This window comes from Hemitrygon akajei, chromosome 1, assembly GCF_048418815.1.
Source record: "Hemitrygon akajei chromosome 1, sHemAka1.3, whole genome shotgun sequence".
NCBI classification, from domain to species: Eukaryota; Metazoa; Chordata; class Chondrichthyes; order Myliobatiformes; family Dasyatidae; genus Hemitrygon; species Hemitrygon akajei.
Genome location: NC_133124.1, coordinates 143,489,988 through 143,562,076, shown reverse-complemented (window position 1 = coordinate 143,562,076; position 72,089 = coordinate 143,489,988).

The following is a 72,089-nucleotide window of genomic DNA, read 5'->3' as shown; positions in this document are numbered from 1 at the left end:
AGACAGCTCTAAGTGATATGGTAGCTAAAATTAAATGCTTTACATCAACTTATCACTCATTAGATTTGAGCAAAATTGAACAGTTATACACTTTTGAGCTGAATACATTACTTTCTATTCTGAACATTTTATGTCATGTATGTGTACATAACTATTGATAATGAGGTGGAACTCTATAGAAACAGCATGAATACTAGTCAGAACCATGGACTACTCAAGATAAAGCTGAATTCAGGATCCTACCACCTAGCATTTACATTGGAACAGCCATCAGCTTTCTTTTTCTTTGAAAATGCTAAAGTCTATTATGTCAAATGGTAATATTACTTGATAATTTCTCTAACTTTAGTTGTACACTCATAAAACTGGTTGCAGACAACTCTAAATCACATGGAAAGTAAAATATAATGCTTTACCTCATGTTTAAACACAGTACTCTTGAGCAAATTTGAACAGTACACTCTGTTGAGCTGAATACCTTACCTTATATTCTGAGCATTTTGTGTTAGGTATGTGTATACAACTATTGAGATTGAGATGTAACTGTATAGAAATGGCATGAATACTAGTGAGAACCATGGACTACTCAAGATAAAGCTGAATTCAGGAACCTACCACCTAGCATTTACATTGGAATTGCCATCAGCTTTGTTTTTGTTTGAAAGTGCTAAAGTCTATTGTGTCAAATGGTGATATTACTTAAGGTAACTTCTCTAACTTCAGAGGCACTCTCAAAGAATTGGTTGCAAACAACTCTAAATCATATAAGTAAAATTGAAAGGGTTACATCAGGTTAGCAGACAGTACTCTTGAGCAAAATTGAACAGTATACTCTTTTCAGCTGAATACTGCTTTCTATTCTGAGCATTTTCTGTTATGTATGTGTACATAACTATTAAGCTTGAGGCACAACTATATAGAAACTTCGTGAATACTAGTCAGAACCATGGAATACTCAAGATCAAGATGAATTCAGGAAACTACAAACTAGCATATACATTGGAACTGCAATCAGCTTTCTTTTTCTTTGAAAATACTGAAGTCTATTATGTCAAATGGTGATATTCCTTCAGGTTACTTCTCTAACGCTAGTTGCACACTCAATGAATTGGTTGCAGACAACTCTAAATCACATGGTAAGGAAAAATAAAATGCTTTACGTCAACTTAGCACTCAGTACACGTGAGCAAAATTGAATAGTATACTCTTTTGAACTGAATGCATTACTTTGTATTCTGAGCATTTTGTGTTATATATGTCTACATAACTGTTCAGTTTAAGGTGGAACTGTATAAGAAGCGGCATGAATATTAGTCAGAACCATGAAATACTCAAGATAAAGTTGAATTCAGGAACCTACAACTTAGCATTTCCATTGGAACTGCCAAAAAGGAAAAAGCTTCCTTTTTCTTTGAAAATGCTGATGTCTATTATGTGCAACTGGGTATAGTACTTAACGTAACTTCTCTAACTTTAGTAGCGTACTCATAATATTGGTTGTAACAACTCTAAGTCATATGCTACGTAAAGTTAAATGCTTTACCCCATGTTAAAACACAGTAAATTTGAAATTTGAACAAATTTGAACAGTACACTCTGTTGAGCTGAATATCTTACTTTATATTCTGAGCATTTTGTGTTATGTATGTGTATACAACTATTGAGATTGAGGTGTAACTGTATGTAGCTCTTCTTCCACTTGCAGGGATCAGTGCCAGGAGGAAGATTAGTGAGGAAGGATGAATGGAGAGTGTGATCCATGTAGAAAGCGGAGAATGGGGTGGGGTGGGATGTTTTGGTGTTTTGGATGTTTCTGGTGGTAGGATATTGTTGCAGAGAATAATGCTGGATGTGGGTGCTAATGGGGTGGTAGGAAAGAACAAGACAAAATCCTGGCAGGCCCACTCCCTCATCTGTTGATTATCAGTGTGCTGCACTCATTCTTCTTCAAAATTCAGCCAGAATGGCAAGTAAATATATTAGAGTTCATTGGAAGCTAGGAGGAGTTAACCATTTGGCTTCTCAAATGTCACTTCTGATGCCTGAACCGGTCAGGTAGTATCTTCAGTACATTTTAGAGAGGGTGCCCCTCTTTTATATACTTTTTCTGTGATGGGAGTGCAGACCATGACCATGGTCTCACACAGTTCATGGTGGAGAATTAAAGCAGGAGAATAAAAGACTGGTGGGATGTTAAGGCTTCTTTGCAGTGACAGCCAAATACAACTATCAACAAAATGCCAAGTTTCCCTCAATGTTAGCTAGAAGGTTTAGGGCTGAAGTCACTGAATGCTATTTAGTTGGAAATACTTTAAAATGAACTGAATTTTAAAATTTTTAATATGCTGGTTTTAAAACTTTGAGCAGTGTTTGAATTTACTGCAATTAGTCTAAGTTAATCTGAATCACAATAAGTTCCTGTCTATAGAGAGCATTTTGTACATGGAGTGTGTAATATAATTATAATAACAGTCCTGTGAAATACTTTATAACTTTAGTCTTTTGAAGTCGCAGTTTGTGACAGGTAACAAAAAAAAATCTGCAATTGGTTGTCTCTGAAACTGAATCAAGTAAGGACTCTCAGAATAGAGGAAATTAAGTAGATAACTAAGTAGAAATTAAGTAGTCAATGCTATCTCTGATACACTGTGCAGAACAAATGAATTGCCTTTTTTCAAATAAAGATTATAGTAACTCTGATGGCTAAATGCTACACTTGCAATCACAGAGCATTATCTAAATCAACAATTAAGGCAAATGAAAAATTCTTGGAAACAAATTGGAGAATGAAATTCTAATTGAGTTTTTATGTTTAATTATCTTACAGGTAAAATACTCTGATTTCTATCACAGTCATTCAAATAAGGCACATTGATAGAAATAATTGAAAATCATTTCTCCATAATCATATTTCCTCCAAGTGGGTTCGGAGAGTCGTGTGCCTTAGTGATCCAGAGAGCTATGTTGCCTGGAGTCAGGGCCTTGCACTTTGATTCTTAATATAGTCACCCTTGCCAAACAGGTCAAAAGGATAGAGGCCAGGTAAGAATGGCCCACCAGTCCTCTAGGGTTGGGGGACTTCATTCAGGGCTAATTACCCTGTCTGGTCAAAAAAAAATTGTTACAGAAAGAAACATAGAAACATAGAAAACCTACAGCACAATACAGGTCTTTCGGCCCACAAAGTTGTGTTGAATATGTTCCTACCTTAGAAATTACTAGGCTTACACATAGTCCTCTATTTTCTAAGCTCCATTAACCTATCCAAAAGTCTCTTAAAAGACCCTATTGTATCCACCTCCACCACCGTTGCTGGCAGTCCATTCCATGCATTCACCACTCTCTGAGTAAAAGACTTACCCCTGACATCTCCTCTGTACCTACTCCCCAGCACCTTAAACCTGTGTCCTCTTGTGGGAACCATTTCAGCCCTGGGAAAAAGCCTCTGGCTATCTCTCATCATCTTATACACCTCTATCAAGTCACCTTTCATCCTCTATCGCTCCAAGGAGTAAAGGCCAGGTTCACTCAACCTGTTTTTATAAGGCATTCTCCCCAATCCAGGTAACATCCTTGTAAATCTCCTCTGCACTCTTTCTATGCTTTCCACGTCCTTCCTGAGTGAGGTGACCAGAAATGAGCATAGTACTCCAAGTGGGGTCTGACCAGGGTCCTATATAGCGGCAACATTACCTCTTGGCTCTTAAACTTAATCCCACGATTGATGAAGGCCAATACACAGTATGCCGTCTTAACCACAGAGTCAACCTGCGTAGCAGCTTTGAGTGTCCTATGGACTCAGACCCCAAGATCCCTCTGATCCTCCACGCTGCCAAGAGTTTTAATACTATATTCTACAAAAATGAACCACCACACACTTATCTGGGTTGAACTCCATCTGCCACTTCTCAGCCCAGTTTTGTATCCTATCAATGTCCCATTGTAACCTCTGACAGCCCTCCACACTATCCACAACACACCCAACCTTTGTGTCATCAGCAAACTTCGATGAACTCCAACTATACCATCGAATTTGCCCAATGGAGATACAAGGTCTTTCATGGCCTGTGTTCCACTGGGAGCTAAGGGTCTAAAAGAAGAATACATTTATTTGTTGCGTAATTCCAGTTACAGATTTTACGCTCTATTTTAAAGGTAGATTTGTTATCATATATGGAGTAACAAAATAAAATAACACAATTCTTTGACAATGGTGGCACAAATAGATAGGTTCATAAAGAAAGGGAGGTTGCCTGTGTAGAGTACAGACAGGAAGTATGCTTGTGAGGCCAGTGTTCTGTGCTCGGTGTCAGATGTGTGAAGTCCGGGAGACTCCCAGCCTCCCGGACAGCCACATCTGCGCCAGGTGTGTCAAGCTGCAGCTCCTTAAGGACTGTGTTACGGAACTGGAGATGCAACTCGATGACATTCATCTTATCAGGGAACATGAGTAGGTGATACAGAGGAGCTACACCGGGGCCTTGGGAAACAGATAAGTGGGTAACAGTAAGGAGAGGGAAGGGCAGGAATTGGAGGTTAGAGAGCACCGCTATGGCTGTCCCCCTTAACAATAAGTACTCCTGTTTGTGTACTGTTGGGGGATACAGCCTACCTGGGGGAAGCAACTGTAGCTATGCCTCTGGCACAGAAGGGGAGGGAAAGGAAGAGGATGGCAGCTGTGATAGGGGACTCTACAGTTAGAGGATCAGACAGGCGATTCTATGGATGCAGGAAAGAAGCAAGGATGGTAGTTTTCTTCCCAGGTGCCAGGGTCTGGGATGCTTCTGATTGTGTCCACGATATCCTGAAGTGGGAAGGAGAACAGCCAGAGGTTGTGGTACATTTTGGTACTGTTATGAACCCCATAACTGGGTCACTTACCAGCAAAGATAGAGAGGTCCGCTGAAGTCTGATGGTACCATTTTTAAACGTTTTTATTTATAAAGGGGCACAAAAGTAAGGTTAATACAAACATTCAGATAATATACGTCGTCAATACTCAATCTAAAGCACAGGTATAGTAATAATCAACAATTCGAAGTAGCTCTATCGTTTGTCTAGGGGTAAAACTATTGTCCGATGGAAATATAAAAAGTCTCGCCAGTTCATGAAGGCTTTTAGCCATTTGAGGGACCGCTGGGTGTTCACGGGTTGGAGAGAGAAAATAAACTTGCCAGCCTGTTGGACTCAAATCATGGAATTGGGAACGTGAGTTCCCCTTGTCAGTTCAGAATCCTTTTCGGGGTTATTAGCCACTCGATTCCCTAGCTAGGGGAACCAAATCACACGTGGCTCCCGAGCAGCTTCCCGTTCTTACAGGAGCGATGAGCAATGCTGTCTCAGTCTGGTGCATCACTGGAGTACCGCCTCCTGCAGTCTCTGTTTTATCATGGCTGGCAGATTTGTAAATGTCAATCAAGGTAGGGTGATACAATCCCCACCCCACATTGCCCGAGGGTGTCCATGTCCCTGATAGCTGGCATGTACTATAGAGTTGCAATTCACACAGGTGCCTCTAAGAACAATGGTCAAATCCGTTGCATTGTCTCTCATTTCCTGGGTCCAAGACCCGAATTAATAGCGATCTCGCGATTCTCCGGAAGGAGGGGGCTGGTCCCGCACCCTTCGGCCCCTCAGAGCTGTGGTACATTCATGACAGTACCAATGGCATAAGCAGGAAAAGGGAGGAGGTCCAGAAAGTAGACTACAGAGAGTTAGGAAGGAAGTTGAGAAGCAGGACCACAAAGGTAATGATCTTGGGATTACAGCCTGTGCCACATGGCATTGAGTATAGGAATAGAGTGAGATGGAGGGTAAATGCATAGCTGAGGGTTTGGAGCAGGAGGCATGGATTCAGATTCCTGGATCATTGGGACCTCTTTTGGGGCAGGAGTGCCCTGTACAAAAAGGACAGGTTGTATTTGAATCCCAGGGGGATCACTATCCTGGCGGGGAGGTTTGCTAAGGCTATTGGGGAAAGTTTAAACTAGAATTGCTGGTGGATGGGAACCAAACCGAAGAGATGGAGGAAGAGGTGGTTGGCTCACAAATATAGAAAGCTTGGAGACAGTGCAAGAGGGAGATAGGCAAGTGATAGAGGAGGGATGCGTTCAGACCGAAGGTTTGAGATGTGTCTATTTTAATGCAAGGAGAATTACGAACAAAGCAGATGAGCTTAGAGTGATGATCAGTACTTCGAGCAATAATGTTGTGGCCATTACAGAGAATTGGATGGCTCAGATGAGGAATGGTTACTTTGAGTCCCAAGCTTTAGATGTTTCAGAAAGGACAGGGAGGGAGGCAAAAGAGGTGGGGGCATGGCACTGTCATGGCTGCAGAAAAGGAGGAAGACATGGAGAGATTTTCTACAGAGTCTCTGTGGGTAGAAGTTAGGAACAGGAAGGGGTCAATAACTCTATTGGGTGTTTTTTATAGGCCACCCAATAGTAACAGGGACATTGAGGAGCAGATAGGAGACAGATTCTGGAAAGGTGTAATAATAATAATAGAGTTGTCGTGGTGGAGATTTTTATTTCCCAAATATCGATTGGCATGTCCCTAGAGTGAGGGGTTTAGATGGCACAGAGTTTATTAGCTGTGTTCAAGAAGGTTTCTTGACACAATATGTAGATAATTCTACAAGAGGAGAGGAATTCATCTGGAATTGGGAAATGAACTTGGTCAGATGTCAGATTTCTCAGTGGGAGAGCATTTTGGAAATAGTGATCACAATTCTATCTCCTTTACCAAAGCATTGGAAAGGATAGGAACAGACAATTTAGGAAAACATTTAATTGAAGTAATGGGAAATATGAGGCTATCAGGCAGGAACTTGGAAGCATAAATTGGGAAGAGATTTTCTCAAGGAAATGTACAGAAGAAATGTGGCAAATGTTCAGGGGATATTTGTGTAGGTATGTTTCAATGAGACAGGGAAAGAATGGTAGGGTCCAGGAACTGTGGTGTACAAAGGCTGTTGTAAATCTAGTCAAGAAGAAAAGAAAAGCTTACAAAAGGTTTAAAAAACTAGGTAATGATGGAGTTCTAGAAGATTATAAGGCTAACAGGAAGGAGCATATGACAGAAATTAGGAGACCCAGAAGGGGCCATGGGAAGGCCTTGGTGGACTTTATTTCCTGGAGCGTAGAAGAATGAGGGGAGACTTGATAGAGGTATATAAAATTATGATGGGTATAGATAGAGTGAATGCAAGCAGGCTTTTTCCACTGAGGCTAGGTGGAAAAAAAAACAGAGGACATGGGTTAAGGATGCAGGGGAAAAGTTTAAAGGGAACATTAGGGGGTGCTTCTTCACACAGAGAGTGGTGGGAGTGTGGAATGAGCTGCCAGTTGAAGTGGTAAATGTGGGCTCACTTCTAACATTTAAGAAAAACTTGGACAGGTACATGGATGAGAGGTGTATGGAGGGATATGGGCCAGGTGCAGGTCAGTGGGACTGAGCAGAAAAATGGTTTAGCACAGCCAAGAAGGGCCAAAAGGCCTGTTTCTGTGCTGTAATATTCTATGGTTCTACGGTTCTAGAGAACTATTTGTTAGAACCTAAGCAAGTATAAACTAAGAATGTTCTGGTTACTAATCTTGGTAGGGAACAAGGGAAAAGAAATCCTGGAATAGAAAGACCTTTTAATGATAACTAAGCTGTGTTATAGACTACAAAACATAGAACATTACAGGCCCATGATGTTGTGTTTTAACCTATTCCAAGATCAATTTGACCCTTCCCTCACATACAACTGCCAATTTTTGTTTCAACCATGTGCCTATTTAAGTCTTTTAAATGTCCCTAATATACAGTATCTGCCTCTATTAATCCCTGGCAGCATCTCTGTGTAAAAACAAGCTTCTGACATCCCCATATACTCTCCTCTGTGCATCTTACTGTTACTCTCCATTGTATTAGCCATTTTTAACTTGACAAAAGTCTCTGACTGCCCAGTTGATCTACAGTATGTCTGTTTTCATCTTGTACATTTCTATCAAGTCTCTCCTATTCCTTCTCTCCAAAGAGAAAAGCTCTAGCTTGCTTAACCTATCTGCGTCAGATATGTGAACAATACAAAGGTAGACGGAGGGACAGGTAGTTTTGAGGAAGCAAGGAACCTACAGAAGGACTTAGACAGATTTGGAGAGTGGCAGATGGAATACAGTGTCGGGAAGTGCATGGTCTTGTACTTCAGTAGTAGGAATAAAGGTATAGCCAATTTTCTGTTTGGAAAGACTTTGGAGTCCTAGTGCCAGATTCCCCAAAAAGTTAACTTGTAGGTTGAGTCTGTGGTAAGGAGGTAGAGGAAGAGAAGAGCTGTGGTAAGAGGGGAGCCAGAATGGGTAATTGAGAAAGAAAAGGGTGGTGGGGGGAGGGCAGGTGGGAGCAGTGCTCTATTGTGGCAACAGAGGAGCTCATTGACATTTTTCTCATTTTCCATTTCCCGTTCTGGATCCTCTCGAATCCCTTCTCTTCTACTCACTGCCCATCACTTCACACTGGTGACCTTCCTCTTTCCTTTGGTTCACTTTCCTCTCCGATCAGACTCCTTCTTCTTCAGCTTCTGATCTTTTCCACATATCACGTCCAGTTCTCAATTCATTCCTCCTCACTCACCCACCCACCACTACAGCGCATCTTCAACATGAGCCTGGAGCAGAGAAGAGTACCCAGACAGTGGAAAACATCCTGTATTATCCCGGTACCGAAGAAACCACAACCAAAGGAGTTGAATGACTTCAGACCTGTTGCCTTGACGTCGCACGTGATGAAGACCATGGAGTGGCTGATAATACAGAATCTGAGGCCACAAACCAGGCACGCCCAGGATCCTCTTCAGTTTGCGTATAAGGAGAAGGTGGGAGTGGAGGATGCTATCACGTATTTGCTGCACAAATCACTCTCTCACCTAGAGGGGGTCAGTTGTGCTGTGAGGATTACATTCCTTGACTTCTCTAGTGCCTTTAACAACATCCAGCCCAAGATCTTAAGGCACAAACTAACGGAGATGGGAGTAGATTCTCACATGGTGGATTGGATAGTGGACTACTTGACAGATAGACCTCAGTATGTGCGGTTGGGAGACTGTAGGTCTGACACGGTGGTCAGCAGCACAGGGGCGCCACAGGGAACCGTACTCTCTCCGGTCCTGTTCACCCTGTACACATCAGACTTCCAATATAACTCGGAGTGCTGCCATGTGCAGAAGTTCGCTGATGACACGGCCATAGTGGGGTGTGTCAGGAATGGACAGGAGGAGGAGTATAGGAAACTGATACAGGACTTTGTGATATGGTGCAACTCAAACTACCTGCGTCTCAATATCACCAAGACCAAGGAGATGGTGGTGGACTTTAGGAGATCTAGGCCTCATATGGAGCCAGTGATCATTAATGGAGAATGTGTGGAGCAAGTTAAGACCTACAAGTATCTGGGAGTACAGTTTGACGAGAAGCTAGACTGGACTGCCAACACAGATGCCTTGTGCAGGAAGGCACAGAGTCGACTGTACTTCCTAAGAAGGTTGGCGTCATTCAATGTCTGTAGTGAGATGCTGAAGATGTTCTATAGGTCAGTTGTGGAGAGCGCCCTCTTCTTTGTGGTGGCGTGTTGGGGAGGAAGCATTAAGAAGAGGGACGCCTCACGTCTTAATAAGCTGGTAAGGAAGGCGGGCTCTGTCGTGGGCAAAGTACTGGAGGGTTTAACATCGGTAGCTGAGCGAAGGGCGCTGAGTAGGCTATGGTCAATTATGGATAACTCTGAACATCCTCTACATAGCACCATCCAGAGACAGAGAAGCAGTTTCAGCGACAGGTTACTATCGATGCAATGCTCCTCAGACAGGATGAAGAGGTCAATACTCCCCAATGCCATTAGGCTTTACAATTCTACCGCCAGGACTTAAGAACTTTTTAAAAGCTATTATTAATGCTTTTTGAGATAGTGATTTAGATGCATATCATATTTTTTACTGAGTTAAGTATTGTATGTAATTAGTTTTGCTACAACAAGTGTATGGGACATTGGAAAAAATGTTGAATTTCCCCATGGGGATGAATAAAGTATCTATCTATCTATCTATCTATCTTCACACGTTTTCACCTATCACCCGCCAGTTGTAGTCCTTACCCTCACCCCAACTTCTTATTCTGGCTTCTTCCCCCTTCTTTTCCTGTCCTGGTGAAGGGCCCCAGCCCGAACATTGGCTATTTATTCCTCTCATAGATGTTGCTTGAACTGCTGTGTTCCTCCAGCAACTTGTATGTGTTACCACATGTTCGGTTAGGAGAGTCGCTCACTGCACCCCTCTTGTCCACTGGCTCTGCAGTGATGCTTTTTTTATCTCCATTCTTTTTCCCCATTCTTGCCCCTCTTATCAATTTAGATATTTTCGTAAGATCTTATATTTGATGGATTAACGGGGCAAAATATATGTTTTTCCAGAGGAGCTATTGACTTAAGGTGCCATTCTGGATGATGACGCCACCAGAACCCCACAACTTACTACTTTCAACCACAATATTTATTGCTCAACCAGCTTGAGGTCATTTGCACACTTCATCACAGTCATTTTTATAAATAAGTGGAAGGGTGAGTCCTGTTATCAATCTGAGGAATGCAAAAACTCACATCTTGCTAGCTTAAGTAGGAAGCCAATTACACATACATTTTCTTTTCTACCTTCTAAGAAACTTCATATCTTTGAACTGGTCACAGTGTGTAGTGCTCCCAACATAAATGGAAGTCACAGAACAGAAGCCATGCATCACCAAACCAGGTTTTATAATCCAACCCATCCATTCTGCCCAGATACCTACCTGAGCCAGTACCATTTGGCTGCATTAAGCCCATGTCATCTCCCTATCCATGTACCTATCCAAATGTATTTTAAACATTGTTATTGCATCTGGCTATACCATATTACAGTGATTTAAATCTAACATAATTCATATTACTTGTATCCTTATGAACTTTGTATTTATATCCATGCAATTTATATAATATTAATGAAAATATTGAAAAACAAAAAAATTCAATCAGTCTTGTAAGGATTGGCCTGCCTTTCACAAAGTCATGCTGACTATTCCTTGTCATATTATGCCTCTTCAAATATTCATAAATCCTGCCTCTCACGATCTTCTCCATCAACTTACCAAAAACTGAAGTAAGGCTTACTGGCCTATAATTTCCTGGGCTATCTCTACTACCTTTCTTGGATAATGGAACAACATGAGCAACCCTCTAATCCTCTGGAATTTCTCCCGTCCCCATTGGTGATGCAAAGATCATCGCCAGAGGCTCAGTAATCTCTACCCTCACCTCCCTCAGTAGCCTTGGGTACATCTCGTCAGGTCCCAGCAACTTATCCAACTTGATGCTTTCCAAAAGCTCCAGCACATCCTCTTTCTTAATATCTATCTACATATATATACACACATATAAAACCTATTCAACCTTTCTCTGTAACTCAGTTTCTCAAGTCCGGGCAACATCCTTGTAAGCCTTCTCTGCACTCTTTCAACCTTATCAATATCCTTCCTGTAATTCAGTGATCAAAACTGCACACAATACTCCAAATGCCGCCTCACCAAAGCCTTAAACAACCTCACCATAACATTCCAACTCAGTACTTTGATTTATAAAGGCCAATGTACCAAAAGCTCTCTTTACTACCCTATCTACCTGTGACACCACTTTTAAGGAATTTTGTATCTGTATTCCCAGATCCCTCTGTTCTACTGCACTCCTCAGTGCCCTACCATTACCTTGTATGTTGTACCTTGGTTTCTCCTTCCAAAGTGCAATACCTCACACTTGTCTGTATTAAACTCCATCTGCCATTTTTCAGCCCATTTTTCCAGCTGGTCCAGATCCCTCTGCAAGCTCTGAAAACCTTCCTTAGTGTCCACTACACCTGCAATCTTTGTATCATCAGCAGTTTGCAGAAAACACTAAAATCCCAAATTTTCCACATTCGATTGACCAATTCTGCTCAAAGGGGCTGATGTCATTAATCTCTAAAAATGAAATCACTTGCTCCTTATATACTAAACCTAAATTCTTCCAATCCAAATAAGGTGTGAGATCACTGTAAGTAGAAAGCAAGTTGTCAGCCAGGTACTGATCAAGTTACAGAGAGTTCAGCTTCTCCTTATTGAACTTCAGAATCAGTGTGATATTACTCAGATAAGTGCTAGTAGTTACTTAAAGAAAGGATTCACTTTTATACTGTCCCTTATCACATTCTTTGTACAGCCAAGGAAGAATTACTTTCTGAAATACAGACATTTTGACAGACACAGCTGTCAGTTTGTATCCAACAATCTCCTATAGGTAAGATGAGTCTCAGCTATGGGTTGGTTTACTAAGGATTGTGAGCAGGGGGCTGAGACTATGCCATTACTATGCCATTACAATGGCACAGAGATTGCCAAATAAATTGCACAATTCACACAAAGTGTTGTGAGGATAATGCAGGGGTGGCAGGGTGTGGGAGCTTGGATTTTTGGTTGCCGGGAGTGGACTGGTAGGATATCTGAAGAAGATTGGATGTTGTCATAAACCCAAGACTATCTGCAGATGCTGGAAATCCAAACCCAACACACAGAAAATGCTGGAGGAACTCATCAGGTCAGATAGCATCAGTGGAAATGAACAAACAGTCATTGTTTCAGGGTGAGACCCCTCTTCAGAACTGCGAAATGAAGGGGGATGATGTCAGAATAAAAAGGTGGGGGGAGGAGAAGGAGGCTTCCTGGAAGGCGATAGGTGGGAAAGGTCAAGGGCTGGAGAAGAAAGAACCTGATAGGAGAGGAGAGTGGACCATAAGAGAAAGAGAAAGAGGAGGGAGCCCAGGGGGAAGTAATAAGCAGGTGAGGAGAGGTAAAAGGGGACCCATCTTTTAGTAATACTGAAGTTGACTTCAAACATTGGGTTTCTGCATGGAAACTCCCTGGAAACACTTCCAGTAATCACTTCCCTCCTCTCCTTCCTCTCTTTTCCATTTCCCTCTCTCCCCTTCTCTTCTCCATGCCTACCCATCACCTCTTTTCTGGTTTCCCTCCTCCTTCCTTCTCCAAGTTCCTCTCCTGTCAGATTGCTTCTTCTTCAGCCCTTTACCTCTTACACCTATCTCCTCCATCCTCCCCCCTCACCTGGTTTCACCTATCACCTGCCAGTTTGTACTCCTTCCACTCCCCCACTTCTTATTCTGGCTCCTGCCCCTTCCTTTCCAGTGTTGATGAAGGGACTTAGCCCAAAATGTCGACTGTTTTTCCTCTCCATAAGTGCTGCCTGACCTGTTGATTTGTTTGTGTGTGGGTGTTGCGATTTTCCTTCCTGATCTAGTTTGAAATTTTATTGATCAGTTGGACAGAGAATGGTAGATGGAAGTTAGTCCCAGGCAAATGTGAGGTGTGCACATTTGGAGCTGCAATTTAAGAGGTTCAAAGTTTCATTCATTATCAAAGTACACATCTCTGAAATTCTTCTTCTCCAGGTAACCACAAAACCAAGAAAGAAAAGAATGGCAGCACTATCATCAACCCCCAAATCTCTCCTCCTTGCACAAAAAAATGAACAAAAATGGAACAGGCACATTGACCCCCAAATCCCCACTCTCCATACACAAAAACCAAGAATGATCAGACGAAAAGCACAAAATAAAATAAAATAAAAGCCATTAGTCTGAAAGAAGTCCAGTCCTATTCCACATCCAAAATCGGGCAACCTAGAGAATCTACAAAGCAAAGGTCTCATGTTGATGTACAAAGGAAATTTGTACAGGTCCAGATCGCAGCACTGGTAAATAGGGTGGTAAAGGAGGCATACAGCATTTGGTCTTCATTGGTTGGAATGTTGAGCATGAAAGTCAGCAGCTGTATTGTATGCAGTCCTGGTTGCTGTATCACAGGAAGGATATGGAGGCTTTGGAGAGTTTGCACATGGATTCTTTTTTCTTTCTGGAGCATTGGAAGACTGATGGGTGACCTCATTGAATTATATGAAATCATGGGAGGAATAGATAGGATAGAAACAGTCCATTTCCCAGAATGGAAATGTTCAATACTAGAGGGCATAGCTTTAAGTTGGGAGGGTCAAATTCTAAAGAAGATTTTTGTGCCATTTCTCTACATGGAGAGTGGTAGGTGCTTGTTAAGTCCTGACCAGAATGTTTATGGAAGCAAACACGAAAGCCTTGCTCAAGGAGAATTTAGATGGGCCTATAAACAGGCAGGGATCCTCATGCCACTGACAGTAGGTCACTCATTTTCCAAAATGATTCATTCGATGTTAAAATCTAATTACATTAGACAGAAATACTGTAGACCCAGTGTTTCAGCACTTTTATTTTAATTGCAGAATTTGCTCACTAAATGTTCAGCTTTGTCCCTTTAGTAGTCTGTAGATCCTATTCCTACAGTTCATAATTCTTGGTAATTTTTAAAAAACTCTTAATATTTTTCTCACTTTTTCTTTCTTTCTCTTTCTTTGTATCTCCCTTAATTTCTTTAGTTTGACTCTGAATCAATGCATGTAGTTTCTCTTCATTAAGCCTTATAATTTCAAAACAGTAATATGGTGTCAACATTTCTACCTCTGCTGATTGTAGTTAACATGAAGAATCTCCCAGTATGTACTGTACCTTCTTATGTTATTAATCTGCCTTTTTCTTAGACATTAACTGGTGGTAACAAGACCTCTCTCAATACAATAATTGGGCCAGATGCCTAATGTAGCATTTCTAAGGTGCCAAATATGACAATGCTGTATAGATTTCTTTCCTCCAGTTTCAGTACTCTCTCATGAAAGTTATACAGAATGGTATATAGGATGGTGGAGGAGTTGCTACATGTAGCTCATGTCAGTGATCGATCTTACATGTCAACTGCCTCTATTGGAAGCTGGCTTACAATGATTGGAACCCAATCATTTCAAATCAGGTGAGAGAATTGCAAACTCCTTAGGACTGGTCTGCAGACACCAAAGGCCAGACTCCTAGAGATCTCTAGGATCAAAATCACTAAGGATTTGTTTTTGAATTTTGTTCTTATTTTTTTCCTTTCATAAAATGTTTTGACATTGTCTGATCATTTAGACACATTAACATCTCCCAATAAGAAAGAAGACCAATACTGTAAACAGTATTCCCCTATAGTGTTCTACATAGTTGAAGTATAATTTTCTACTATCTGTGTATGATTCTTCTTCTTCTGCGGCTGCCCATCGATTTCGATGTTGACCGTGCTGAGAGTTTAGTCTCTGCAACACACCATCCAGAAACTCTACTCCAATATGCCTTGCACAGTAATAAGACAGACACTGTCATGCCCCCACCATACAGCCTCTCTGGACTTCCAAATCTGATGCTAAGTGGTACACAGGAGTGTAACAGACTTAGCGGATATTGAAGCTGCCCCTCAGTGACAACTACCTAGACTAGTGATGCCATCCATTGACCAGCACTCCGGTTCCTCCACATGCCACCAAGGTGGCTGTACCATTGACCCTTTTGGATTCATTTACTACAGAGACCATCAGACGCCCTGCTGCCGGTGTCCTTGTTGGGTGCAGCCTTTGCCTGAAGAGGCATAACCTACAAAGTAGCAAAGGCATGTTTACCTGCTTGACTTAGCTAGCCACGATCCTACTACTAGATCTTGTCTGGTAGCATACCGATGGAACATCACCTTCACGGCGAGGTTAGACCTGCTATTGAATGAATCTTCCCCGTGATTTGCTGATGTTTGGCCAGTGTCAGTCCTACTCCATGGTGAGGCGCCAAGGTAGGGTTTTGTAGGAGGTGTATGATTATGTATCATAGAGACATGGAGCACCATAGCACGCAAACAGGCCCTTTGGCCCATCCACCACTTCTTCTGGCAGTTCGTCCCCATTCTTACCACCTTCTGAGTGAAGGCACTCCCTCTCAAGTTCATCTTAAACATTTTACCTTTCACCCTTAACTATGACCTAACCCTAACATCAGCAGAAAAACAACACACACAAAATGCTGGTGGAACACAGCAGGCCAGGCAGCATCTATAAGGAGAAACACTGTCGACATTTCGTCAGGACTGGTGAAGGGTCTCGGCCCGAAACATTGACAGTGTTTCTCCTTATAGATGCTGCCTGGCCTGCTGTGTTTCACCAGCATTTTGTGTGTGTTGTTATTTGAATTTTCAGCATCTGCAGATTTCCTCGTATCAGCAGAAAAAACCTGCTTGCAATTACAAGATCTATATCCTTCATAATCTTGTATGCCTCTCTTAAGTCACCCCTCATTCTTCTAAGACCCAGGAAATGAATTCCTAGACTATTCAACCTTTCCCAAGAGCTCAGTCCTTAAGTCCGACACCATCTTTGGTATAGTTATCTATACTTTTTCCAATTATTTTAATATCTGTAGATAAATTAAAAAAAGGAAAGACTCGGCAGGTCAAGCAGCATTTGTAGAAAGAGAATTAGAGACGAGACCCTGTATGAAAATTTGAAATAATAACTCTATTAGTCTCTACACAATGTTGTTTATCTCTTGAGACTACTTCTGCATTTTCTGTTTTTAGTTATCTATCTGCCTATAAAAGATTGTCTCAGAATCTGAAACACTAAGTCTATTTCTCTTTCCACAGGAGCTATCTGGCCAGTCAAGTGATTACAGTGTCTGATTTTTAAAAAAAAATTTGTGTTACGATTGATACATGTGGAATCTAGAAGAAAATATAGATCTGAGTTTACAATCAGTTAAGCCATGATCTTAATACATAGCAGAAGGCTTGGGGGTGCCAAGTTACCTACTGTGTCCTTTAATTCAATGTTCAAAGTAAATTTATTATCAAAATACTTATATGTCACAATATATTGACATATATACACCTTGAGATTCATTTTCCTGCTGGTATTTACAGGAAATTAAAGAAATACAACAGAATTTTTGAAAAACTATGCATAAATAAAGTCTGATAACTAATTTGCAAAAGAAGATAAATCGTAGAAATAATTAATAAATAAATACTGTGAACGTCAGTTGTCAAATCCTTGAAGTTGTGGCATTAGTTCAGTGTTGAGGTGAGTGAAGTTATTCGCACTGGTTCAGTAGCCTGGTGGTCAAAGGGTAATAACGCTTTCTGAACCTGGCGATGTGGGACTCACCAGTAGAGTACTCCTTACCCGAAAAGCTTGGGTCCAGAAGTGTTTCAGATTTTGGATTATTTTCAGACTTTGGAATATATAATGGTATAGACTGGGATCACCTTCATTTCTGACTCCGAATTTATGTGCTACCAGTAAGTAGTCTTTGTCTTACACTTGTTCATGTACTTAACAGTCAAAATTATTATGGACCATTAATTAAATGAAACTATAACAAAATCAGCATCGGGAGAATACCTGAATCAGCTGCTGAACAACAACAGGCTTTCAGTCTCCATCTACAATGCCATGGCTTGATTAAAAGGTTACAGTATATTGTATTTGTATTTTATTTTTTAGGTTTTATGTAAGGTATAAAAACAATCAGCATCATAGACTTCTTCTCAGGCTAAATTTTCTTGATCAGCAGACATTTAAAAAATTTAATGACATGCCTTTGCTTGAATTTCTGCAACCAGCCTGCTGAATATTCACAATTACCTTCAATTTTCAGTTTGTCGCGATAGACCTTTGCATGATCAGCATATTGTTAAGTGACACATGTTCACTCTGATGCTGACAGTATAGCTTCATTTTTCACAATGCAGTTTTTTTCCATTTTTCATTAACTTTGGTTTATTTGAAATGTGAAGACATGTCTGTGTGGTGCAGAGACCTGTGCATTGACTGGGATCCTTCCCAGCATCTTGTAGGATTTTCAATTTGTGACATCATGTCAGTGTTCAGAAATATTTCAGATTTTGGAGGTGTACAGATTTTGAAATTTCAAATAAAGGATACTCAGCCCGTATTTAGCAAGAAGAGAACATGGCCTGGATGGCGGGGGGGAGTCCTTGATGATGTACGCCCCTTTCTTGTGGCAGTGCTTCTTGTAAATGTGCTCAGTGATGGGGAAGTTTTGTCTATGGTGTACTGGGCCAAATCCACCATTTTCTGTGGACTTTTCTGTTCTGGGGCATTGGTGTTTCCATACTATGCCATACATAATTCAAATGCTCCTTCCCTTGTTGAATAGTTTCACCTTCCCAACATTTTGTGGATTTATGTAGTTTCTGATATTTATATGATGTTGCTTTTGCTTTGGTCTGAGGGCTCACTCAATTCCTATTCAAAGGAAAGGTCTGTTGAGAAGACACATCTGAAAGCAAGAGCACGTCCAAATTCTGCTTACAGATAGGTGGCTGAATCAAACGATGTCTTAGACAAGCACTTATTCTATTTTTTCTCTCATTCATTTCCCCACTTTATCAATATCATCTTTTCTTTTTGCTTTCTTTTATTCAGCTGCATTTTGTTTTATCAATATAACCATATAACAATCACAGCACGGAAACAGGCCATTCCGGCCCTCCTAGTCCGTGCCGAACTCTTAATCTCACCTAGTCCCACCTACCCGCACTCAGCCCATAACCCTCCATTCCTTTCCTGTCCATATACCTATCCAATTTTACCTTAAATGACACAACTGAACTGGCCTCTACTACTTCTACAGGAAGCTCATTCCACACAGCTATCACTCTCTGAGTAAAGAAATACCCCCTCGTGTTTCCCTTAAACTTTTGCCCCCTAACTCTCAAATCATGTCCTCTCATTTGAATCTCCCCTACTCTCAATGGAAACAGCCTATTCACGTCAACTCTATCTATCCTTCTTAAAATTTTAAATACCTCGATCAAATCCCCCCTCAACCTTCTATGCTCCAATGAATAGAGACCTAACTTGTTCAACCTTTCTCTGTAACTTAAGTGCTGAAACCCAGGTAACATCCTAGTAAATCATCTCTGCACTCTCTCTAATTTATTGATATCTTTCCTATAATTCGGTGACCAGAACTGTACACAATATTCCAAATTTGGCCTTACCAATGCCTTGTACAATTTTAACATTATATCCCAACTTCTGTACTCAATGCTCTGATTTATAAAGGCCAGCATTCCAAAAGCCTTCTTCACCACCCTATCTACATGAGACTCCACCTTCAGGGAACTATGCACTGTTATTCCTAGATCTCTCTGTTCCACTGCATTCCTCAATGCCCTACCATTTACCCTGTATGTTCTATTTGGATTATTCCTGCCAAAATGTAGAACCTCACACTTCTCAGCATTAAACTCCATCTGCCAACGTTCAGCCCATTCTTCTAACCGGCATAAATCTCCCTGTAAGCTTTGAAAACCCACCTCATTATCCACAACACCTCCTACCTTAGTATCATCAGCATACTTACTAATCCAATTTACCACTCCATCATCCAGATCATTTATATATATTACAAACAACATTGGGCCCAAAACAGATCCCTGAGGCACCCCGCTAGTCACCGGCCTCCATCCCGATAAACAATTATCCACCACTACTCTCTGGCATCTCCCATCTAGCCACTGTTGAATCCATTTTATTACTCCAGCATTAATACCTAACGACTGAACCTTCTTAACTAACCTTCCATGTGGAACTTTGTCAAAGGCCTTGCTGAAGTCCATATAGACTACATCCACTGCCTTACCCTCATCAACATTCTTCGTAACTACTTCAAAAAATTCAATAAGGTTTGTCAAACATGACCTTCCACGCACAAATCCATGCTGGTTACTCCTAATCAGATCCTGTCTATCCAGATAATTATAAATACTATCTCTAAGAATACTTTCCATTAATTTACCCACCACTGATGTCAAACTAATAGGTCTATAATTGCCAGGCTTACTTCTAGAACCCTTTTTAAACAATGGAACCACATGAGCAATACGCCAATCCTCCGGCACAATCCCCGTTTCTAACGACATCTGAAAGATCTCCGTCAGAGCTCCTGCTATCTCTACACAAACTTCCCTCAAGGTCCTGGGGAATATCCTGTCAGGACCCGGAGATTTATCCACTTTTAAATTTCTTAAAAGCGCCAGTACTTCCACCTCTTTAATTGTCATAGGTTCCATAACTTCCTTACTTGTTTCCCACACCTTACACCATTCAATATCCTTCTCCTTAGTGAATACCGAAGAGAAGAAATCGTTCAAAATCTCTCCCATCTCCCTCGGCTCCACACATAGCTGACCACCCTGATTCTCTAAGGGACCAATTTTATCCCTCACTATCCTCTTGCTTTTAATATAACTGTAGAAGCCTTTCGGATTTACTTCCACCTTATTTGCCAAACCAAACTCGTAACTTCTTTTAGCTTTTCTAATCTCTTTCTTAAGATTCCTTTTACATTCTTTATATTCCTTGAGCAATTCCTTTACTCCATCTTTATCTTTATCTTCCATCTTTTCCTTGGAACAGTTTCTTCCCCTTGGCCATCTGATTTCTGAAAGGACACTGAACCCATGAATACTACATCACTATATTTATTTCCATTTTTCCACTGCTTATTTAATTCAACTATTTGATATATATACTGGATGCAATTCATAGGATGCTCTGGCAGATGAACACGTGGCTGAGGAACTGGTTTCTGAGGCAGGGTTTCAGATTTCAGGATCACTGGGACCTCTTCTGGGGCAGGTGGGACCTGTACAAGAGAGATGGGTTACACCTGAACTACACGTGGATCAATATCCTTGCAGGGAGGTTTGTTAGTGCTATTGGGGGGGGGGGGGGGGGGTTAGACCAGATTTGCCGGGGGGATGGGAACCAAAGTGCCAGAACAGATAGTGGAGTGGGAGTGAAAATAGATGATGTTAAAAGTTCATGCAAAGTCAGAAGTACAAGGGTTGTGTGTGGTGGTAATAATCTTCTGAGGTTTATCTATTTCAATGCAAGGAGTATTGTGAGGAAGGCTGACGAGCTGAGGGCATGGATTGACACATGGAATTACGACATTATAGCCATTAGTGAAACTTGGCTACAGGAGGGGCAGGACTGGCAGCTTAATGTTCCAGGGTTCCAATGTTTCAAAACATGACAGAGGCAGAGGAATGAAGGGTGGGGGTGGCATTGATAGTCAGGGAAAATGTTACAGCAGTGCTCAGGCAGGACAGATTAAAGGGCTTGTCTACTGAGGCCATATGGGTGGAGCTGAGAAACAGGAAAGATATGACCACATTAATATTATAGATCACCCAATAGTCAGTGAGAATTGGAGGAGCAAATCTGCAGGGAGATAGCAGACAACTACTATCATAAAGCTGTGATAGTAGGGGATTTTAGTTTTCCAGATATTGATTGGGACTCCCATACTATTAAAGGTTTAGACAGGTTAGAGTTTGCAAAATGTGTTCAGGAAAGTTTTCTAAATCAATATATAGAGGTACCAACTAGAGAGGATTAGATTTCCTATTAGGAAACAAGTTAGGACAGGTGACGGAAGTGTGTGTAGAGGAACACTTTGGTTCCAGTGATCATAACACCATTAGTTTCAATTTAATCATGGGTAAGAATAACTCTGGTCCTTGGGTTGAGGTTCTAAACTGGAAAAAGGCCAAATTTGAAGAAATGAGAAAGGACCTAAAAAGTGTAGATTGGGGCAGGTTGTTCTCTGGCAAGGATGTGATTGGTAAGTGGGAGGCCTTCTAAGGAGAAATTTTGAGAGTGCAGAGTTGTATGTTCCTGAAAGGATTAAAAGCAAAGTGAATAAGAATAAGGAACCTTGGTTCTCAAGAGATATTGGAACTCTGATAAAGAAGAAGAAGAGAGAGATGTATGACATGTATAGGAAACGGAACAAATAAGATACTTGAGGAGTATAAAAAGTGCAAAAAATACTTAAGAAAGAAATCATGAGGGCTAAAAGAAGACATGAGGTTGCTCTGGCATTCGAGGTGAAGGATAATCCAAAGAGCTTCTACAGGTATATTAAAAGCAAAAGGATAGTAAGGGATAAAATTGGTCCTCTTGAAGATCAGAGTGGTCGACTATGTATGGAATCAAAAGAAACGGGGGAGATCTTAAATGACAACACACACAAAATTCTGGTGGAACACAGCAGGCTAGGCAGCATCTTTAGGGAGAAGCGCTGTCGACGTTTCGGGCCGAGACCCTTCGTCAGGACTAACCGAAAGGAAAGATAGTAAGAGATTTGAAAGTAGTGGGGGGAGGGAGAAATGCGAAATGATAGGAGAAGACCGGAGGGGGTGGGATGAAGCCAAGAGCTGGAAAGGTGATTGGCGAAAGTGATACAGAGCTGGAGAAGGGAAAGGATCATGAGATGGGAGGCCTCAGGAGAAAGAAAGGAGTGGGGGGAAGCACCAGAGGGAGATGGAGAACAGGCAAACAACTAAATATGTCAGGGATGGGGTAAGAAGGGGAGGAGGGGCATTAACGAAAGTTAGAGAAGTCAATGTTCATGCCATCAGGTTGGAGGCTACCCAGCCGGCATATAAGGTGTTGTTCCTCCAACCTGAGTTTGGATTCATTTTGACAAAAGAGGATCACAATGGGAATGGAACGTGGAATTAAAATGTGTGGCCACTGGGAGATCCTGCTTTTTCTGGTGGACCGAGCATAGGTGTTCAGTGAAACGGTCTCCCAGTCTGCGTCGGGTCTCACCAATATATAAAAGGCCGCACTGGGAGCACCGGACGCAGTATACCACACCAGCCGACTCACAGGTGAAGAGTCGCCTCACCTGGAAGGACTGTCTGGGGCCCTGAATGGTGTTGAGGGAGGAAGTGTAAGGGCGGGTGTAGCACTTGTTCCGTTTACAAGGATAAGTGCCAGGAGGGAGATCGGTGGGAAGGGATGGGGGGGACAAGTGGACAAGAGAGTCGCGTAAGGAGCGATCCCTGCGAAAAGCAGAAAGGGGGGGGAGGGAAAAATGTGTTTGGTAGTGGGATCCCGTTGGAGGTGGCGGAAGTTACAGAGAATTATACGTTGGACCTGGAGGCTGGTGGGGTGGTAGGTAAGGACAAGGGGAACCCTATCCCGAGTGGGGTGGTGGGTGGATGGGGTGAGGGCAGATGTGCAGGAAATGGGAGAGATGCGTTTGAGAGCAGAGTTGATGGTGGACGAAGGCAAGCCCCTTTGTTTAAAAAAGGAAGACATCTCCTTTGTCCTGGAATGAAAAGCCTCATCCTGAGAGCAGATGCGGCAGAGACAGAGGAATTGTGAGAAGGGGATAGCCTTTTTGCAAGAGACGGTGGGAAGAGGAATAGTCCAGGTAGCTGTGAGAGTCTGTAAGCTTATAGTATATCAGTAGATAGGCCGTCTCCAGAGATAGAGACAGAAAGATCAAGAAAGGGGAGGGAGGTGTCGGAAATGGACCAGGTAAATTTGAGGGCAGGGTTAAAGTTGGAGGCAAAGTTAAAGAAGTCGACGAACTCAGCACACGTGCAAGAGGCAGCGCCAATGCAGTCATCGATGTAGCGAAGGAAAAGAGGGGGATTGGTACCGGTATAGACTTGGAACATGGACTGTTCCACAAAGCCAACAAAAAGGCAGGCATAACTGGGACCCATACGGGAGATCTTAAATGGCTTTTTTTTGCATCTGTATTTACTAAGGAAACTGGCATGGAGTTAATGGAAATAAGGCAAACAGGTAGAGAGGTCATGGCACCTATACAGATTGAAGAGGAAGAGGTGCTTGCTATCTTGAGGCAAATCAGAGTAGATAATTCCCCAGGACCTGACAGAGTATTCCCTTGGACCTTGAAGGAGGCTAGTGTTGAAATTGCAGGGGCCCTGGCAGATATATTTAAAATGCTGGTATTCATGGGTGAGGTGCCAGAGGATTGGAGGATAGCTCATGTTGTTCTGTTGTTTAAAAAAGGCTCTAAAAGGAATCCAGGAAATTATAGGCCGATAAGTTTGACGTCAGTAGTAGGTAAATCATTGGAAGGAGTACTAAGAGATAGGATCTATGACTATTTAGATAGACAGGGACTTATTAGAGAGAGTCAACATGGCTTTGTGCCTGGTAGGTCATGTTTAACCAATCTATTAGAGTTTTTTTAGGAGATTACCAGGAAAGTGGATGAAGGGAAGGCAGTGGAGGTTGTCTACATGGACTTTAGTAAGGCCTTTGACAAGGTCCCCCATGGGAGGTTAGTTAGGAAGATTCAGTCGCTAGGTGTACATGGTGAGGTAGTAAATTGGATTAGACATTGGCTCAATGGGAGAAGTCAGAGAGTGGTAGTGGAGAATTGTTTCTCTGAGCGGTGACTAGTGGTGTGCCACAGGGATCAGTGCTGGGCCCATTGTTATTTGTCATCTGCATCAATGATCTGGATGATAATGTGGTAAATTGGATCAGCAAATTTGTTGATGTACAAAGATTGGAGGTGTAGTGCACAGTGAAAAAGGTTTTCAAAGCTTGCAGAGGGATTTGAACCAGCTGGAAAAATGGGCTGAAAAATGGCAGATGGAGTTTAATACAGACAAGTGTGAGGTATTGCACTTTGGAAGGAGAAAGCAAGGTAGAACATACAAGGTAAATGGTAGGGCACTGAGGACATTGGCTTTTGGTACATTGGCCTTTATAAATCAAAGTATTGAGTACAAGAGTTGGAATGTTATGGTGAAATTGTATAAGGCATTGGTGAGACAGAATTTGGAGTATTGTGTGCAGTTTTGGTCACCAAATTACAGGAAGGATATTAATAAGGTTGAAAGAGTGCAGAGAAGGTTTACAAGGATGTTGCCCGGACTTGAGAAACTGAGTTACAATGAAAGGTTGAATAGCTTAGGACTTTATTCCCTGGAGCGTAGAAGAATGAGGGGAGATTTGATAGAGGTATATAAAATTATGATGGGTATAGATAGAGTGAATGCAAGCAGGCTTTTTCCACTGAGGCTAGGGAAGAAAAAAAACAGAGGACATGGGTTAAGGGTGAAGGAGGAAAAGATCAAAGGGAACATTAGTGGGGGCTTCTTCACACAGAGAGTGGTGGGAGTGTGGAATGAGCTGCCAGATGAAGTGGTAAACGCGGGCTCACTTTTAACATTTAAGAAAAACTTGGACATGTTCATGGAAGAGAGGTGTATGGAGGGATATGGTCCAGGTGCAAGTCAGTGGGACTAGGCAGAAAAATTGGTTTGGCACAGCCAAGAAGGGCCAAAAGGCCTGTTTTTGTGCTGTAATGTTCTATGGTTCTATGTTTTTTTCTATTATTATGTACGGTATTGTACTACTGTTTCAAAGACAACCTTTTTCATGACACATGTCTGTGATATTAAACCTGATTCAAATTCTGGCCATATTGTCTAAAAATTTGGCTTGCTAAGCTTTCTGAATGGTATTTGGAATGAGGGAGAGCACATTTGTGGTTTCATGTCTAATTTTACCAGCCTCAAACTAACAACTTTTGATACAATACGTAAGGCCTCATACCTGGATATGCTCAGCGCTTGCACTTTTCATTTCTCTACGGCAGAGGAACAGGCTCTCAGCTCTGACTGTTTGTGCCAACCATGATACCAGTTTAAAAGTAATCTCATCTGCCTGCATCATGGTCTATGTTTCTCCAACTTTGTTTGTTCGTGTGCCAGTCTAACTGTTGCTATTGTATCTGCTTCCAGCACTAATCCAGGCAGGGTATTTCATGGACTGACTACTCTCTCTGTAAAACAAAACTGCCTTGCAAATCTCTTTTAAAATGTTTCTCGCTCTCTGAAATTCTAGGCCATTTCCATCCTGGGAAAAAGATTCTGAAAATGAATCTCAAGGTGAAATATATGTACTATGACAATAAATTTACTTTGAACTTTGAATCTCTCTTCCTTACATCTCTGATAGTTTTATATTCTTCCATCAGGTCACCTCCTGAACCTCTGCTACCAGAGAGAAAGCAATCCAGTTTTATCCAACCTCTCCTTTTAGCCAAAACTCTACAATCCATGAGACGTCCTGCTGAACTCCTTTGCACCTTCTCCAAAACCTCCATTCTGCCCTGTAATTCAGTGACCAGCATTTCACATAATAATACTCCAAATGTGGATGAAGCAAAATATGAATCAGCTGCAGCATATTTTCCAAACATTTATAATCATTACTCCAACTGATAAATGCCAGTATCCTTAACTTTACCACTGTATCTAATTGTATTGCCAGTCTCAGTGAGTGATGGACTTGTCCTCCAAGATCTTTCTGTACAACAATGTTCCTACCTTTACCACCATTTCCTGTAGACATTCTTTTTTCATTTGACTTTCCAAAATGTAGTATCACACACTTGTCCATATGAAGTTCCATTGCCATTCATCTCCCCATGTGCAAAACCTCCTGTTTGTGTGGATGCTGCGTGATGTGTTACCCTGTTCCAAATCAGTACCACGAAGTAACAGTTACTTAAAGCATTAAACGAGTTAGCTTTATTAAATTAAACCAAAAAGAAAAGGGCCCATTTTAATGAGATAGTCTAATGAGCTCAAGTTGGAGCTCACGGTTTCCTTTCTACTGGTCCTCCATCAATTTTTCCCGAGTTTCATCGACTCCTGGCCCCACTCCAAGTCCACTCCGTCTTGGTGTCTATGACATCTCCGTTCTGGCATCTTCTCTTTCCATCTTCCACCAAATAAAAGACCCAGATCACTGAATTTTTAGGCACACAATAAGGAAAAACCACTCCCTTCATTGGATAGTGCACATTCCAAAGCCCCTGCTATCTCTAGCCATAAACCAAACACTGCTGCTACAGAAAAACTATTACATCAGCAGTGAAACCTTTCCCAGGGTGTTACAGATGGCTTTTGCTTTTTACACTATTCTTTGTAAACTCTAGTCTACTGTACATGAAAATCTTAGGAGATCAGCAGTTTCTGATGACCCCATCGTATCTGCCTCCATCGCCACCACCAGCAGACCATTCCACGCACTCACCGCTCTCTGCATAAAAAAATGGTTTTCCCTGACATCTCTTCTGCACCTGCTTCCATGCATATTAAAACTGTGCCCTGTCATGCTAGCCATTTCAGCCCTGGCAGAAAGCCTCTCACTATCCACACGATCAATGCCTCTCATTACCTTGTACACCTCTATCAGGTCACCTCTCATTCTCCATCGCTCCAAGGAGAAAAGGCTGAGTTCACTCAACCTATTCTCATAAGGCATGCCCCCCAATACAGGCAACATCCTTGTAAATCTCCTCTGTACCCTTTCTATGGTTTCCACGACCTTCCTGTAGTACAGGGGTTACCAACCTTTTTTGCACTGTGGACTGGTTTAATATTGACGATATTCTTGCAGCCTGGCCAACAGGGTGGGTGGGGGGGGGGGGTTGTTAATCACGACCGGAATATAGGTGATTAGTCAACTATAAGTCACTTATAAGTGGCTAATACTCTCAACTTTGTTTCTAAAAGGGTTTATCTAATGAATTTAATATTAAACACACAGCACATATTTTCCTCACATGAATATAGTGATAGGTCACTTATAACTCACTTATAAGTCAATAGCATCATAACATTTTAAGTAACGTTTGGATATTAAACACACAGCGCATATTTTCCTCATATGAACATATGAAATCATTGCAACACACCAATATCGCTGAAGCATCGTGTGCTGATGGGAAACAGTGATACTCAAAGGGGGTTCCTTATGTCCAGCAACTTATTCCGCAATTTAGTTTTCTCAGCACTTGCTTCTGTCCCTCTTGCTCACGTTTTCCTCGCTCAAAAATCTCAACGGGTTTGTCTTAAGTGCAGGATGCTTGGACTCAAGGTGGCAAAGCAGTTTTGAAGCCTTCATTGCCTCATTAGACAGGCCCAAACTCTAGCCTCCCGCCCACCCACCACCAGATGCCTTGGCCAGGTGCGGCTGGTCGTGGGTGGGGTGAGAGGACAAGGTAAGGGCCAAAGGTCCCCGTGCCGGGGCCACAGCGGTCGCAGTCCGGAGAGAGCAACCAACTGAGTGAGGAGCGTGACAGTGCGCGTGCCTGCACTCCTTATAGGCAGGTAGTATCTATCGGCCGACAAAAGTTTGGTCCAAGGGATGACTTTCAGTAGATCGCAACAAGGTAGCTGCTCTGCTACTTACAAAACCCAAAGCCCAAACTAGGTCGTCTGTGAATATTTTAGCACTGGGTTCCCCACGAACATTCGGTGTGCTAAACAGGTTTAGAGGTGGCGCCCATCTGTCCGTGCTCCAGGCCAGTAGCAACAGCACTTCTCACCGGTCACCCAGGCACCCGGATACCTGAGGCCAACCAGTGATCCCTGGCGCGAGGTTATCACTGCGTTTAGGCAACTGATGACCTCACGTGGGTAATGACTTAGCGTGCGTACTGACTCTGTGTGCATTCAAGTTCAACAGTGGGCGTGGCAGGGAATGAGGAAAGGTGCAGCTGACTCATATCGTTTCATATCGCAAAATCATATCGTTTCCTCATGGCCCGGTAGCACATGCTTTGCGGCCCGGTACTGGTCCACGGTCCGGTGGATGGGGGACCGCTGCTGTAGTAACAGTACCCCAAGTGGGGTCTGACTGGGGTTCTATATAGTTGCAATATTACATCACGGCTCTTAAACTCAATCTCACGATTGATGAAGGCCAATGCACTATATGCCTTCTTAACCACAGAATTAACCTGCGGAGCAGCTTTGAGTGTCCTATGGACTCTGACCCCTAAATCCTTCTGATCCTCCACACTGCTAAGAATCTTACCATTAATACTATATTCTGCCATCATATGTGACCTACCAAAATGAACCACGTCACACTTATCTGGGTTGCACTCTATCTGCCATTTCTGAGCCCAGTTTTGCATCCTACCAATGTCCAGCTGTAACCTCTGACAGCCCACCACACTATCCATAGCATCCCCAACCTTTGTGTCATCGGCAAATTTACTAACACATCCCTCCACTTCCTCATCCAGGTCACTTATAAAAATCACAAAGGGTAGGGGTTCTAGAACAGACCCCTGAGGCACACCACTGGTCACCGACATCCATGCAGAATATGACCAATCTACAACCACTCTTTGCCTTCTATGGGCAAACCAGTTCTGGGGCCACAAAGTAATGTGCTCTTGGATCCCATGCCTCCTTACTTTCTCAATAAGCCTTGCATGGGGTACCTTATCAAATGCCTAACTGAAATCCATATGCACTACATTTACTGCTCTACCTTCATCAATGTGTTTAGTCACATCCTCAAAAATTCAATCAGGCTCGTGAGGCATGACTTGCCTTTCACAAAGCCATGCTGACTATTCCTAATCATATTATGCCTCTCCAAATGTTCATAAATCCTGCCTCTCTGGATCTTCTCCATCAACTTACCAACCACTGAGGTAAGACTCACTGGTCTATAATTTCTTAGGCTATCTCTACTCCCTTTCTTGAATAGGGGAACAACATCTGCAACCCTCCAATCGTCTGGAACCTCTCCTGCCCCCATTGATGATGCAAAGATCATTGCCAGAGGCTCAGCAATCTCCTCCCTCACCTCCCACAGTAGCCTGGGGTACATCTCGTCCAGTCCCAGTGACTTATCCAACTTGATGCTTTCCAAGTGCTCCAGCACATCCTCTTTCTTAATTCTACGTGCTCAAGCTTTTCAATCCGCTGTAAGTCATCCCTACAATCATCTTTTCCATAGTGAATACAGACGCAAACTAATCATTAAGTACCTTTGCTATTTCCTCTGGTTCCATACACACTTCTCCATTGTCACACTTGATTGGTCCTATTCTCTCATGTCTTAGGGTAGAATGCCTTGGGGTTTTCCTTAATCCAAGGCCTTTTCATGGCCCTTTCTGCCTTTTCTAATTTCATTCTTCAGTTCCTTCCTGCTAGCCTTATAATCTTCTAGCTATCTATCATTACCTAGTATTTTGAACCTTTTGTAAGCTCTTCTTTTCTTGTTGACTAGATTTACAACAACCTTTGTACACCACAGTTCCTGTATCTTACCATCCTTTCCCTGTCTCATTAGAACTTACCTATGCAGAGCTCCACACAAATATCCCCTGAACATTTGCCACATTTCTTCCGTACATTTCTCGGAGAACATCTGTTCCCAATTTATGCTTCCAAGTTCCTGCCTGATAGCCTCATATTTCCCCTTACTTCAATAAAATGCTTTCCTAACTTGTCTGTTCCTATCCCTCTCCAATGCTATGGTAAAGGAGATAGAATTATGATCACTATCTCCAAAATGCTCTCCCACTGAGAGATCTGACACCTGACCAGGTTCATTTCCTAATACCAGATCAAGTGCAGCCTCTCCTCTTGTAGGCTTATCTACATATTGTGTCATGAAACCTGCCTGAACACACCTAACAAACTCCATCCCATCTAAACCATTCTCTCTACGGACATGCCAATCAATATTTGGGAAATTAAAATCTCCCACCACAACAACCCTGTTATTATTACACTTTCCCAGAATCTGTCTCCTATCTGCTCCTCAATGTCCCTGTTACTATTGGGTGGCCTATAAAAAACACCCAGTAGAGTTATTGACCCCTTCCTGCTCCTTACTTCCACCCACAGAGAGTCCGTAGACAATACCTCCATGACTTCCTCTTTTTTTGCAGATGTGACACTATCTCTGATCAGCGTGCCGCGCCCCCACCTCTTTTGCCTCCTTCCCTGTCCTTTCTGAAACTTCTGAAGCCTGGCACTCGAAGTAACCATTCCTGCCCCTGAGCCATCCAAGTCTCTGTAATGGCCACAACATCATAGTTCCAAATACTGATCTGCGCTCTAAGCTCATCCGCTTTGTTCACAATACTCCTTGTATTAAAATAGACACATCTCAAACCATCGGTCTGAATGCATTACTTCTCTATTGCCTGCCTATCCTCCCACTTGCACTGTCTCCAAACTTTCTCTATTTATGAACCAACCGCCTTTTCCTCCGTCTCTTCAATTCAGTTCCCACCCCCAGCAATTCTAGTTTAAGCACTCCCCAATAGCCTTTGCAAACCTCAGTTTTCAAGACCTGACTGGTTATGCCCCAGGACTCTGAGCCTGGCTGGTTATTCTCCAGTATTCTTGGGCCAAGAATTTATTTATTTATTAATAAATAAATAATATTAATTTTAATTAATTATTTAATAATAATTAAATTATATTAATAATAATTATTAATTAATACCAATTATTTATTCTTAAATAACCAGCCAGGCCCAGAGTACTGGGGAGTAGCCAATCAGGCCCCAGAGTACGGTGGAATAACCAGTATACTGGGGATTAACTAGTCAGGTGGGAGTACTGGGGAATAACCTGTCAGGACTTAGAATACTGGAGTACAACCAGTTAGGCCCCATTGTACTGTGGAATAACCAGTCAAGCCCAAAGAACTTGGAAATAACCAGTCAGGCCCCGGAATACTGGGGGATAGCCAATGAGGCCCTACAGTACTGTGAAATAACCAGCCAGGCCCAGAGTACCGGGGAATAACTAGTCAGGCCCAGAGTCCTGGAGAATAACTAGTCAGGCCTTGAAATACATTCAAAAACTTCTATAGTTGTACCATGGAGAGCATTCTGACAGGCTGCATCACTGTCTGGTATGGAGGGGCTACTGCACAGGACCAAAAGAAGCTGCAGAAGGTTGGAAATCTAGTCAGTTCCATCTTGGGCACTAGCCTACAAAGTACCCAGGACATCTTCAGAAAGGCAGCGTCCATTATTAAGGACCTCCAGCACCCAGGGAATGCCCTTTTCTCACTGTTACCAACAGGTAGGAGGTATAGAATCCTGAAGGCACACATGCAGTGATTCAGGAACAGCCTCTTCCCCTTTGCCATCTGATTCCTAAATGGACATTGAATTCTTGGACACTACCTCACTTTTTTTAAATATACAGTATTTCTGTTTTCTCACATTTAAAATCCATTCAATATACGTAATTGATTTAGACAATAGACAATAGGTGTAGGAGTAGGCCATTCAGCCCTTTGATTTATCTTATTTATTATTATTGTTATTATTATTTTTTCTTCTCTCTCTGCAAGATTATGTATTGCATTGGACTGCTGCTGCTAAGTTAATATTAATATTAATATTAATATTAATTATTATATATTAATATAATAATATTAATAATTTATAAATAATACTCTGGGGCCTGGCAAGATAATCCCAAATTCTCTGGTTCTAGCTGGAATAATATTTCACGGCCTCACTGTTAATTCTCCAGTACTCTGGGCCTGGCTAGTTATTCCACAGTACTGTGGGGTCTGAGTCAATTCCTCATTTTTCAAGGTGTTGCTGATTAATCCCCAGTAATCTGGGCCTGACTTGTAATTCTCCCGTACTCTTGGACTTGGCTGGTTCTTCCACAGTACTGGTTACTTCCCAGTTTTCACGGCCTCACTGGTAATTCTCCAGTACTTGGGCCTAGCTGGTTATTCTCCAGTACTCTGGGGCCTGGCAAGATAATCCCAAATTCTCTGGGCCTAGCTGCTTATTCCACAGTACTCAGGCCTGCCTGGTTGCTCACCAGTTCTCTGGGCCTGACTGGTTATTCCTCAGTACTCGGGGGCCTGACGGGTTATTCCCCAGTTTTCAAGGCCTGACTGGTCATTACAGTGTACTCTGGGCCTGACTGTTTATTCCCCTGTACTCCAGGCCTGGCTGGTTATTCCACTGTTCTGTGGGGCCTGTGTCTATTCCTCATTTTTCAAGGTCTGACTGGTTATTTTCCAGTAATCTAAGCCTGAATTGTAATTCTCCCATACTCTGGGCCTGGCTGGTTATTCTCCAGTACCCTGGGCTTAGCTGGTTATTCTCCAGTACCCTGGGCTTAGCTGGTTATTCCCCAGTAATCTGGGCCTAGCTGGTTACTCTCCAGTACTCTGGACCTGGCTGGTTATTCCCCAGTACTCTGGACCTGGCTGGCTATGTCATAGTTACATGGGGCTTGACTGGTTGTTTGTCAGTTTTCAAGGCCTTACTGGTGTAGGGCTCTCAGTACCATTAACTGTGGTGTTAACTGTTCAGGCTAACAAGATGGCTTCTCTGTAATATTACTTAATACTGTAATGGGTTTCTGTGTCTGGAATGTTTGGGTTATAACTGCAGATAAAGGGGTAACTAACCAATGGAGAATTTATATGCTATCTTGTATGTGTGAGCTGAGCGGGAGTTCGCGGTCTTGTTCGGGGAGGCGAGCGAGGAGGACAGATGTGTGAGGAGTGGACAGCGGTTCCAGGGTGGTGGATACTGGACGTCAATGGTTCGGATGGTGGCCAAAGGCTCGGAAGGTCATTGTGGATGGAACCAGAGGCGTGAGCTCCAACGTATTAAAATATTATATGTACAAACTGATGAACTTATTGATTTGGTGCCTTTAGGTTATCTATTTCTACTAACCCATCACTAAATAATAACGATAAAGTTGTAATTATTTACTCGACTTTGAAGTGTTGTCTGATATCTGTGTTGCGAGCGTGTACTGGGGGGGCATTGGGGGTATTTAAACCAAAGTATTGCACTATTGGCAGGGCAATGGCAGTTCGCTCTAGGTGAATGGGGGTAAATTGGGGGCACAGACGGTTCCTCATCCGGGATTTGAATTTGTCAGATATGCTATAATTCGCCCTGGTTTAAACGAGGGGTGATGGATTTGGATACGATTGATCTCTAGTGCGAGATCGAGGGAGTACCAGTGTATTACCATGCCTGTGTATTAAGTGGAGTGGATATGCATATCTTGGACGAAGTGTTAATTCAATGTTTGAGTACGGTTAGAGCTATCGGTAAGGTCGAAATCGTAGGAAGAAAGATTGGTAAAATGGAAGACTTAGGCTCAGACTGGTGCTGACGTCATGGCGGTGGGACTGCCACCGTGCATCGGTGACCTCAGTGACGCAGGGCCAGCTCCAATTGGGAGATAGTGAGGGGGGTCATGGCAGATGGGGTCCCTCCACATGAGGGGACAGGCAGAGTGGGCCCCTCCCTGAAGGGATGGACTGCACAGAGGCCCAGGGGAAGCCGAGGTCCCGCGAGATGAGGTGTGTGTTATAACTGTGGGGAAGAGGCCCACTTCTGGCAGGAATGTGACTGGCCGGGAGCCCCTTGGAGGGAGACTCCGCGGGTGTCCAAGCAGGAAGGGGGTTCAGGAAACCTAGAGGAGACCCAGTGAGGGAATGGCCTGGAGTCTCTAGGAAAACACATTCCCAGCAATGTGCCATGGGACCCTTGAGAGGAAAAGACCCTATCCCAGAAAGACTGGTGGGACTCTGATCCAGTGTGTCAATCCGGATAAAGGGAATAGATGCAAAAGCCATACTCGACACTGGGTCGCAGGTCACGCTACTGTACCGGTCATTCTACAATCTGTATTTGTCGCATTTACCCTTGACGCCCTTCAGTGCCCCTGGAAATTTGGGGTATCAGTGCTGGTTATTTGTCCGTGAGGCTGGAGTTCCTAGAGACTGAGGTGGGAGTGTCTGAAGCTCATGAGGCCTTGGTGCTGGTTTGCCCGGACCCAGTTGCGATTAGAGGTGTGTCAATTCTGGTAGGGACCAACACCCCTATTGAGCGGAGACTCCTGGGGGCCTGCAAGGAGAAGGCAGGTGAGGACTTTTTGGAGACCTTGTCGGTGTACCCAATGTTTCAAACTGCCTTTAAGGAAGTGTGTGGATGCACGGGGCGGGACACAGTATTGGAAAGAGGAACTGTATAGTGTGCCCAGTCGAAGCCCAGGGTGGTACATTTTAAAGGTAACTTTTAAATGAGGGTGCATTTGTTCCCGGTGATGGTGATGCCTCCATGAGGCTCACTGGGGGAGGGCCATTGGTAAACAGGGATAAGCTGACCACTGGGGCATTCAACTTTGGGGCCTTGCCTGTGCCGGAGAGTTGAAAGCAGAAGATGGTGGAGAAGATGTTGACGCTGAAAGATGTTTTTCCCTAGATGACTTTGATGTGGGCTGTTCCATGAGCACTCACCACACCATCCGGGTGACTGAGGGCACCCTGTTTCGAGAAAGGTCATGGCAGCTGGCCACTGCAAACGTGGAGGATGTGCGGCAGCATTTGCGTAAGTTGAAGGAAGCTGGGATCATTACGGAGTCCCGCAGCACTTATGTGTCCCTGATAGTCACAGCCAGGAAGAAAAACAGGAAGATTCGCATGTGTGTGGACTATAGGACCCAATAGGTGCACTGTCCCTGATCAGTGTATGGTCCCCAGGGTCGAAGACATGCTGGCCTGTCTGAGTGGAGCGAAGTGGTTCAGTGTGTTGTATTTGAGGAGTGGATATTACCAGATCCCAATGAGTGAGGCAGATAAGGAGAAGATGGCATTTATATGCCCTCTGGGATTTTACCAGTTCAAAAGGATGCCCCAGGGCATATTGGGGGCCCCTGCCAACTTCCAGAGGGTCATGGAGAAGACCGTGGGGGATATGAACTTGTTCAAAGTGCTAGTATATTTGGATGACCTGATAGTATTTGGATCCACTCTGGAAGAACACAAAGCGAGGCGAATGAAGGTGCTCGACTTGCTGATGGATGAAGGGTTAAAACTTACCCTGGACAAGTGCCAGTTTTGCCAGATGTCTGTTAGCTATGTTAGACATTTAATCTTGTGGCATGGAGTAGCTGCAGACCCGACTAAGATTGAAGCGGTGACCACCTGGCCGAGGCCCCAGACTGTGAGTGCTCTGTGCTCGTTCTTGGGGTTCTATGGATACTACCAGAGATTTTTGAAGGGCTACGCTAAGGTGAGCCATCCCTTGAGCCAACTTCTGCGTGGCTACCCCCTCTGGGGCAGAAAATGAAAGGGGGAAAAGGACAGGAGGCTGGAGAATATTTGAACCCAGCAGAGCCCTTCAGACAGAGATGGCATGACCAATATGAAGTGGCTTTTCAGTCACTGAAGGAGATGCTGACTCAGGCGCCGGTGCTGGCTTTTGCGGATCCTCGATTGCCCTATGTGCTACACACTGATGCCAGCTGGGAGGGGTTAGGGTCCCTCTTGTTTCAGGATACGGACGCCAGGCTGAGGCTGATAGCATTTGTCAGCTGGAGTTTGTCACCCTCCGAGAGGAACAACCCTACCCACAAGTTGGATTTCCTGGTGTTGAAATGGGCAGTGGATAAGCTGAGTGACTATCTCTACGGGACCAAGTTTGAGGTGCGGACAGACAACAACCCGCTTACCTACATCCTGACCTCGGCAAAACTGGATGCCACCGGTCATCGGTGGTTGGCTGCCCTGTCTGTGTATGATTTTAGCCTGAAGTACTGGCCAGGGAGCCAGAATGTCGATGTGGGTGCTCTGTCCCATCGGACGCATTAGGACCTGAAGGGAGATGAGGAGTGGGAGAGCGTTCCTGCATGCGGGGTGAAGGCTATGTGTCAGTTTGCTATCACCGTGCAGGCCGAGGAAAAAGAGAGGCCAGATCGTGCCGTGGACCCATTGGGGGTGTCCGATGACACCCTACCCCTAATTTACTATGACATGACTACTCTGAAGACCATGCAGCTGCCAGAATTGAGTCCTGGTGAAGTGGCAGCTGCTCTGTGAGATGACCCTGGCATTGGCATTATATGGTACGCAGTTGAGAAGGGGGATGTGGCCCAGGTGGAGAAGACGCAACATGGCTCCGTGTCTCTGTTACTGAGAGAATGGCCTCGGTTGAGGTTGAAGAATCAAATGTTATACCAGGTAACATCATCCCCGGACTGACCTTGGCGTTGGCAGCTGATCCTGCCTGAGAAGTACTGGAGGATTGTAATGAAGTCTCTGCACGATGCCTCTGGACACTTGGGGGTGGAGAAGACCTATGGGTTGCTTAAGGACCAGTTTTATTAGCCCCGAATGAGGTCAGATGTTGACGAGTACTGCAAGTCCTGCATATGTTGCAAACACCGGAAGATGCTGCCTGTGCAGGCTGCTCCTTTATCACACTTGCAGGTTGTGTGGCCTTTGGATCTGGTGTCTGTGGATTTCCTGGCCATAGAACCCGATACCAGCAACACGGCGAATGTCTTGGTCATTACACCAGGTATGCTCAAGCGTTCCCCACCAAGGATCAGAGGGCGATTACGGTGGCTGTGTTGACCTTAAGGCATTTGTTTAGCTTTATTACATTTTCGCTTTAGTAATTCATTTGTAACTATTTTCTAGTTAAAGTTAAGGTTGATAACTACGTTGCAGTTTGTTGAAGGTAAATTCATTATCTGTGATGTTTCACAGCACGCGATGACGTCACATGCGGTTTCGCCGTGTCTTGTGGGTAAATACCGGTTTGGAGAAACAGGAAGGCAGGGGCTTGTGTGTGTGTAGGATCAGCGGGAGAAAAGTTCCATTTCTACCAACTAAGAAACATCATAGAAGCAACGCCATAAGTACATATGACAGTCAATATGTTGAAGTAAAAACGTTAACACTGATTCTGTTAAAAGTAATGACGGTTGATAAAGTTTATTTTCTTGTGCTATTGAAAGCGTTGCTGGAAAGTTTGTGTTGAAGTGTATTTAAAGCTGTTGATGGTGTAGGTAGATTCTGACTGTATGTTGTACTTTAATGAGACTTTAATGTAATATAGTTTGTTGTAGTTTTAACTTTTACAAATATTTATGATGCAAATGTGATGCCAAGAAGGAAGCAGATACTGTATATATTTTGTATTGTTTTATCAACAGTTTTCACCATACATTAATGTGGAAGAGTGAACAATAAATGATTAATCTTACTGCGATCCTGTCCTCATTGGCTACGGTTTAACTTGGTGTTTAGCTCAGCATTTCTACACCCTGCACAAGAACACTACAGTGGCAAGAGTGCTATGGGAGAAGTACTTTGTACATTATGGCCTTCCTGGTGGATACATAGTCACCAGGGACAGGACTTTGAGAGTAAGCTCATCTATGAGTTACTGGATATGCTGGGAATTGAGAAGTCAAGCACCACGCCCTGTCATCCGCAGGGTGACTCCCAGCGGGAGTGTTTTAATCAGACCCAGCTAGACATGCTCAGGACTCTGGAGATCAGCTAAAAGAGTCAATGGAGATATTGGACATCTGATTCACTATTACAACTGTACATGCAATGACACTACTGGGTACTTGCCCTATTATCTGATGTTCGGGTGCGAGTCAAGGTTGCCCATTGACCTCTGTTTCAGGACTGCCATGGGTGAAGTATCGCCAAAGCCTTACTTGAAGTATGTGGCTGATATGAAGAAAGAGCTGCAAAGGGCTTATGAGTTGGCTGGGGTGGCGGCCACCAAGCAGAATTGGGGAAATAAGAAGAGGAAAGTGAAGTTCTCCCACCTCCTGCCAGGAGACTGAGTCCTCATAAGGAATTTGGGATTATCTGGGAAGCACAAGCTGGCTGATCACTGGTTAGGCATACCCTATATGGTGGACAGTCAGTTGCCAAACTTACCAGTTTTCCAAGTGCAGCCCAAGGATGGGAAGGGGCCCGTCAAGATTCTCCATCAGAATCACCTGTTGCCCCTGGGATGAGATGTACAGGTACAGCGGGAGCCCAGGGTGTCGGCTGCACTAAGTACCAGGACTTTGCGTCCACGCAGAGTGGAGGAAGAGCCCACACCGGGAGAGATGGGCCCAGGTCCAGTCCTTGTGAAGGATACTGACTCGGAGGATGATGACTCGGACAATTGGTACATGCTGCTGTTCACTGATGCCCCCATGATTGAAGGCGGAGGTTCCTGGCTCTTCCACCACTGGGTTAGATGGGGTAAGGGGGTCAGTGATGGGCAGTCGGGGATACCACAGGATGTTGGAGAGGAGGATGTGGGGCCCGAGCAAGAGATAGAGGGTTCCGAGGTGCAGAGGACTGTTAGCAATGATGGAAGGATGGTAAGAAGTCAGAGGGAAGAGTCCAAGTGGGAGGAGAATTCTGGAGTAACACACACAAAATACTGGAGGAACTCGGCAGGTCAGGCAGCATCTACGGAGAGTAATAAACAGTCGACGTTTCAGGCCAAGACCCTTCATCAGAACTGGAAAGGAAGGGCGGCAGAAGCCAGAGTAAGAAAGTTGGGAAGGAGTACAAGCTGGTAGGTGATATATGAAGCCAGGAAAAGAGGAGAGGGAGTGAAGTGAAAAGATGAGAGGTGAAAGGTGTAAAAGGTAAAGGGCTGAAGAAAAAGTCACCTGATAGGAGAGGATAGTTTAACTGCTATAAAACTATGGCTAGAAATGAAGGAGCTCTTAAGTTTTGACCTTTGTAAGTTTTAATTTTTTATGTTGAATAAACCAATCTTACTCCAGTTTGAAATTTCAGGTTAAGTAAATTGTGCAGAGGACGAATGGACATATTCATTTGAGGTAGACTAATCCATTGTAATCCTTTTAGTAATTCAAACAGTAGGATCAATCCTTGCAACGTGGAAAGGAAATGGCAACTGATTGAGGCACAGGTGATAAGGTCATTCATCATCGTAAAAGGGAAAAGGCACTGTCCTAACTTTGAAGTTGATCTGTGGCTGATGTCTGTACCCATTGATTGGAAGTGTCACACTTGCCTCTCATTACATCTGGATTCCACTATAAATGTAACAGATACTCAGCCTGACAGCTGAAATCTGACTGATTAACAAGGTGATGGTGCCATTTTGAAAGATTGAACGGAGTCACGTAGGAGTTATGTGGAGATTAACAGTGGCACTCAGTTCATCAAGAGAGGGGCTATACCATGTTGCCTCACATTTACATTGCTCACTACCAGTGGGGCAAGATGGCTACATAATTAACGTGAGACACACAGAGTCTATTTATCACACTGGCTGACATCATGCTTCTGTGATACTGGGTGCAGACATGTCTTCTGGCAAGATTGGCAGAGTCTGTATGTAGAACATCATAGCCTGCCAAAGTTAATATGTGAGACACCAAAGAATTTCCATTTTCTATTAATCTCTATTAGATGCATGAACCATGAAAGACCCTCACAGTTTGGACACTCGTGTATTTTGCTTAGTACTTATACATGATATTATGCAGAGTCCTGGCGAAATGTTGTAGACCTGAAATGTTAATATATTTCTCTCACTGTACAGATGTTAAGATTCAAGATTCCAGATTATTCATTGTCATTCATCAGTACAGAAGTGCCAAGTATATCAAAACAATTGTTACTCCAGATCCAATTCAGCGTTATAAAGACACGATAAACATAGAGAACATAATGAAAAACAGACAATAAATGTACACTCAGTGGTCACTATACAGGATACCTCCTGCACCTAATGAAGTGTACACTGGTCTTCTGAAGTACACTGAAGTGTTCATGGTCTTTTGCTGCTGTAGCCCATCTGCTTCAAGGTCCTGTTCAGAGATATCACCGTTGTAATGAGTGGTTATCTGAGTTACTGCCACTTTCCTCTCAGCTTGAACCAATCTGGCTGTTCTCCTCCGACCGCTCTCTTTTGCTGACAGAATTGCTGCTGATTAGATTTTTTTTTGTTTTCCACACCATTTTCTATAAACTCTAGAGAATGTTGTGCATGAAAATCCCAGGAGATCAGCAGTTTTTGAGATACTCAAACCACCCCACCTGGCACCAACTAACATTCAAAATCACTTACCGCATGTTTAGAAGCATAGAAATATAGACACAGAAACAGAAAAGCTACAGCCTTTCAGCCCACAAATCTGTGCCGAACATGTCCTTACCTTGGAACTACCTAAGCTTACCCATAGCCCTCTATTTTTCTAAGCTGCATGTAGCTATCCAGAAGTCTCATAAAAGACCCTATTGTTTCTGCCTCTACCACTGTCGCCAGCAGCCCATTCCACACACTCACCACTCCCTCCTCTATACCTTCCTTCCAAGCACCTTAAAACTGTGCCCTCTCGTGTTAGCCATTTCAGCCCTGGGAAAAAGCCTCTGACTATCCACATGATCAATGCCTCTCATTATCTTGTAGACCTCTATCAGGTCACCTCTCATCCACCAAAACTCCAAGGAGAAAAGGCCAAATTCACTCAACCTATTCTCATAAGGCATGCTCCCCAATCCAGACAACATCCTTGTAAGTCTCCTCTGCACCCTTTCTATGGTTTCCACGTCCTTCCTTTAGTGAGGCGACCAGAATTAAGAACAGTACTCCAAGTGGGGTCTGACTAGGGTCCTATATAGCTGCAACATTACCTCCCGGCTTTTAAACTGAATCCCACAATTGATGAAGGCCAATGCACAGTATGCCGTCTTAACCACAGAGTCAACCTGTGCAGCAGCTTTGAGTGTCTTATGGACTCAGACCCCAAGATCCCTCTGATCACCCACACTTCCAAGAGTCTTATCATTACTACAATATTTTGTCATCATATTTGACATACCAAAATGAATCACCTCACACTTATCTAGGTTGAACTCCATCTGCCACTTCTCAGCCCAGTTTTGAATCCTAGCAATGTCCCACTGTAACCTCTGATAGCCCTCCATACTATCCACAACACCTCCAACCTTTTTGTCATCAACAAATTTACTAACCCATCCCTCCACTTTCTCATCCAGGTCATTTACAAACATCACAAAGAATAGGGGTCCCAGAACAGATCCCTGAGGCACACCACTAGTCAGCAGCCTCCATGCAGAATATGACCTGTCTACAACCACTTGTAGCCTTTTGTGGGCAAGCCAGTTCTGGATTCACAAAGCAATTTCCGCTTGGATCCCATGCCTCTTTACTTTCTCAATAAGCCTTGCATGCAGTACCTTATCAAATGCCTTGCTGAAATCTATATTCACTACATCTACAGCTCAACCTTCTTCAATGTGTTTAGTTACATCCTGAAAATATTCAATCAGGGTCGTAGGGCATGACCTGTCTTACAAAACAATGCTGACTATTCCTAATCGTATTATGCCTCTCCAAATCTTCATAAATTCTGCCTTGCAGGATCTTCTCCATCAACTTGCCAAGCACTGAAGTAAGACTCACTGGCATATAATTTCCCATGCTATCTCTACTCACTTTCCTGAATAAGGGAACAACATCCGCAACCTTCCAATCCTCTGGAACCTCTCCCGTCCTCATTGATGATGCAAAGATCATTGTCAGAGGTTCAACAATCTCCTCCCTCGCTTCCCACAGTAGCCTGGGGTACATTTCATCTGGTCCTGGTGACTTATCGAACTTGATGCTTTCCAAAAGCTCCAGCACATCCTCTTCCTTAATATCTACATGCTCAAGCTTTTCAGTCCACTGCGTCATCACTACAATCGCCAAAATCCTTTCCCATGGTGAATACTGAAGCCAAGTATTCATTAAGTACCTCTGCCATTTCGTTTGGTTCCATCCACACTTTTCCACTGTCACACTTGATTGGTCCTATTTTCTCACGTCTTATCCTTTTGCTCTTCACATACTTCTAGAATGCCTTGGGATTTTCCTTAACCCTGTCCACCAAGGCCTTCTCATGGCCCCTTCTGGTTCTCCTAATTTCATTCTTAAGCTCCTTCCTGCTAGCCTTATAATCTTCTAGATCTCTATCATTACCTAGTTTTTTGAACCTTTTGTAAGCTCTTCTTTTCTCCTTGACTAGATTTACAACAGCCTTTGTATACCACAGTTCCTGGACACTACCATCCTTTCCCTGTCTCATTGGAATGCATCTACGCAGAACCCCACGCAAATATCCCCTGAATATTTGCTATATTTCTTCCGTACATTTCCCTGAGAACATCTGTTTCCAAATTATGCTTCCAAGTTTCTGCCTGATAGCTTCATATTACCCCTTACTCCAATTGAACCTTTCCCTAACTTCTCTGTTCCTATCCCTCTCCAATGCTATGATAAAGGAAATAGAATTGTGATCACTATCTCCAAAATGCTCTCCCACTGAGAGACCTGACACCTGACCGGATTCATTTCCCAATACCAGATCAAGTACAGCCTCTCCTCTTGTAGGCTTATCTACATATTGTGTCAAGAAACCTTCCTGAACACACCTAACAAATACCACCCCGGCTAAATCCCTTACTCTCGGGAGATGCCAATCAATATTTGGGAAATTAAAATCTCACACCAGAACAACCCTGTTACTATTACTCCTTTCCAGAATCTGTCTCCCTATCTGCTCCTCGATGTCCCTGTTACTATTGGGTGGTCTATAAAAAAACACCCAATAAAGTTATTGACCCCTTCCTATTCCTAACTTCCACCCACAGAGACTCTGTAGAAAATCTCTCCATGTCTTCCCTCTTTTCTGCAGCCCTGACACTATCTCTGATCAACAGTGAAATGCCCCCACCTCTTTTGCCTCCGTCCCTGTCCTTTCTGAAACATTTAAAGCCTAGCACGTGAAGTAGCCATTCCTGCCCCTGGACCATCCAATTCTCTGTAATGGCTACAACATCATAGCTCCAAGTACTAAGCTCATCCGCTTTATTCATAATACTCTCCACATTAAAATAGACTAATCTGAAACCATTGGTGTGAGTGCATCCCTCCTCTATCCCTCACCTATCCTCCCTCTCACACAGTCTCCAATCTTTCTTTATTTGTGAGCCAACATCCCTTTCCTCTGTCACTTCAGTTCGGCTCTCACCCTCCATCAATCTTAGTGTAAACTCTCCCCAGTAGCCTTAGCAAAACTCTCCGCCAGGTTATTGGTCCCCCTCGCATTCAAGAGCAATCCGTCCTTTTTGTACAGGTCACACCTGCTCCAGAAGAGGTCCCAATGATCCAGAAATCTGTATGTCTGCCCCCAGCTCCAATCCCTCAGCCACACATTTATCCTCCACCTCATTCTATTCCTATACTCACTGTCACGTGGCACAGGCAGAAATCCAGACAATACTATATTTGAGGTTGTGCTTCTCAACTTCCTTCCCAACTCCCTGTAGTCTGCTTTCAGGACCTCCTCCCTTTTCCTACCTATGTCATTGATACCAATATGTACCACGACTTCTGGCTGTTCTCCTTCCCACTTCAAGACAACGTGGATGTGATCAGAAACATCCCAGACCCTGGCACCTGGGAGGCAAACTACCATCTGTGTTTCTTTCCTATGTCCACAGATTCGTCTGTCTGACCCCCCTAACTATAGAGTTCCCTATCACTACTGCCATCTTCTTACTTTCCCTGCTGTTCTGAGCCACAGGGCCAGACTCCGTGCCAGAGGCGCAACCACTGTTGCTTCCCCCAGGTAGGCTGTCTCCCCCAACATTACTCAAGCAACAGTAGTTATTGTTATGGGGGACCACCATTGGGGTACTCTCTAGCACCTACTTCTTGCTCTTCCCTCTCCTGACCCACTTATCTATCTCCCCAGGCCCCGGAGTGACTACCTGCCTAAAGATCCTCTCTATCAGCTCCTCACTCTCCCTGACCAAACAAAGGTCATCTAGTTGCACCTCCAGTTCCCTAATGCGGTCCCTAAGGAGCTGCAGCTCATTGTGCCTGGTGCAGATGTAGCCGTCCGGAAGGCTGGGAGTCAACAGGACCTCCCACATCTGACGCTGAGCACAGAAAGCCTGCTTCACACACATTCTTTCTGTCTGTATTTTAAACAGATAACCTACCTCGTCTCGACCTGTTATCACCGAAGCCCAGTTGAGCCAAAGCTTTCCTACTCTGTCTCCTGCTCCTCTGGCGCCTGCTCTGTAAAGCTGTCTTCTTTTTAAACTCTTCCCGCTGTTCTCACTGGCCAATCTCCACATGCTTGCACAGTCATGCCCTGTACAAACTGCTGAAGAAATAACTGTCACTTTTTCAACTCTGCTTGCTTTTAAACTCTTCCTGCTGTTCTCACTGGCCAACCTCCACACGCTTGCACAGTTGTGCTCCATTCAAACTGCTGAAGAAATAACTTAATTTTCCTTCATCCTGTCTGTCAAGGCATTCTCATGGCCCCTTCTGGCTCTCCTAATTTCATTCTTAAGCTCCTTCTTGCTGGCCTCATAATCTTCTAGATTTCTATCATTACCTAGTTTTTTGAACGTTTCATAAGCTTTTCTTTTCTCCTTAGCTAGATCTACAACAGCCTTTGTACACCAAGGTCCCCTACCTGCATCTATACCCTACCATCCTTTCACTGTTTCCTATGTACCTATGCAGAACTCCACACAAGTATCCCCTGAAAATTTGCTACATTTCTGCCATACATTTCCCTGAGAACAACTGCTTCCAATTTATGCTTCCAAGTTCCTGCCTGAAATAGCCTCATATTTCCCCTTACTTTGTCTGAACAACTGAACTTCTTGAATATGTCTGCATGCTTTATGCATTGAGTTGCTTCAATATGATTGGGTGATTAAATATTTGCATTATTGAGCAGGTGTACCTAATAAAGTGGCCACTGAGTGTAAATACCTAAGATTAGTTTATATACATGGACTGATTATATGTGCATAAAATGATGCTATATGCAGGAGTATCTGTATGTAAGGTGACTCTGACAGGAAATTATAAAGTAGTGTGGGATGTAATGGGGTGGAGGTGTTGATCAGCCCGAGAACTTGGAGGGAGTAACTGTTCTTGAGTCTGGTCGTCTTGGTATCTTTGACACATTTTGTGGAATGTTTGCAGTGCCAGTAATGGTCTGCTGGTGGCGCTGCTGACATGTGAAAAACACTGCGTAGCCTGCAACCATAACAGCAGTCATCATGTGGCTAGTGAATTTAGAAAAGTTACTGGTTTGCAATTTTCCACAAAAATAAAATTACAGTCAAACATAATAGTATGAATGTAAATGGCTGGTTGGTGGTTGGTGTGGACTCTGTAGGCAGAAGGGCCTGTTTCCTTGTTGTGTTTCTTTATGACTGGTAGGATTTGCCAGATCAAGGATCATCTCAATGGACTGAGTGGCCAATAATGAGCACTATAATCACATAAAATCCTCTAACACTGAAATCAAAATGAAGTTTGACATTTCATAAACACAAAGGATTCTACAGATGCTGGAAATCTTAAGCAACACACATCACACGAAGCATTCAAGAGACTCCGCAGGTCAGGCAGCGTCTAGGAAGGGGATACACCCCAGGTTGTTGTGGGAATTGAGAGAAGAGATCGCAGGAGCATTAGCTATGATCTTTGAATCCTCTTTGGCTACAGGGGAAGTGCTGAGGGACTAGAGAATGGCAAATTTAGTTCCCTTGTTTAAAAAAGGTAATAGGGAGAAACCTGGGAACTATAGACCGGTGAGTCTTACGTTGGTGGTATGCAAACTACTGGAGAGGATTCTTAAGGATAGGATCTACGAGCATTTGAAGAAGTACGGTCTACTCATGGATAGTCAACATGGCTTTGTGAAGGGAAGATCGTGCCTCACGAGCCTGATTGAGTTTTTTGAAGAGGTAACAAAAGAAATTGATGAGGGTAGGGCAGTGGATGTGGTCTACATGGACTTTAGCAAAGCACTTGACAAGGTCCCTCACGAGAGACTCATCCAGAAAGTCATGAGGCATGGGATAAGTGGAACCTTGGCTGTTTGGATAAAAAATTGGCTTAAAGGAAGAAAGCAGAGGGTAGTTGTGGAAGGAAAGTATTCTGCCTGGAGATCAATGACTAGTCAAGTGCCGCAGGGATCTGTCCTAGGACGCTTGCTATTTGTGATTTTTATAAATGACCTGGATGTAGAGGCAGAAGGATGGGTGAGAAAGTTTGCAGATGACACGAAGATTGGAGGAGTTGTGGATGGAGCTGTAGGTTGTCGAAGGTTACAAGAGGATATAAACAGGCTGCAGAGTTGGGCAGAAAAATGGCAGATGGAGTTCAATCCGGACAAGTGTGAGGTGATGTATTTTGGAAGGACAAACCAGAAGATTGAGTATAGGATTAATGGTCAGTTACTTAAGAGTGTGGATGAACAAAGGGACCTTGGGGTTCAAATCCATACATCCCTCAAGGTCGCTGCAATGGTTGATAGGGTAGTTAAGAAGGCCTATGGGATGCTAGGCTTCATTAACAGGGGGATTGAGTTCAAGAGTAGAGAGGTCATGTTGCAACTCTACAAATCTCTGGTGAGACCACACTTAAGAGTATTGTGTTCAATTCTGGTCATCTCATTATAGGAAGGATGTGGAAGCTAAGGAGAGGGTGCAGCGGAGATTTACCAGGATGTTGCCTGGTTTGGAGAACAAGTCATATGAAGCAAGGTCATCAGAGTTGGGACTTTCCTCTTTGGAGCGTAGAAGAATGAGAGGGGACTTGATAGAGGTCTACAAGATTATGAGAGGCATAGATAGGGTGGATAGTCAGTACTATCCCAGGGCACCAATAGCAAACACCAGAGGGCATATGTACAAAACTAAGGGAGGGAAGTTTAGGGGAGACATCAGCGGTAAGTTTTTTACACAGAGGGTTGTGAGTGCCTGGAATAACTTGCCAGGGATGGTGGTGGAGGCTAAAACATTAGGGGTATTTAAGAGCCTCTTGGACAGGCACATGGATGAAAGAAAAATGGAGGGTTATGGGGTAGTGTGGGTTTAGTACTTATTTTTTAAGGATTATATGGGTCGGCACAACATGGAGGGCTGAAGGGCCTGTACTGTACTGTAGTGTTCTATGGTTCTATGGGAATAAACACAGCTGACATTCTGGGCCTTCATCAGGAATGAAAAGAAAGGAACATTCTGAACCAAGCTTCTGCTTCATTCTTTCCCAATCCTGCCTGGAAAGGTTCATAGATGCTGCCTGACTAGTTGAGCTTCTCAAGCATTTTTGTGCATGTGGCTTGAAATTCCACATTTGAAACAGGCATGTCAAGGAAGATAGATGAAGAATGTCCAAAAAGAAGATATTCAAGTGTAAAAATGAAAAATGGAATTACAAAACTTTTACAGTACAGGATGCCACTCAGTCCATTGAGATGATCCAGCAAATCCTACCAGTCATAATGAAACACAACAAGGAAACAGGCCCTTCTGCCTACAGAGTCCAACCACCAACCAGCCATTTACATTCATGCTATATCAATCCTAAATGTTATTTTCTCCACATTTTCAATAAGTCCACTCAGTGTACATTAGAAGCAATACACAAGAAATTTACCCATCTAAAAGTGTCTAAGGAAACTGGAGCCCCAGGAATCACAGGGAGACAATCCATGCAGACAATACTGGAAACTAGAATTGAACCCAGTCTCTGCTACCGTGAGGGAAGCTGCTCTCTTAGCTGCACAACTGTGTTTGCTCTTTGCTTCCTTTTCTGCTGTCCTGCAAATCCTTGACCTTCAGTGAATACGATGTTTGAATCTCCTTCCAACACACTATTTCCAGGCATCAAACTCCTGGTGGTGACAAGTTGCTAGGTAACATTTCTCATTGTGTCATGTATGAACCAAAATTTAACAGAAATCACAGTGGCTCCTTCAACTTATCCCAGCACTGAATACCTGGACCGCATGTTTCCTGGTTTTCTTAGTGGCCATAAGCCAGTGACTGTCATCACTGGATATGATTCTGACTGAGTACCTAGTTTCTGTACAGCTATTAAAACAAAAGCTTCACGCCATCTTAAAAATTTCTTCTCTAGGCAGTTAATCTGATCAACCATTCCAGTTAGTCCCCCTCCCCCCTCTATTACGTCAGTCATTGCACTGCACTGTAATCTCCCTAAACCATGTTTATAACACTGTTTACATTGTAAACGTAACCCCATCTAATATGTCAATCACTGCACTGTAACCTTCCTAAACTACTGTTTATAAACGCTCTTTACATTAAATGTATGCTGGTATTCATGCTCATATTATTTCATATCTGTATTTTCACTTCTAACTTTGTTTATAAGTAATTTTTTATTATTTACAACTCATAAATTACTACAGATGTGCTGTGGAGATCATTCTTACTGGCTGTATGGGGGGCACTGCAGAGGATTGAAATAAGCTGAAGAAAGTTGTAAACTCAGTCAGGGACACTAGCTTTCTCACCTGAGAACCCGTTATCCTGTGAGCCTGCCCTCATTTCTAGATTCTCTACCCTAAAGAAGCAGTATCACCTGTTACTCCTCTCACTCTCCTGTATTCCAAATTATATAGAACAATCTCTGCTCATCCCAGACTGAGTAAAGGAGTAAAAGCCATAGAGACCTAGACCAATGCTGCATACAAAGTTCCAGGAGTGATCATCAATCAGAAGTAAAATTATCATCACCGACATGTGTTGTGAAATTAGTTGTTTTGTGTTAGCAGCACAGTGCAATGCATAAAATATACTATAAATTATAATAAGAAATAAGAACATATTTTTAAAAAGCTATGTTCATTTGCTGAAAGGCTCTCTTACCTTTGTGCTTCAGCCCACTTACAGTGAAGTCACCATCCTCTGAATTGCTTCCTTTAGTGTTTGCTTTCTGCGTTTGATGAGCTAAAGTGTAAAATCCATCTGCACACCCACAATTACTAGCTTTTCTCTGTCTACATTTTCTTTTACTTCCTTTCATGAAGGGGGCAAATTGCCTGTTTATACTGCAATCACAGCCATCATCTCTCCACATCTCTCTGCTGGGCAGCTCTCCCTCCCATTCTTCCCCACAACTAATCTAACCCCCCCCCCCCACTTCTCACCCTCACCTTAAAAAGTAGTTGAAAATGAACTGCAGATGCTGGAGATCTAAAATAAAAACAGAAGATGTTGGAAATACCCAGCTAGTTCATTCACATGTGTGGAAAGAAAAACAGAGTTAATATTTCAGGTAATAAGCCCTTCAGTGCAAAAAAAAATGTTCTGAATTAATTAAACTAGTAATTAAAAACCTAACTAAATGAATCCTTTCTGCCTACTCAAATTCCATATTCTTCCATTCTCTGAACACTCAAATGCCTCTTAAACACCTCCACTGCAATAGCCTCCATCACCATCCCAAGCAGCACATCCCAGGCATCCACCACTCTAAGTGAAACATGCTCCCCATACCTACCTGCTCTCACCCTAACTACATGCTTTCTAGTATTAAAGATTTTAACCCTGAGTAAAATTTACCTTCTGTCTGCTCTATCTATGCCTCTAATAATCTCATAATTTTCAATCAGGTGCTCCCTTTCCCACCACCACTACAGAGAATTAAAAGTCCAAGGGCATGCCCTGTAATCCAGGCAGCATACTGGTAAACATCTTCTGTATTCTCTCCAAAGCCTCCACATCCGTCCTGTAATAATGCGACCAGAATTAAGTGCAGCCTCACCAGAATTTTATAATTTTGCAATATAAATTCCTGATTGTGAACTCAATGCAGAACAAGCAGTGGAATGAGAAGTCATGCTGGCATCTCACTTTAAACTTTTGTATTCTGACCTGTACAATTCTCCATGGCAGCAGATCTCTCAGGACCCACCATCCGAAGATCGGGACATTCTGATCTTTTAGTCTAGGGTTTCCTCGAACAGTAAGGAAGGACAGCTCTATTTTGGTGTGTCCTGGGATCAGATTTCTTTGTGAACAGGAGGCACAGGGGGCATAAGGTCCAGTCTGTTGGCGAGTATGGAGTTCAAAGCTGGAATTCAGGGTCCCATCATCAGCTAGTCCGGGTGTCAATACCAAAAATTAAAGCCCAGAAGTAGAATGGAAATGCAGAAGTCAAATCCTGATGGAGATTGCAGACTGGAGACCTGCCCTGGAGCTAGAGAACTGATGGTCTGTGTGGGTAAGTGTGAGGGAGGATGGAGAAGAGGGATGGAGTTCATTTCTCTGTTGTTGTTTTGTGTTATGCATTGTTCTGATGAGCATCATGGGCACATTGTGTTGGCGCTGGAATGTGTGGTGACACTTAAGGGCTGCCCACAGCATACCCTCAGATGTAACACAAATGATACATTTCACTATATCTTTCCATGTGCATGTGATAAATAAACCTGAATATGAATCTGCATTGGTATTGGTCTTTGAAAGGGTCTTCTCACCAGTCTCTGCAATCTCCCAATCTTTCTCAATCAGGAATAACTGTGGTTACTTTCAATGACTGAAAGGGACAAGTCTGAATGCAGTGGGAAATATACTGAATATTGAAAGGCCACGATAGAGTGGGCAAGGACAGGATGTTTACAATAGTGTGTCCTGGGACACACCACTCAGCGATTCCAGAACAGCTTCTTTCCCTCTGCCATCCAATTCCTTAATGTACTTTCAAGCTTTGGACACCACCTCACTTTTTTAATATACAGTATTTCTGTTTTTGCATACTTTTAATAATCTATTCAATATAAGTAATTGAATTATTTGTTTATTTATTATTGTTTTATTTTATTTATTATTATTATTTTTTCCTCTCTGCTCTATTATGTATTGCATTGAACTGCTGCTGCTAAGTTAACAAATTTCATAGAAACATAGAAAACCTACAGCACAATACAGGCCATTTGGCCCACAAAGTTGTGCCGAACATGTCCCCACCTTAGAAATTACTGGACTTACCTATAGCCCTCTATTTTTCCCAGCTCCATGTACCTATCCAAATGTCTCTTAAAACATTCCATTGTATCTGCTGCCACCATCGTTGCCAGCAGCCCGTTCCACGCATTCACCACTCTCTGAGTAAAAAACATCCTTGACATCTCCTCTGTACCTACTCCCCAGCACCTTAAACCTGTGTCCTCTTGTGGCAACCATTTCAGCCCTGGGAAAAAGCCTCTGACTATCCACACAATCAATGCCTCTCGTCATCTTATACACCTCTATCAGGTCACCTCTCATCTTCCGTTGCTCCAAGGAGAAAAGGCCGAGTTCACTGAACCTATTCTCATAAGGCATGCTCCCCAATCCAGGCAACATCCTTATAAATCTCCCCTGCACCCTTTCTATGGCTTCCACATCTTTCCTGTAGTGAGGTGACCAGAAATGAGCACAGTACTCCAAGTGGGGTCTGACCAGGGTCCTATATAGCTGCAACATTACCTCTTGGCTCCTAAATTCAATTCCATGATCGATGAAGGCCAATACACTATACGCCTTCTTAACCACAGAGTCAACCTGCTTTGAGCGTCCTATGGACTCGGACCCCAAGATCACTCTGATACCAGTGATAATAAACCTGATTCTGATTCTGATAGTGAAAGAGGCTAGGACCAAAGGACACAGTCTCAGAAGTCAAGATGTCCGTTTGGAACAGATGTAAGAAGGAATTCTTTTAGACCATAAGATATAGGACCAGAAGTAGGCCATTCAGCTTATCGAGTCTGCTCCACCATTCAATCATGAGCTGATCCAATTTTTCCAGTCATCCCCACACCTCTGCCTTCACCCCATACCTTTTGATGCCCTGGCTGATCAAGAACTTAACTATTTCTGCCTTAAACACACCCAATGACTTGGCCTCCACACCCACTCGTGGCGACAAATTCCGCAGATCTCCCACCCTCTGACTGAAGTAATTTCTCTGTGTCTCAGTTCTAAAAAGATGTCCTTCAATCCTCGAGTCGTGCCCTCTTGTCCTAGAATCCTATACCATGGGAAACAACTTTGCCATATCTAATCTGTTCAGGCCTTTTACATTCGGAATGTTTCTATGAGATCATCCCTCATTCTCCTGACCTCCAGGGAATACAGTTCAAGAGCTGCCAGACATTCCTCATACGGTAACCCTTTCATTCCTGAAATCATTCTCGTGAATCACCTCTGAACCCTCTCCAATGTCAGTATATCCTTTCTAAAATAAGGAGCCCAAAACTGCACACAATACTCCGTGTGGTCTCATGAGTGCCTTATAGAGCCTCAACATCACATCCCTGCTCTTATATTCTCTACCTCCAGAAATGAAAGCCAACATTACATTCACTTTCTTCACAGACGACTCAACCTGGAGGTTAGCCTTTGGGGTATCCTGCACAAGGACTCCCAAGTCCCTTTGCATCTCTGCCTTTTGAATTCTCTCCCATCTAAATAATAGTCTGCCCATTTGTTTCTTCTGCCAAAGTGCATGACCATACACTTTCAAACATTGTATTTCAATTGCCACTTCTTTGCCCATTCCCCTAAACTACCTAAGTCTCTCTGTAGGCTCTTTGTTTCCTCAACAATACCTGTTTCTCCACCTATCTTTGTATCATTGGCAAATTTAGCCACAAATCCATTAATCCCATAGTCCAAATCATTGACCTACATCATAAAAAGCAGCGGTCCCAACACCAACCCCTGTGAAACTTCACTGGTAACTGGCAACCAGTCAGAATAGGATCTCTTTATTCCCACTCTCTGTTTTCTGCTGATCCGCCAATGCTCCACCCACGCTAGTAACTTCCCTGTAATTCCATGGGCTCTTATCTTGCTAAGCAGCCACATATGTGTCACCTTGTCAAAGTCCTTCTGAAAATCCAAGTACACCACATTTGCTACATCTCCTTTGTCTACCCTGCTTGTAATTTCCTCAAAGAATTGCAGTAGTTTTGTCAGGCAGGATTTTCCCTTCAGGAAACCATGTTGGCGTTGGCCTATCTTGTCATGTGTCCCCAGGTTCTCCATAATCTCATCCCTAACAATCGATTTCAACCCAACCACTGATGTCAGGCTAACAGGTCTGTGGTTTCCTTTTTGCTGCCTCCCATCTTTCTTATATAAGGGAATAACATTTGCAATTTTCTAGTCATACAGTACAATGCCAAAATCTATCAATTCTTGAAAGATCATGGTTAATGCCTCCGCGATCTCTCCAGCTACTTCCTTCAGATGCCGAAGGTCTTGTCACAAAATTGTGATGTTCTAACACTAAGGAAGACATGGCTACTACCTTATCTCACTGGTTTCAGACCTTATTTCAGATGCTGTCTGTGTGGAGTTTGCATGTGCATTTCCTCTGGCTGCTCTGATTTCCTCCCACATCCCAAGGGTAATTAACCAATACAAATTGTCTCTTAATGAGCAGGTATGTGGTAGAAACTGGGGGAAGATCTTTTCAATGGGGATGCATTTCAATTTCCACCCTTTTCTACAACCAGCCATGCATATCATGTGCCAAAGATATGGAGCACTGGTATGACTCATCACTGCTCTTTTTTGTTTCCATAATTCCATGCAGATTAATCAGGATCAATAGTTGTAAGTGAGAAAATCAGCTAATGGTCTATACTAAATATGAGCTTGCTTTTAAGAATTTGAAAAGCTGAAATAATCAAAAAGTATACGTGAATAAATGGGCTTACAGGTATTGATTTTAACTGAAGTTTTGATGACAAACTCTGCCATCTTCATCAGGGATGTTGCCAGGGCATGTCTAGTCCAGTGATATTTATATGCCCGTTGTCTGTCCCTCCTGATTGGTTAGTCCTCAGCCAATCAGGTTTCAGTAGTTTTGTGCCATCAAAGTCAATAATCCGTCGGAAACTGGACAGTAGCTTTGGGCATGGCATCTATCAGAAACCCATTCACACAGATGTAACCCAACAATAACAGCCACCATCTTGCCTCCCAACGTAGAGAGTTAATTCGATTAACCGTGCAAAAACTATTTTGGAGCCAGAGGGTCTCCATGAGGAAATAAGATGATTTTGCATGACATTCCTACAGAATGGCTACAAGGTGAAGGAAATCAACCAGGCCCTAAAAGGGCCAACGAAAAAAAACAAAACAGGAAACCATCACTACTGCCTGTCTTCCCTATATTTCCATGGTTTCTGGAAGGATTGCCAGGACCCTAAAGAAATACAGGATTAATACCATCCACAAATCCTAAGGAAGCTCATATCACAGCTTATGCGAGTCAAAGATGACCTGGGACTCAGGACCACTGGCGTCTACAGGAATCCCTGTGAAGGTGGAGCAGCGTATATAGCCAGGTGGGATGCAAGGAGGAAACCTGCATCAAAGAGCACAGGAGGTGTATCCGTTTGGGTTTCCTGGAGAAATCGGCGGAAACCGAACACTGCTTTCACAATGGCCTCACGTTCAATTCACATTGATTTCGACGACACAAAACTACTGTGCTGCACTAACGGCCTTTGGGACTGCCTGGTAAAGGAAGCCATTGAAATAAAACTAGAGAAAAATTTTTAACAAAGACAGAAGTCTCACTCTGAATAAGAACTGGAATTTGATTTTAAACAAGGTGGGAGAGCAGAAACCTGATTGGATGAGGACTAACCAATCAGGAGGGATGGACAACAGGGATGTAAGTACCACCTGACAAGACAGGCCTAAGCATCATCCCTGATGAAGATGGCAAAGTTTGTCATTGAACTGTCAGTTAAAATTGATCATTGTAACTGGCTGGAAACCTGAGAAGAGTTTATTCCTGAAATAAACATTTTTTTAAAAAAACCAACCATTATAATGCAACTGTAATCTTTAGATGAAAAGCATCTACTGTAAATCTGATTAGTCAATCTTTAATCATGACTGACAAAAAGATTCCTACAGATGGTGATGGATTATTGTGTAGATTTTGACATTTACATAAAAACAGTAGGGGCTGTAGAATTACGTATTGCTACAGTTAAAACAATAAACTGAGAAAATCCCAGAGATCACAGGCACAAGAGATTCTCCAGATGCTGGAAATCCAGAAAAACACACACAAAATGCTAAAGGAACTCAGCAAGTCAGGCAGCATCTATGGGGAAGAATAAACTCCATTATCCCGCCACCTTCCCTTTTTCCCTTTGCTATCCTCTCCCCTCCCCTCCTTTTCTCTCCTCTCACATATCTTCTTCTTCAGACTTTTACCTTTCCACCTGGTACCTCTCACTTCCCCCACCTACCCACCTTCCCCATCACATGGCTTCACCTATCATACCTTCTGATTCTGACTTCATCTACTTTTCACATCTGATTAATATTCTCAGCCCAAAACTTTGGCCGTTTATTCCCCTCCGTAAGTGCTGCTTAACTTGCTGAGTTCCTCGAGCATTTTTGTGTTGCCCCAAAGATCGCACAAAGGCATGTCGTAACTTCAAAAATAGAATTTGGAAACAGGTAGCTGACTCTAGACAAGGCTGAAGGAAATAGCATAATTCTACTTGGCTGGATTATAGAAATCTTAATTGGGAAATAAATGACAGCCTCTGTTGTTGGAGAAATCTGCCCCAATTTCCTATCAATTTGAGCCAGGGAGAGCGAATACCTGAAGTAAAAAACTGCAGTGAAATTGATGTTGTTTGCAGTGTAATGCTCCCTTGATATATTCCTCAGATATTAACAGAAGGGTCATGCCAGCAATTTGTTGAATAGGATGGCACAGTGGCACAGCAAGTAGATGTGCCCCCAGTGACATGGTTTCAGTTGTGATCATGGGTGCTGCATGCAAGGCATTTGCAGCTACTGTCTGTGACTCAGTTTGCTCCAGATGATCCAATTTCCTTCCACATCTCAAACTGTAGATTAATTGGCCACTGAATTGCCCCTTAGTACAGGTGGGTGATAGAATCTGTGGGAAAAAAACTTTTTTAAATGGGCTGAATGTAAATGGATGGTTGAGTTCAGCACTAACTCTGCAAGTCAAAGTCCTGGTTTCACTCGCTGACCCTGTGTCACATTGACAAGTCTTATTTTATGCAAAATACAAATGGGTTTCAGTTAAATGTCATACAAGGGCTGTTTCCACAGAGAGGAAGGAATACTCAACAGTGAGTGAAGAAAACACTTTCATACAATCAGTATATCACCAAAACCTCTCAAATTACTTCACCTACTAATGCCCTTCCCTTGGACAATATCGGTGGCGTGGAGAGGGGAGACTTGCAGCTTGGGATCTTCCATAAAAAAAACTTGCCCAGGCTTGTGCCGTGGAAACTTTCCAAGGCAAAATCCACGGTCTATGGAGACTAACGGAGGGCCTACTACTACTACTACTATTTCACCTATTAATTTAATTTTATCATACAATATCATTTGTTTTGTTGACAAATATGTAATTTTGTTTGAGGCCAAGTGACAATATTAATGATCTTACATGTTATTCTTTTCCAGGCCCTGGCGTGTCAGGAGGCAGCCTTGCCATTTCTTTAGTATTTTGTCGGTTATTAGGCAAAAAGGATCTGGGCGATTTGTGAAAACAGAATTTAAGCATCAGTGTGGAAGAAGGGTCAACCAAAGGATTAATAAACTAAATAGCTAAGTTGTACTGTTCTAATTAAATATTAGAACATGGACAGCACTCTTTCACAATCAAGATGCGGCACTGAATGTAGATGGCTCAAAAGAGGAACACGCTCTGTCTGTTCTCTGATTAAAAATACCTTGTGCTAAGGATGTACTTACTTGCTCCTGGCTACGTAGATCTGCTTGTGTAACAGAATCACTTGCATGCCAGATGTCATATATATTCCCCTGTTTGAAAGTATAAGTATATACCAAAATTGTTCTGTGATAGAGAAGCATGCACATTTCTGCAGGCTGTCCATGATATCACTGCTTGAAGTCTGAGCTCTAAAGTCATTTTCCTTTCACAACCAGTTTCTTATGATCCAAAATGATTTTGTCTGTAAGGTTAAGGAAAGGGAAGTAGGTCCAATAGTAAATTTGAGGCAGGGAGTGAGCAGGGTAATGCAGTTTGAAGGGTTGGCACAGAAATGCTGGGCAAAATGGCATCCTAGTGTGCTCTACAGCTTAATGGGAGAACATACAACTCCAGCTAATGTTCCAACTATATTTAAATACAACAGACATGTTTATTGTTCATCTAAACAGGAACATTTGGCCTTCGTTTAATGTTCTCTCCACAGGGTGGCATCTTTGATGATGTAGCATCTCCCCATACTAACCTGAAGTGACTATGTCAGCCTAGATTATGTGCTCAAATCCTGCTTTGCAGCTTGAAACCATAGCTTTGTGACCCTGGGGTGACAGTGGTATTAACTGGGGTGAGCTAACAATGGTGACTGTAGAGTACATCTGAAGTGCGCTGGGAGGAGGCTGCTTTCCTGCCTTCTTATCTTGGGAGAGTGAATGACATCAGGGATTGACAAAGAGAGAAAAAAACTTTTTCTTCAAAAATAAAAGGTGAGGAGTATGTTATTAAAAACTTTTTAAAACGGATCATGGCAAACACATGATTTTTGGTAAGTGAAGTCTTCTAATCCTTAATTTAAGCGAATGGCTTCATGGGCATTGCAGCTTTTAAATCAAAGTTTATCATCTAACACCATAAAGCCAGTCCCTTACAGGGATTATGTTCCATACATGATCCTTTCAGCTCTGTAACCCTTTCCCTGCGTGAAGTTTTCCAATCGTGCAAATTACTTCTTAATGCAAAGAAAAAGCTTGGCGAGGCCAAAATGCTTGTCATTTTTTTTATTTTAGTAATCAGTTTTGGATCAAACTAATCTGATTTTATTTTAAACTATTTCTAATAAATAAATCCTCTGGATGCTGTTCCTACTAAGAAGTGTCTGTCAATGCAGAATGTTCTGCTAACATTCTGACACAGGAGCTGAGCTCACAGCAGGGAAATTGCTTAACAGGGAGCAAAGATCAGAAACAAGACTGTGACATCCTCACCCTGCTCCTCAGACTCCTGCTTTCTTTAGATAGCTTCTACAGGATGACCAAGGTTGCTAACATTTAATTTTCTCTTAGATTTCCTGTTCTCTGTTTCCTTGCCTTGAAACAACAATGACAGTTCATGTCTTATAAAAATTTCTGGGGCATCTTGAGAGAGTTGAAGCTCCTGCTCATGCAAATCTTTCTTCCTTTCAGAGGAGGAGAAAGGCTAAGCAGCCTTCCTCTAGCTATCGTGTGAAGTGGAACACATATGCAAAGCAGAAAATACCATTCCATATGCAACTCAATTTTTGCCTAAATATAGAAGAGTTCAAACATTGAGCATTTCTGGATTGTTGCTTGAGATGGTAGTCACCAGAATTTCACAATGAGTAGTGATGCCAGTATGGCAGTCAAATTCAACAGTGTTTCAAAGATGTGTACAGCAATAATTTTAGTGTCTCAGTAACCAACTTCGCAATGCTGTGAGAATTCCGGTCATCATGACCAATGATAAGTAAAATAGGAAAGAACTTTCCTTAAGTGAAAAGCAATGCACACAAAATGCTGGATAAGCTCAGCAGGTCAGGAAGTATCTATGGAAAAGAATAAACAGTCAGTGTTTCAGGCTGAAACTCTTCATCAGGTCTGAGAAGGACAGGAGAAGATGCCAGAATAAAAAGGTGGAAGGGAGGGGAAAGGTTAGCTGGGGAGTGATAGGTAAAGCCAGGTGGGTGAGGAAAAGTCATGGGCTGGAGAAGAAAGAATCTGATCACAAACACGAGATACTGTCTGACCTGCTGAGTTCCTCCAGAGTTCTGTGTGTGTTGCTTTGGATTTCCAACACCTGCAAACTGTCTTATATTTTTGGTTTCCTTGAATGAATATAGTTAGATTAAACTCTATTTTGCTATCCGAGAAACAAGAATTTCATGAGTATTTCAGTAACTAATATATCAGTGATTAGGATGTTAGTGAGCAAGCATGTCTCTACCAGACTGACCAGATCTGCACAATGATCAGTGGTATCAATGATAAAGTGATCAATATTTAATAATCAGTGATATCAGAATTTGAGTGAGCAGCATCACACAGACCAGAACATTTCAGACATGTGTATCAGAGTGACACAATGGTCAGAGATCTCAGCATCAGCGCAGTCGGTGTAACATGAGGAAGGGATGTTAGTGAACAATGTCACAGTGACCAAGGATGCCAGAATCTCAGGAACGATATTGTCAGTATCACAAGGACAAGATTATCACATTGACTGGTATTGTCACTGTCAAAGTGGCCAGAGTTGTCAGCAAGCAACACCTTCGCAGTAAGAAAGTGATCTGAGTGTCTTAGCAGCCAGTGGTCAATGAAATTAGCATTACCAATCAGTATTAGCAGAGTATGCTAATACTGTATTTGCGGATTTGCGGATGACACGAAGATTGGAGGAGTTGTGGATGGAGCGGTAGGTTGTTGAAGGTTACGAGAGGATACAGACAGGTTGCAGAATTGGGCAGAAAAATGGCAGATGGAGTTCAATCTGGACAAGTGTGAGGTGATGCATTTTGGAAGGACAAACCAGAAGACTGAGTACAGGATTAATGGTCAGTTACTTAAGAGTGTGGATGAACAAAGGGACCTTGGGGTTCAAATCCATACATCCCTCAAGGTCGCTGCACAGGTTGATAGAGTAGTTAAGAAGGCCCATGGGATGCTAGGCTTCAATAATAGGGGATTGAGTTCAAGAGTAGAGAGGTCATGTTGCAACTCTACAAACCTCTGGTGAGACTGCACTTACAGTATTGTGTTCAATTCTGGTCATCTCGGTGATTTACCAGGATGTTGCCTGATTTGGAGAACAAGTCATATGAAGCAAGTTTAGCAGAGCTGGGACTTTTCTCTTTGGAACATAGAAGAATGAGAGGGGACTTGATGGAGGTCTACAAGATTATGAGAGGCATAGATAGGCATAGATAGGCATAGATAGTCAGTACCTGTTTCCCAGGGCACCAATAGCAAACACCTGAGGGCATATGTACAAAATTAAGGGAGGGAACTTTAGGGAAGACATCAGGGGTAAGTTTTTTTACACAGAGGGTTGTGAGTGCCTGGAATGACTTGCCAGGGATGGTGGTGGAGGCTAAAACATTATGGGTATTTAAGAGCCTCTTGGACAGGCACATGGATGAAAGAAAAATGGAAGGTTATGGGGTAGTGTGTGTTTAGTACTTTTTTTAAGGATTATATGGGTCGGCACAACATGGAGGGCTGAAGGGCCTGTACTGTGCTGTAGTGTTCTATGGTTCTATAGTATCCCAATTGACTGGTACAGTTGGTATCTCAAACATCACATGGACTAGGGTTTTACATGGACTAGGACAATCAGTATCACAATAGCAGGTACTGCAGAGACTTGTGGTGTTGTTGTGATGTGAACAAAATCACCAGAGGGAGACTGGAGCTAGTGGATATAAAGTGGGTTATTCAACAAAAACGAGCAGCAGACATCATTTTGAGGCCATCTCAGAGGAAGAGGCCTGCTCGACCCCAATATTAAATGACATTTTTGCTATGCTGAAGATCAAAGGCCAATTCTATATTTACAATGTATCCACAATGCTTCCTTTGAATTGCATATAACTTCCCCACTTCCTTCTTTGCACCCACGCTCCAGACACCCAAAATGATGGTTAAGCAGAATTGTCTATTCTTTCAATTAGAGTTCAGAGCTCTAGGAACCTATTGTCCAGGGCTGCATTTTAAATTTAACCTACAGGTCTAAAGATTGGTTGCTGAAGCTAATATTTTGCAATATGCCCTAAATCCAGAATACTGTATGGCATAACAATGTCAGCATTTCAATGCTCAGTATATCATGAAGATTAATGATTTCAGTATCTCTGTGACTAAGATCAAGTAACCAGAGGATTACAGTAGCCATTTCACAGACCAGACTGTCAAAGTAATCAGTGATATGATTTATTTATTGTATTTAGAGATACAGAGAAGAATCAGCCTTCCAGTCCTTCAACTCAGGCTGCTCAACAACCCCAACAATTCCCCATTTGACCCTAACCTAATCAAGGGACAGTTTACTAACCAGTACGTCTTTGGACCGTGGGAGGAAAACAGAGCACCTGGAGAAAACCCTTGCCTTCCACGGGAAGGACATCCAGACTCCTCACAGAGGACACCAGGTTTGAACTCTGAACTCTAATGCCTCAAGCTTTAATAGTGTCTGGCTAACGCTGCACTACCGTGGCACCTAATATTAGTATTTAAATGACAAATATCACAATGACAAGTAACTAAACAAAGATAGAATCAACATCATAGAATCAGAAAAATGTTACATGTTTAAAAGACTGATTAAGCCATTTGCCAAGCTGGTGCTGATTCTAAAAGAACAGCCCTGTCTGTCCTCACTTTCAAGCAATTGATTTTTTGATTTGGAACAAGAAGGCAGCGGGAGAGCACCTAAGGATTTCCAGCGGGAAGGCATTTTGAGTTCTTGGGGGAAGAGAGAGGCTAGACTGCGCAGGCGCGTGATGTCAGCCAGTTGAGTGCAAACAGTTTAAAAAGAAGGCAGCCATATCCAGCGGGCAGCATTGGGAGCCGTCAGCAGAATGAGAGGCAGCAGAGTGAAAGGGCTTTGGCTCAATGGGCTTCGGCGGTAACGGGGCAAGGCGAGGCAGTTGTTGATTGCAAACGGAAGTAGAATGCGTGTGAGGCCGGTTTTCTGTGGTCGGTGTCAGATGTGGGAGGTCCAGGAGTCTCCTGTCGTCCCGGACGGCCACATCTGCACCCGGTGCATCAAGATGACTGTGTTAAGGAACTGGAGATGCAGCTCGATGACCTTCGTCTGGTCAGGGAGAGTGAGGAGGTGATAGAGAGGAGTTACAGACAGGTGGTCATTCCGGAGCCACGGGGGACAGAGAAATGGGCTACAGTTAGGAGAGGGAAGGGGAAGAGTCAGGTACTAGAGAGTACCCCTGTGGCTGTACCCCTTGACAATAAGGACTCCTGTTTGAGTACTGTTGGGGGGGACAGCCTACCTGGGGGAAGTGACAGTGGCCGTGCCTCTGGCACAGAGTCTGGCCCTGTGGCTCAGAAGGGTAGTGTGTTGAACTACATATACCTGTCTGGACACGCCCCCCCGCTGACTGCTCCTGTGGCTCCTCCCACTGACCCCTGTATAAAGGCGATTGGAGGCACAGCTCCTCCCTCAGTCTCCAGGATGTTGTGTGATGGTCTCTTGCTGCTGACTGCTCTCTTCCAGCTAATAAAAGCCTATCTTGCCTCACGTCTCCGAGAGTTATTGATGGTGCATCAATTTTATTAGCTGGAATTTTAAAACATGGAAAGTATTTTACATCTGGAAAAATTGGACATTGATCCTCAAGCCCCAGAAGCAGCTATTGCCTTTCAACTCTGACTTGCATGCTTCCAATCATACTTGGAAGAGATTCCCGTGACTGAACCTGCTATCATGCACAAAATCCTCCTCTCCAAGGTCAGTCCGAAGGTATACTCCCTTATCAGGTACCTGCCAACCTACCAAGGGGCACTAGACGCCCTCAAAAGACAGTACCTGCAGCCGGTGAACACCGTCTACGCAAGACATCGCTTAGCGACACGGCGGCAGCGGGCCGGAGAGTCGAGCGCTGAGTTTGTCCGAGCCCTACAGACACTCGTGCGGGCCTGCGACTGCAGGGGACTGACGGCGGAACAGCATGCGGAGCTCCTGGTATGAGACACCTTCGTTACGGGGATCAGGTCAGTGTACGTGTGCCAGCGGCTGCTGGAAAACGCCGATCTTACCTTACGCTCGGCGATTGAGCTGGCCGACACGCTGGAGGCTGCTCTGCACAATGCTGATGCTGTCCAGCCGCGCGATCTCCTGCCGGCCCCATGGACGCTGCAGACCCCGTCACCTGGCCAATCAACCTCAGCTGCTGCCACTCGCGAGTCTGTGAACTCCCCGCAACCCTCTGGTGAAGCGACCACAGCTGCTGCCAGTTGCAAGTCCGCGCAGTGTTACTTCTGCAGACTCGAAAAGCACCCTCGAAAATGCTGCCCGGCCCGAGAAGCTACCTGCTCCAGCTGTGGAAAGAAGGGCCACTTCGCCAAGGTCTGTAAGTCTAAACCACGAGCGGGGTCAAGCAGCGCCGCATGCGAGGCATGGGGGCCGCCATCTTGGTCGCCGCCATCTTGCCTGCCCGCCTTGTGTGAGGCATGGGGGCAGCCATCTTTGTCGGCGCCACCTCACCCCCGCCTCCAACCCACGGGTGCTTACCGGGCACCAAGACGGCAATTCAACTCTGGCCTCCGTAACCCTCGACCAAAGCGCCCCACACCAGCTTGCAAGGTCAATGATGGACATCCTGGTGGAGGGGCACAGGACTAGCTGCCTGTTTGACACGGGCAGCACTGAGAGTTTTATTCACCTGGACATGGTGCAACGCTGCGGACTCGTGACACAGCCAGTAAGCTAGAGTGTCACCATGGCTTCTGGGTTGCATTCCACAGACATCCGGGGGGGTTGTGTAGCGACATTGGTGGTGCAGGGCACAGAATATCGGGACTTTGCACTACTGGCCATGCCTCAACTGTGTGCGCCTGTGCTATTGGGGCTGGACTTCCAGAGCCACTTAAAAAGTGTGACTATGGCATATGAATCCTCAGTTTTGTGGGACTTCATCATATACCCCGCTACTGACCACACACACACACACCGACCCGCACATCCCACCCAGCACCATGCCGACAGCTGCGCTATTGACACCACTTGCAGCCTCTCTACCCTCAAGATCCCTCCCCCACCGCTGTTCGCCAACCTGACCCCGACTGTAAACCTGTGGCAACTAAAAGCAGGAGGTACAGCGCGGGGGACAGGGCCTTCATTCAGTCAGAGGTGCAGCGGCTGCTCAGGGAGGGGATCATTGAGCCAAGCACAAGTCCTTGGAGGGCCCAGGTGGTTGTTGTTCGGACCAGGCAGAAAGATAGGATGGTCGTGGACTATAGCCAGACCATCAATAGGTTCACGCAGCTTGAAGTGTACCCAAAGTGTACACCCAAGTGTACGCGCAGGAAGTGATAGAGCCTGCCACTTCATCGCGGATATGATCAACCAGATAGCTCAGTACAAGGTGTACTCGACCATAGATCTGAAATCTGCTTACCACCAGCTCCCCATCCGACCGGAGGACTGCCCCTACACCGCTTTCGAGGCAGGTGGCAGGCTCTATCACTTCCTGCGCGTCCCCTTCAGTGTCACGAATGGTGTCTCTGTCTTCCAGAGGGAAATGGACCGGATGGTGGACCAGTGCCAAGTGAAGGCCTCATTTCCATATCTGGATAACATCACCATCTGCGGTCACGACCGGCCGGATCACAACACCAAACTCCAACGATTTTTCCAAGTGGCCAAAGCTATGAACCTTACCTATAACAGAGACAAGTGTGTGTTCGGAACCACCCGACTCACTATCCTTGGGTATGTCGTGGAGAACGGGGTCATTGGCCATGATCCCGACCGTATGCGCCCCCTGTTAGAACTCCCTCTTCCCACCACCCTCAGATGGTGCCTGGGCTTCTTTTCCTATTACGCCCAATGGGTCCCTCATTACGCAGACAGGGCCTGCCCCCTGGTCAAGTCCACCACATTTCCCCTCTCTGCCGAGGCCCGCGCGGCCTTCAGCCGCATTAAAGGGGACATTGCCAAAGCAACGATGCATGCGGTGGACAAGACCATTCCCTTCCAAGCAGAGAGTGACGCCTCGACTTCACGCTGGCTGCTACCCTCAATCAGGCAGGCAGGCCAGTAACATTCTTCTCTTGTACCCTTCAAGGCCCTGAAATTTGGCACTCCGCGGTGGAGAAAGAAGCCCAGGCCATAGTGGAAGCTATTAGGCACTGGAGGCACTATCTCGCCGGCAAAAGGTTCACCTTGCTGACCGACCAGCGCTCAGTTGCGTTCATATTTAGCAACCAACAGCGGGGCAAAATCAAAAATGATAAAATTTTGTGGTGGAGAATAGAACTCTCCACCTACAACTATGATATCCAGGCTCAATGAGCGCCCTGATGCCCTATCCCGGGGAACGTGTGTCAGCGCGCAGCTCGACCAGCTATATGCCCTTCATGTAGATCTTTGCCACCCGGGGGTCACCCGATTTTACCATTTTGTGAAAGCCCGGAACCTGCCTTACTCCCTTGAGGACATCAGGACGATGACCAGGGACTGCCAAGTCTACGCTGAGTGTAAACTGCACTTACCTACACCAAAAGATTCTTGCTACTTTTTTGGACTTAGCTTTAAGAGTTTATTGTGAATTTTTGAAGAAATGAATACAGAAATGGCTCTTAGATCTAAAGGGCGAGAACCTGGGAAGGATCCTAACGGGAACGGGAAGAAGAAAAAGACTGCTCCTAAGTGCACTGAATTGACTTATGAAATGTTATTGGAGGTTTTAAATCAAAAATTTGAAGAACAACGACAAATTTTTAAACAAGATATAAAGGCTTTTCAAGATTATATGGATAAGACGGATTCAGTAGTTAACCAGCAGCAAGTTCTAATCGCAACTCTGCAAGAAGACGCTCGGAAGCGAGACTTGATAATTGAAAAACTGCAGCAGAACTTACTTTCGACGATTAAACAGGTGGAAACACTTAAAGCCAAGAGTGTCGACTTTGAGAATCGGTCCAGAAGACAGAACCTACGCATACTTGGTCTCCCGGAATGTATTGAACAAAGGGACCCCTCGAAGTACTTTGCTCAACTTCTAAAGGATGCATTCCCTTCTGTATTCCCAGACAGTCCTCCGTTACTCGATCATGCTCACAGAATTATGTGTCGATCACCAAGTGCTTCAGCTAAACCACCGGTTGTAATTGTCCGATTTCACTATGTGCATGTTAAAGAGCAACTTATTCGTGTGGCTCGGCGCATAGGGATGGTCAAATTTCAAGATCACAATTTTCGATTAGTAGAAGATTTTAGTCCAGAAGTTATGAAGGCAAGGCTTCTTTTTAAACCTCTGATGTCCGAATGTTATGAGAAAAATCTAAAACCTGCGCTCTTATACCCTGCGAAGCTCAGAATTTCGCCTCCGAATGCACCACGGCGTGTTTTTTTTTTACATCTGAAGTGAGAGGCTTTCTGAATGAGAACTTCCCTACTGCTACGGATTCTCATCTCTAATAAATGAGTGATTTTGATCGAGCAAGATGGTTTTTATTTCCAAAACCAGATTTTGTTTCTGGCTATTGGTGTAGGTTTACTCTATATTTTATACTCTAGTTAAAGTTTTTTTTTGACATACTAATCTTTTTATTCAACTTACTTCAACCACTGTACTTTATCTTTGGTCATTATTATTAATCCTTCGAAGATGAATTTTTTTTTACTAAGATGGCGGTTTCTTCTCTAAAATATTTTTGGCCTTTTTTTTGATTTTGCCATTTTTTTTTTCTCTCGTCTTCTTCCTATAATGCATCTCTTATCACAGGTTAAATTTTTTTTGGTTCGTTTGGGTTTTAACCCGATTTATAAGTTACTAGTGATTATATTCTTTTTGGTTTTTTTTACTACCAATTATATTAAGAAGTTTGGTTTTAGTATAGTGATTATTATTTTTTAAGAGTTTGGGTGGATCTTTTTTTTTATCCTTTATATACGGAGTTGTCTTCTGCTGATATGGGGGTAGATTTAGTTTCATCTTTCCTTTTTCCCAGCCTATCCCTGGCTGGGGTGGTCTTTTTTTTTCCTCTTGGGTGGGGGGGGTGGGAGCTCTTTTTCTAAATCTTATGTTTCTTACATTAGTTTTTTTTAGTTTTTTCATTTGGGCTGATTTTAAACTACTAAAATGTCCACGATGTTGTCACTTCCGGGTCCTCCCCTTATTTTTGTTCCTCTTCCGGGTGCATGAGTTCATAATTTGGTTAACCCTTTATATACCAAAGGGTTGATTTAGAAATATGGCTCAGACCATTAATTTTGTCTCTTGGAATACTAATGGCTTAAACCATCCGATTAAACGGAAAAAGATTTTCAAAGTATTCCAAAGACTTAATGCTCATGTTATTTTTGTACAAGAAACTCATGTGAGGAAAGAGGATAATTATCGTTTTTTTAGGTTTTGGAAGGATCAACAGTATCATTCGAATTCGAATGCCAAAGTAAAGGGAGTTTCAATTTTTATTGACTCCTCTATTGCATTTGTCCAACATGATATCTTTTCAGATCTGAATGGTAGATTTTTGTTAATTACTGGCTTACTTTTTAACAAAAAGGTTGCTATGGTTAATGTTTATGCTCCAAATGTGGAGTGTCCCGATTTTTTTAAGTCCTTATTTACTTCTCTACCTAATCTAAATGAATATGTTAATAATGGGTGGTGACTTTAATTGTTGTTTAAATCCTTTGATGGACAAATCTATATCTACTCAGACTTTACCTAATAAGTCGGCCACTTGTATTAACTCTTTTTTGACTGATAATGGAATTTTCGATATTTGGAGATTTCGGCATTCTAAGGACAAAGAGTTTTCATTTTTCTCACATGTTTATCATTCCTACTCGAGAATTGATTACTTTTTTATTGACTCTTGTTTTATTCCATCGGTAATTGGTTGTAATTATGATATTATAGCCATCTCTGACCATGCTCCATTAAAACTTTCTATTACATTTACGGATACACTTACGGATGCTAGGCAATGGCGATTTGATTCTACCTTACTGCAAGATCCGGATTTTATTAAATTTATGAAGGAACAGATCAATTTCTTCTTTTCAACTAATTCCACAGAGGATATTTCTTGCGGAACACTTTGGGACACTTTTAAAGCATATATACGTGGACAGATTATCTCCTACTCTGTTGATCTGAGAAAACGCATTAAGAAGGAAACTCTTTTATTGGTTGATAAAATTAAAGAGATTGACAAGAAATATTCGATTACTCCTAGTCAGGAGCTTTACAAACAAAGGGTTGAACTTCAAACGGAACATAGTTTATTACTTACATCTTTGAAAATCAATTAATGAAAACCAGATCTGATTTTTATATACATAGTGATAAATCGGGTAAACTGTTAGCTAGTCAATTGAAGAATGCTTTGGTTAAACGTCAAATTACTAAGATCCGTCAGCAGAATGGGGATCTGACAGTTAACCATGATGAGATAAATAAATCATTTCAAGATTTTTATACTTCCCTGTATCATTCCGAATTCCCTCATGATCGTAATACCATGTGTGATTTTCTTGGGAAATTGAATTTTCCAAAATTATCATCAGATGATCTTTCAATATTAGAAACTCCTATTACGGATGTAGAAATTAAAGGGGCTATTTCCTCTATGAATTCTGGGAAAGCACCAGGTCCAGATGGGTATACAGTAGAATTTTTTTAATGTTTTTCCGCTACTCTTTCTCCTTGGTTATGCAGGGTTTTTGAAGAAGCAATTAGATTGGGCAATTTGCCACAATCTTTTTATAGAGCTTCCATTTCTTTAATATTGAAGAAAGATAAAGACCCTACTGACTGTGCATCCTATAGACCAATATCTTTATTGAATGTAGATTCCAAGATCTTTTCCAAGTTACTGGCATCCAGGCTGGAGAAGGTATTACCCCAAATTATTTCGGAAGATCAAACCGGTTTTATTAAAAATTGCTATTCTTTTTTCAATGTTAGGAGATTATTGAATATTGTTTATACTCCTTCACATAGCACTTCAGAATGTGTCATTTCATTAGATGCGGAGAAAGCATTTGATAGAGTTGAATGGCCATACTTATTTAATGTGCTTGAGAAGTTTAATTTTAGTCCGACATGCATTTCTTGGATTAAGCTGATATATCATACTCCAGTAGCCTCGGTGCTTACTAACAATCAAAGATCTCCCTTTTTTCGTTTATTTCGGGGTACTAGACAAGGCTGTCGTCTTAGTCCATTATTATTTGATATTGCTTTAGAAACCTTGGCAATTGCTATTAGAGAATCACAGAACATTTTTGGCATTAATCGTGGGACAGATATACATAAGTTATCATTACATGCAGTTGATTTATTATTATTTATTTCTGATCCTGAGAAATCCATTCCTGCAGTTTTATCATTGTTGGCTCAATTTAGTGATTTTTCCGGGTATAAATTAAAACTTAATAAGAGTGAATTGTTTCCTTTAAATAGACAGGTTCCAATTTATGGAAATTTACCTTTTAAATTAGTTAATGACTCTTTTATTTACTTAGGGATTAAAATCAGAAAAAACTATAAAGACTTATTTAAGGTTAATTTTTTACCCTTAATCGATCAGATTAAATGTTTGTTTACTAAGTGGTCACCACTATCTTTATCTCTGATAGGTCGGATTAATGCTATTAAGATGGTTATTTTACCCAAGTTTTTATATATATTTCATGTGGTACCAATTTTTATTCCGAAATCCTTTTTTTGCTAATGTTGATTCAAAAATTTCCTCATATATATGGCAGAATAAAAATCCTAGGTTAGGTAAAATATATTTACAGAAGGCAAGGAAGGAAGGTGGATTGGCATTGCCTAATTTTAGATTTTATTATTGGGCAGTTAATATCCGATATTTGATATGTTGGTTAAAGGATTGGGATATATCTTTTAGCCCTCATTGGGTGAACCTGGAAATTAAATCTGTACAAGGATTTGCATTGGGTTCTATTTTAGGGACTTCTCTTCCCTTTGCTCTTTCTAAATTGCTGAAATGAATTTACATACTTGAAATGAAACATACTTTACGTATATGGTTTCAATTTCGGAAATTTTTTGGGTTGACTCAGTTTGTTTTAAATATTCCTATTATATCCAATTGCTTTTTTTTTATCCTTCTATTAAAGACCAAGCTTATTCAGCTTGGAAGACTAAAGGATTACTACAATTTTCCGATTTATTTTTGGTTAATTGTTTTATGTCTTTTGAGCAATTATCTAATAAATATAATTTGCCTAGATTTCATTTTTTTAGGTATTTACAGATTAGGAATTTCTTAAATACTGTACTTCCTACTTTTCCAAATTTTGTGTCTTCAGGTATTTTGGAGAATTTGTTTGAACTAAATCCTTTTCAGAAAGGGCTAATATCAAAACTTTACAATATAATTATGAAGATACGTTCAGAGCCCTTTTATAAGACTAAAAATGATTGGGAAAGAGAACTTAACCTTACTATCCCTATTGAGAATTGGGATAAAATTCTTCAATTAGTTAATACATCATCTATATGTGCTAAACATTCATTAATACAGTTTAAAGTTGTGCACAGGGCTCATATGTCCAAGGATAAATTGGCTTTTTTTTTTCCTATATAAATCCTATTTGTGACTGATGTCATTCTGAGATAGTCTTTAATTCATATGTTCTGGTCATGTCCGCTTTTGAAAAAATATTGGAGAGATATTTTTGATATTATTTCTGCGGTATTGAACATTGATTTACAACCTCATCCTATTACTGCAATTTTTGGTTTACCAATGATGGACTCACTCCATTTATCCTCTTCCGCTTGTCGAATGATTGCATTTCTTACATTAATGGCTAGAAGATCTATTTTGTTGAATTGGAAAGAAATTAATCCTCCTACCGTATTTCATTGGTTTTCTCAAACTATGTTATGTCTAAATTTAGAAAAAAATAGAAGTGGTGTATTTGATACTTCTATTAAATTTGAAAAGATATGGAGACCATTTATTCAATATTTTCATATGATGTAATATGACCCTGTTCCAAGCCTATTTGTTTTTCCAGTTTCGATTTTATATATGTTGAGAGGATCGGAGTTGACGACACTGATGATTTTGTATTTTTGTGAGATATTATAAACAGCCCTTTTTTTCCATTTTTTCTTTATCTCTTTTTTCTTTTTTTGTTTTTTTTTCCTTATTAGTTAGATTATTAGATTAGGTTTTTTTGCATAATTTTTTTTTCTTTTTCTTTTTTCTGTTTTTTTTAATATATATTATGATATACCTAGGTTTGCCTTGTTTATCAGTATATTGTATCATCCATGATTTGGGAATACTCATTTATACTGTAATCATTGCTTATGTATTCTTTCATGTTCAGTTGAAATGTGTATGTTTGTAATCCCATTATCTATGTATCAATTTTATTTTGTTGATATTAATAATAATAATAAAAAGATTGAAAAAGAAAGAAAGAGAGGGGATCTGATTGAAACATATAAGATTATTAAGGGATTGGACAAGATAGAGGCAGGAAATATGTTCCAGATGCTGGGAGAGTCCAGTACCAGAGGGCATGGTTTGAGAATAAGGGGTAGGTCATTTAGGACAGAGTTAAGGAAAAACTTCTTCTCCCAGAGAGTTGTGGGGGTCTGGAATGCACTGCCTCGGAAGGTAGTGGAGGCCAATTCTCTGGATGCTTTCAAGAAGGAGCTAGATAGGTATCTTATGGATAGGGGAATCAAGGGATATGGGGACAAGGCAGGAACCGGGTATTGATAGTAGATGATCAGCCATGATCTCAAAATGGCGGTGCAGGCTCGAAGGGCCGAATGGTCTACTTCTGCACCTATTGTCTATTGTCTATATACCTGTCTGGACACGCCTGCTCCTGTGGCTCCTCCCACTGACCCCTGTATAAAGGCGATTGGAGGCACTGCTCCTCCCTCAGTCTCCAGGATGTTGTGTGATGGTCTCTTGCTGCTGACTGCTCTCTTCCAGCTAATAAAAGCCTATCTCACCTCACATCTCCGAGA